The sequence below is a fragment of the Primulina tabacum genome, chromosome 1 (genome assembly GCF_025594145.1).
Source record: "Primulina tabacum isolate GXHZ01 chromosome 1, ASM2559414v2, whole genome shotgun sequence".
Lineage (NCBI taxonomy): Eukaryota > Viridiplantae > Streptophyta > Magnoliopsida > Lamiales > Gesneriaceae > Primulina > Primulina tabacum.
Genome location: NC_134550.1, coordinates 12,759,879 through 12,831,967, shown reverse-complemented (window position 1 = coordinate 12,831,967; position 72,089 = coordinate 12,759,879). Strand labels below are relative to the sequence as shown.

At 35.0% G+C, this 72,089-nt stretch overlaps 6 protein-coding genes and 1 pseudogene across 13 annotated transcripts; 3 read left to right on the top strand and 4 right to left on the bottom strand.

Moving 5' to 3' along the window:
* Nucleotides 1-14,167: 14,167 nt before the first annotated feature.
* Nucleotides 14,168-15,297, top strand: LOC142518079 (protein VACUOLELESS GAMETOPHYTES-like; annotated as a pseudogene).
* Nucleotides 15,298-18,378: 3,081 nt separating this feature from the next.
* LOC142518066 (protein DETOXIFICATION 33-like) lies at nt 18,379-21,757 on the bottom strand. Of its 2 annotated transcripts, none has more exons than XM_075620695.1 (7): nt 21,409-21,757; nt 20,329-20,609; nt 20,149-20,235; nt 19,888-19,944; nt 19,534-19,772; nt 18,839-19,044; nt 18,379-18,702 (listed from the first exon to the last, which is right to left on the bottom strand). In XM_075620695.1, the coding sequence occupies exons 1-7, from the start codon at nt 21,700-21,702 to the stop codon at nt 18,610-18,612; spliced, it is 1,257 nt and encodes a 418-aa protein (XP_075476810.1). In that variant the 5' UTR covers nt 21,703-21,757; the 3' UTR covers nt 18,379-18,609. The 2 variants fall into 2 exon arrangements, with proteins under 2 accessions (XP_075476810.1, XP_075476804.1); XM_075620689.1 differs by having other exon boundaries at nt 20,329-20,870; nt 21,409-21,756.
* A 2,485-nt stretch (nt 21,758-24,242) lies between these two features.
* LOC142541880 (cytochrome c biogenesis protein CCS1, chloroplastic) lies at nt 24,243-28,075 on the bottom strand. The gene is made up of 9 exons (XM_075648338.1): nt 27,614-28,075; nt 27,269-27,373; nt 26,407-26,626; nt 26,213-26,324; nt 25,597-25,869; nt 25,230-25,495; nt 24,979-25,135; nt 24,789-24,872; nt 24,243-24,694 (listed from the first exon to the last, which is right to left on the bottom strand). Exons 1-9 carry the CDS (start codon nt 27,963-27,965, stop codon nt 24,539-24,541), a joined length of 1,725 nt encoding a protein of 574 aa, XP_075504453.1. The 5' UTR covers nt 27,966-28,075; the 3' UTR covers nt 24,243-24,538.
* A 1,550-nt stretch (nt 28,076-29,625) lies between these two features.
* On the bottom strand, nt 29,626-31,422 carry LOC142541867 (uncharacterized). 2 transcript variants are annotated; one of them, XM_075648326.1, is made up of 2 exons: nt 31,306-31,422; nt 29,626-30,446 (listed from the first exon to the last, which is right to left on the bottom strand). In XM_075648326.1, the coding sequence occupies exon 2, from the start codon at nt 30,423-30,425 to the stop codon at nt 29,751-29,753; it is 675 nt and encodes a 224-aa protein (XP_075504441.1). In that variant the 5' UTR covers nt 30,426-30,446; nt 31,306-31,422; the 3' UTR covers nt 29,626-29,750. The 2 variants fall into 2 exon arrangements, with proteins under 2 accessions (XP_075504441.1, XP_075504447.1); XM_075648332.1 differs by having other exon boundaries at nt 29,626-30,434; nt 31,306-31,382.
* A 6,732-nt stretch (nt 31,423-38,154) lies between these two features.
* Nucleotides 38,155-41,459, top strand: LOC142541847 (putative 1-acyl-sn-glycerol-3-phosphate acyltransferase 5). 5 transcript variants are annotated; one of them, XM_075648316.1, is made up of 4 exons: nt 38,155-38,318; nt 38,945-39,510; nt 39,897-40,027; nt 40,937-41,459. In XM_075648316.1, exons 2-4 carry the CDS (start codon nt 38,948-38,950, stop codon nt 41,341-41,343), a joined length of 1,101 nt encoding a protein of 366 aa, XP_075504431.1. In that variant the 5' UTR covers nt 38,155-38,318; nt 38,945-38,947; the 3' UTR covers nt 41,344-41,459. The 5 variants fall into 5 exon arrangements, with proteins under 5 accessions (XP_075504431.1, XP_075504423.1, XP_075504428.1 ...); XM_075648308.1 differs by having other exon boundaries at nt 38,879-39,510; XM_075648313.1 differs by having other exon boundaries at nt 38,803-39,510.
* Nucleotides 41,460-56,116: 14,657 nt separating this feature from the next.
* LOC142541834 (UPF0496 protein At4g34320-like) lies at nt 56,117-58,775 on the bottom strand. Of its 2 annotated transcripts, none has more exons than XM_075648291.1 (2): nt 58,199-58,775; nt 56,117-57,520 (listed from the first exon to the last, which is right to left on the bottom strand). In XM_075648291.1, exon 2 carries the CDS (start codon nt 57,495-57,497, stop codon nt 56,370-56,372), a length of 1,128 nt encoding a protein of 375 aa, XP_075504406.1. In that variant the 5' UTR covers nt 57,498-57,520; nt 58,199-58,775; the 3' UTR covers nt 56,117-56,369. The 2 variants fall into 2 exon arrangements, with proteins under 2 accessions (XP_075504406.1, XP_075504410.1); XM_075648295.1 differs by having other exon boundaries at nt 58,205-58,775.
* A 1,791-nt stretch (nt 58,776-60,566) lies between these two features.
* Nucleotides 60,567-61,222, top strand: LOC142505125 (uncharacterized). The gene is made up of 3 exons (XM_075617959.1): nt 60,567-60,686; nt 60,770-60,905; nt 61,020-61,222. Exons 1-3 carry the CDS (start codon nt 60,567-60,569, stop codon nt 61,220-61,222), a joined length of 459 nt encoding a protein of 152 aa, XP_075474074.1.
* Nucleotides 61,223-72,089: the final 10,867 nt, after the last annotated feature.

Below are 72,089 nucleotides of genomic sequence, written 5' to 3'. Positions count from 1 at the left end.
TGGGTTATATTGTTGCCGACCTTGGTTTCCCACATAGTTCACTGAGTCCCCTCCAAAACACTGTATTCCCTCACAAGACATATCTGGCATGTATTGCACATCGCTAGATGATCCACCAACTGTCTCAGAATTTCCTTGAATTTGATTTACTGACTTGACTGGTATAGATTTATGTGCTTGTAACTGTGCCATCTGATGTGTCTATCCATCGAGCTTTGCTGTGATTGCTGTCAAAGCATCCATTTCAAGGAATCCGACTTTCTTTTCCCTTCTGTTGTCTTGCCAGCCTACATTGCTCTCTGCCATATTATATATGATTTCAAGCGCTGCGGTTGGTGTTTCCCTGTATAAGCTGCCGTTTGCTGCTGCATCAAGCATAGATCTCACATATGGATCCACCCCATAGTAGAATGTCTCAACCTGCTGGCCTATCGAAAAACCATGTCTCGGGCACATTCTCAACATCTTCTTAAACCTTTCCCATGTTGAATTTAATGATTCCCTGTCTCTCTGTCTAAACGATGTGATTTCATTCCGCAATTGTGTAATCTTAGTTGGGGGAAAGTACATGTGCATGAAGATCTCAACTAATCCATCCCATGTAGTAATAGAACCAGTCGGAAGGTCTCGAAGCCACTCCATAGCTTCTCCTTGCAGGGAAAATGGAAATATTCTGAGTCGAATGGCATCAGTACTCACCCCATTGCACTTGATTGTATCGCAGATCGACAGAAAGTTCTCCAGATGTGCATTGGGATCTTCAGATGGTGATCCTCCGAATTTGACTTGGAGTTGAATCATCTGGATGATGGCGGGCTTCAGTTCGAATGTATTTGCTTGAATTGTATGGCGGACAATACTAGAGCCATAACCTCCAAACGCTGGTCTATGAAGCTCCATTAAAGTAAGCTCATCCTTTTCTCCGGCCATGTCTTTAAATTCTGGTTTAAGTTATATTTTAGATTTCTCTTCGGATTCGAATTCAAGAGCCACATTGTTGTTCCTTCAAGCTCTACGGATGCGGCGGAGAGTGCTTTCAATCTCTAGATCAAGTGGCACTAGATTTTCGAAGCCTTGAGCACGGCTCATATAACACGAGCTAGACTCTTGAAATCAAAATCCAAGTGCACAATTCAAGCTCTTAAAGAGTGTAAAAATTTGAAACAAAATTAATTAGGAATGCTAAAAATTTAAAAATAAAAATAAGAACTAAGAATAAATGCCTAGTCTCAAACAAATAATTTATCCTAATATTAAACAAACAGTCCCCGGCAACGGCGCCAAAAACTTGACCGACGATTTCGGTTGGGAAAAACTCTAGCAAACGGACTATGTCAAGTTATAGTAAATGGATGACAAGTTCAAGTATCGATCCCACACATACTATTATTTAAGTACTAAGATTTAAATTATTCGATTTAATCTAGCAAACAATAACAAGAGATTTGGTGATAATTTAAACTAGTTAAATTAAATTAAATTATGCTAAATTAATAACTAAAATCGAAATTGCAGAACATGATGAAACTTGGGAAATTTTCAAATTCAACAAAATGACCGGGAACGCACAACGGTCCAAACTTTGATTATTGTCACGCATTGGAATTATTTAACCACAGATTGTTGATGTCACGATGAAATTTTCTAATTTAACTATAAATGTATTTCTAGAGTTTATAATCCTATTTTCATTTAACAGTTCAATTATTTTTTTAATTGAATTTAATTAAACAAAAACGCATTATTCAACGATGGAATCACAGTTGTCGCCTAAAATCGCACCTTGAAACCGAATACTATTTCTAGTCGATTTAACCGTGTGTTGATTAATAATTTTGAAGCTAAATTCAATCTTATTCTCTTTCGAGTCAAGATTGAACAACAGACGTGCAAATAATTGGCCAAATTAAAAGCACGAAAATTATGCAAACATTAATCAATAACATAAAAGTAGAAGAAAATCTAATATTCAAATTCATGAATAAGAATAAGAAAACAAGAGAGAAGAAAATCTCAGCGATGGTGCGCGAATCTTGCGTGTGAAGTGCGGTTTTCTTTCGTTTCTCCCAAGCCGTCACCGTCTTCTCTGCAATCTTTTTCAGTATCAAAAACGTTGCCAACTCAAATTCCTTTCTCATGGTCTAGGTTTTCTCTTTTTATATCTCTCCAAAATCTCTACAAAATCTTCGCCAAATCTGAGTCTGATCTCAAGGGCATGGACCCCGTGCATACATCAGGGAAGGGGTCCGTGTAGATACTGTTAAAAATTCTTTCCGGAAACGCTGGACACGGACCCTGTGTAGAGGTCCGTCTCGAGATCCTTGTAGACACTATAAAATTCATTCTCGGATGCTAATGGACACGGACTCCGTGTACAGGTCCGTATCGGGGTCCGTGTAGGCTTTGTAAAATTCTTCCTTGGGCTTTCAAGACACGGACCCTTACACGGGGTCCGTGTATGGGTCCGGAGAGAGTCCTTGTGCTATTTTCCTATCTTTCCGGGTATTTCTGACATGGCGTTGCGAAGCTTGACTTTCTTTTCCTTTCGCTGGCTTTTATCATCTTTCGGTCAAACCTGCAAATAGCAATAATATAACGAATTAAGCGCAAAACTCGGAATAAAAACGCCAGATAAGCACGAATACGACAAAATAAAGTTCTTAAAACGCTATATAATTCGTGCTTATCACCCAGCCCCTGAACCAACATGTTGTGCACCTTCTTAGGACCCTAGTGAGACACTCTAGCCTATCCCGTGACCCATAAGCCGAGCCCCCAAGCCCCTGGACACCTACACTCACCCATGCTCAAGCTGCGTGTTTCTCGGGTGGGAGTCCTAGCCCTTCCCCAGCCCTTACCGTGAGTCCTGGCTAGGACTCAACCCTTGACTCATAACCGACACTGGCCGAGCCCTGGCCCAGGCCAAGACCAAGCCATCCCCTTAAACAAGAAAGCCGAACCCAAACTCCATGACAGCAACTATCGATTCAACTTGATTTGGTTGTGGTTTCTGTGAGTATGGTGTGTCCCTAGGACTCTAGAGCATGCGTAAACTTTACTTGACCAATACCTAACATCATGGCAGCCCCTTAACGTCAATAGCACAAGTTTTTGGATCAAAATTCATGGATTAGATACATGTATGTGCAATAATCCGAAAATAAACAAAGCAACTTCATGATTTTCATGCACACAACTTTTAAAACGATATTATGAAATGATAGACGAGAAAAGAAGATGTATGGCGTGTCTTTGCGTTTTAAACGCACGAATAAACGTTGACGTCGAAGAACGGGGGCGAGGAGACGATGGCTTTGATGCTTCCCTTGCAAAAACCGAAAATTCTTCTTCCAAATATAATGTGTGTGATGTCGTGTGTATTGGGAGGAGTTTGGTATGGTGTGAAAGTGTGTGACCGTGAGTTATGTGGGTGGGGGAAAGAGTTTTAGTATTTTAAATACTTAATTAATCCCTTAAACAAGCTTAGGCCCATTAAGAATGCAATTAGGCCCATTAATGCTTGATTAGGATTTAATTACAACATTGAAATAGTTTTTGTTAAAGTAAGTTTGTGAATTCATTAGCCGAGTTGCCAAAAAGTTTGTAATTTTGTTGAAAAACCAACACCGATAAAATTTACGTCCCGACGTATAAAATCACCTCAAAATCTCTTATTTTAAAAAATAAGAAAAACCATCAACCATATTTTAAACAGTTAAAATTATTATTTAAATAAAAACATTTTACGTTTTTCAGCCATCGATCTCCGTTCCTCGATCGCAACTTGAATATTCCTTAAAAATACAGTTTTATGCATGATGACAATAAAATCCTATTTAACATTTAAGAATGATGTCACATAATCAATTAGCAATTAAAATCAATTAATTAGCCATTTTTTCATATTCCCTATATTTGCATGCAGTTGGATTACGTCGTCAATTTTGGACATTACACTCAGATCCTGAGAAACCATTGTGTCCTAAGTGTGGTAAGCCACACAAGTGAGAATGTTTGATTGGCAGTGGCAGATGTTACAGATGCAAAGAATTGGGACACACGGCGCAGAAGTGTCCTCTTACTTCGGATAAAAGAAGATTACAAGGTAGAATTTTTGTAATGACAAAAGAGGGTGTTAAGCCTGATTCTTCGGTAATATTTTAATATCCGACAAGGAAGCACTTACATTGATTGACACTGGTGCAACTCATTCCTTTATGTCTGAAGTGTTTATGCACTCTTTATCTGTTGAACCTACTGTCATGCTTTACATTTCAATATTTTGTTGCCTTCTGGCGATGAAATTTGGCCAACTTGTATTTTCAAGGCCTGTCCTGTACAGATGGGTACAAGATTGTTGTTTGCTGATTTAATTGTTATTCTGATGGTTGCCTTTGATGTCATACTAGGTATGGATTGATTGTTTGCTTACCGTGCAGTGTTGATTGTGTGGGTAAAACAGTGAAGTTTTTAGCCGATTATAATGAGAGTGAAGTGTTTGTTGGTTTAGGTTCTTCGTTGAGTATTCTCATTATTTCTTGTTTGCAAGCTACTAAATTATTGCACAAAGGGGTGTATTGGTTTTCTGGCTTCGGTGTTGGATGTGAGAAAAGAAAGTAATATGCAATTGCAGGATATTGATGTAGTGCAAGATTATCCTGATGTATTTGCTAAGGAGCTGCCTGGATTACCACCTGATTGAGAGGTAGAGTTTGTTATTGAATTGATTCCAGGTACAACCACAATTTCTAAGGCTCCGTACAGAATGGCTCCGACCGAGATGAAAGAATTGAAGAATCAATAGTAGGAGCTATTAGATAAAGGTTTTATCCGTCCTAGTTCCTCGCCATGGGGAGCTCCAGTTTTATTTGTGAAAAAGAAAGATATATCTTTGAGATTATGTATTGAATATCGAGAACTGAATAAGGTAACTGTAAAAAATAAATATCCTTTGTCGCGGATTGATGATCTTTTTGATCAATTGCAAGGAGCAACAGTGTTCTCGAAAATTGATCTCCGGTCTGCCATAGAACCCCCAACGCTACTAGAACTTTCATGTCGATGTGGAACCATCTCTTCAGGATAAATCGTAGAATTCATGAATCCACAACCATACATCCGCCCTTTTTTTGGTCCACCTGTCACCAACTTAAACATTGTGTTGACCTCATGTGTTCTAGGAGCTTCCGGAATGGTCTCATCCTCGTGCGGGGTCAACAACTCAGCTATATGTATCTCCATAACTTCCTGCGAAGAAGAATATAATTTATATTAATTATTTGAATTATAATTATTTTAAAAATTATTACATCTAATTACTTAATAAATTTCAAAAATGGAACTTACATTCACACGACGTGATCGCTCGTCAACGAATGTCCCTTTTGCATGCCTATGTGTGTGGACGTACAACTCCCATGTAGTAGGGTCTCACTCATGCTGTTGACGCTGCATTCAAAATTAAATAACAATAATATTATCACTTACTGTAATAAGTATGATTATACGATATGCATACGATATATAACGTTGAAAATAAACAAGTTAGTTACAGAGTATTTCCATATTCAACATATGACCTCGATCCTGCAATGTGCTTGGTTGTGCCATTCCTTGGGCCTGCAGACTCGCAATTTCTATTGTCCTTGTTCTTTAAAGCTCTCGCCTTCCAATCTTCACATTCTCAAACAGCATTCAACTCGCCCATTGTTCCTCTCTCACTGTATGAGGATACCGCCTAAAATTTCTCCACGAGTGTATAGTGTGGCGGTCAAGGTTACCACGTTGCCTAAACCATAGATTTTTTATCGTCCCGTCATCTGCTTCGATCCACTTATACTTTTTCTGCAAAATTTGAAGTAACATTTAAAATTATTTTTATTTAAACTTAACAGAATTTAAAAATATCAAAGTATAGTTTCAATATTATAGCACTTACGACGAACTTCTCTCGGTACCATTGCCTCTACTCAAGTGTGACATATTTACACGAATGGCCACTAAGGCAGGTTTGTAATGCGAATGTCGAAGTAATGTATCTCGATACCTTGCCATTATCCGGCTTAAATCTGTTACAGATAATTGAATATATTATTTTTAGAAAATATCAATAACCAACATATTTACTAACATAAGACTATTTATTTTAATAAATTATTTAACATAATAAAACAACTTACATGTCATTCTATACCGATAAATCTATATGATTATCAACATTGGAGTTGCCCGTCTGCTGTGAAGTCATATGATTATCAACATTGGAGCTGCCCGTCTGCTGTGAAGGCATATCTACTATGTACATAAAAATGGAAAGTAAAAAAACTACATGCAAAAATATGGTTCATTTCATCCTATTTGTAGGGGCATTACCCCCACGATAGAATCAAGGGTCTAAATTTAGCCACACATACATGGGGTCCACTAATTTTTTTAAAATCGAATATGTGTGTGAATCTTGTTCATCCAAACCATGTGGGGGCAGTGTCCCCCCCCACATGTAGCATCGAAGCTACCCAAAAATATATGGTATTTCAAGCCTCAAACTTATATGGAAGTACTGAAAATGAAATCTTTACATCTGAAATATTACTTTAAATAGTTTAAACAGAAGCAACCAATTAGTAAAGCATTACATTACACTAAAGAAATACATGATACGTTGAACGAAAACAAGTGGTAAAGAAAAATGCATTGATAACTCTAATCACTCATTGTTGTTATACAAGACATCGTCGCTTGAAACTCGAACATCATCTCTATAACTGTTATTGTTATTAACATCAAGCTCATTATCATAAAGAACCATGACATTGACCAGATCTTGCGATGTCAACGAGAATTGAGTTTCGATAGCCTGATTTTGACTTTCGTTATTTTGAAAAGCATATGTTGTTGCATCAAATGCATTTACACTTGATTCCGTACATGTAACATATGTTCTTCTTCTTTTAAACTGCTCACGAGCGGCCAATCTGAATTAGCTCACAACAGTATATCGGGTCATAACACGACTTGGGCCAGGACGATGAATGGTGATGGCGACGACGATGACGAGACCGAGGCACCGTAGTATTTTATAATATTTTGTTATTATTATTTATTGCACATTTTAGTTTAAATATCTGTCAAACTTGATTTATTTTATATACAATATCAATCAGATTCAGTTAGATATATGTTAGTTTAATGTTTTTTTCGAAAAAAATTTAATTTAATATATTAAATTTGACAAATATTCAAATACATTGTAAATAAATTTTCACAAAAAAAATTTGATACATACAATTTTAAATAAAAAACATTGATTATTTTAAAAAAATATTAAATTTAGCCACGGTTTTTTAATAATTAAACGTAGAAACCGTCGATAATGGTCAACGACGACCGATTTAGTCACTGTTGTAAAATAATCAGCGACGGTCAAAACGGATTCGCATCGTAAATTTAATTTTTTTAGTGTTTAATGATTACTAATTTTTAAAAATTTATTTATTTCTCCCCTTCCCCATCTCAAAAGTTAGTTCCCGAAAAAATGATTGTTCAAGTTTATATATACAATTTTTAAAAATTTAATCCAATCACACATCTAAAGCATACTAAAATTTACGGGATTTTCTTTTTATGTACATAAATTAGTTAGATAATAAAGTGTTTTGACATTTAGTAGTTGTATGATTTTGAAAACAGACTAAGCATATATTAAAAGTACTTATCCGTGCCTCTCAAGGGAGTACCTTGAAGAAATAGTTTTGGGAACAAATAACTACATATTTTAATTTTTTCTCCTTCTTTTTTTTAACGAAATTAATCATTAAAATCAGGTAAAAAGTTCAAATACAAATAAAACAATCATCCCCACGATGATTGGAAAAAAAGACATACAATAACAAGTTATCCTACGATATGTAAAACATCAACAAAGCCAGGAACACAGCGTAAAACAATAATCTTAATCCTATAAACTGAATCTTCAATCTCGACCTTCTTATTCTCGAAAATAATCATGTTGCGTGTATTCCAGATGCTGTAAACAGTAGCTGCAAGGGCTGTAATACGCATCCGAGATAGCATCGAGTTACCACGATAACAACTTCTGAAAGCCTTCCAAACAGACGTGGGAGAGCCCATGTTCTTCGCCATACCTAACCAGCTATGAATTTCACCCCAAACTGAATCAGAAAACTTGCACGAGAAGAATATACGGTTTATCGATTCGATATCCGCATTGCAAAGAGCACACGACTTATCCATGGCAAAGGATAACCGATCCCTTGTAAGTAGATTTGCATGAGCCAGTAGCCATAAAGTAAATCTATGTTTGGGCAGAAGGAAAGATCGACTTAGTAGTGGCTTCCACGGCCATTTGCCGTTTGAATTAGAGAAGCAATCATATGCGGTAGAGAGCCCGTCATTGTTGCCAAACCAAGTATGCAAAGTTCTAGTAGCAGCATACCTCGAGCCCGTGGGATTAACCAACTCGTCCCTTATCGAAATGATTTATTTAATCAAAGGAGAGTCATCTTTACGCCATCCCCAATTCCATACTTCCCCGAAGTGGCTGTAGAAATGATTAACCCATTTGATCCATAAGCTCTCTTTTCTCAAGTGTATCTTCCAAAGAGTTTTTGCAATCATAGCCTTGTTCCAAGCCTTAAGGTTCTTTAGCCCCAAGCCCCCATCCTCCATCGGCTTGCACAGATTTTTCCAAGCAATCGGAGGATGTTTAGTCGGCCACACGAATTTCCGGCACAGTGAGTAAATCGAGTCAATCACACAATTAGGGATTGGCAGAATTGCTAACCAAAAACATTCGATACCTTGAATTACCGATCTGATCAACTCAATCTTTCCCGCGTAAGAGTGAATGCCTTGGCCACTAATTTAGCTTTGCTGCGATTGCGTCAACTAGCTTGCAATAATCCGAGGATCTCAAATTTCTGGCAGCTAAAGGGACACCAAGATATCGAAAAGGTAACACACCAGTAGTAAAGCCAGTTAGTTCGAGAATTTCCTGCTTCGTTCTATCATCCACCCCTGCCAAATAAATATTTGATTTTAAGACGTTCACCCGAAGTCTAGTCACGTCCCCAAAATCATTCAAACATTTCAAAACCATCCCAACACTGTCAATATCACCACGGGAAAACAGCAGCAGATCATCCGCATACGCCAAATGAGTAATATGCAGATTAATACATTTTGGATGAAAACCGTATCTCACGGATCTTGACATGCGTTTTAGCGAGCGTGAAAGTACCTCAATGCAAAGAGTAAACAAGAACGGAGATATAGGATCACCTTGTTGTAGTCCACGCTGGCCCTTGAAATGACCATGGAAATGCCCATTAAGTGCAATCGAATAGGTGGTGGTTGAAACGCATTCCATGATCCATCTAACAAACAAAGGGGGAAAGTTATAATAGTTCAAAATCTCTTCCAAAAACATCCAATCTACGGTGTCATATGCTTTCTGTAGATCAACTTTCAAAATGCAGCGAGGAGAGACTCGCTTGCGAGCATATTTCCGCAGTAGTTCTTGAGCAAGGTGAATGTTGTCGACAATGGATCGCCCTTGAATAAAAGCATCTTGTGCACCATCAATCAATTCTCCCACCACGAGAGCCAGTCTGTTCGATAGAATCTTGGAGATAATATTGTAGAACACGGTGCAGCAAAAAATTGGTCTGTAATCAGAAACTAAAGATGCATCCACCGACTTCGGAATCAGAGCGATAACCGCATGGTTCCATTTCTTGAGCAATCTGCCGGAAACGAAGAATTCAGTCACAGCTGCTATAACATCATCACCGATAATATCCCACGATTTCTTGTATAAGAGCCAAAGCCATCAGCTCCAGGGGCCTTGTCATTGTCAATATCGAAAAGAGCAGTCTTTATTTCTTCAGAGGTGACATTCGCAGTTAGTGCATCCCAATTGTCCACAGACACACAAGGTCCAGCAAGTATATCCTCCCTATCAACGTGAACCCTATCCACCTTAGACCCAAGTAAATTGGTGTAATGATGAACAAAGAGATCCTCAATTTCCCTCGGCTCAGTAGTAATGATACCTGTGATTTTTAATGGCAAGAATAGCATTCTTCTTGTTATTTCATTTAATAAAATCATGGAAGAATTTAGTGCACCTGTCACCTTGTTGTAGATAAATGATCTTAGCTTTTTGTGCAATGAAAGATCTCTCCGCTTCAAGTAACAATTCCGTTTGACGCTTGCAATTTTTGTAATCAAGAGGAACAATACCCGAACTCAACATATATATCTTCTTGCATTGCTTGAAATTTCTTTTTCGCAGCGGCAGCTCTAGATGAAATATGGCCCGAAGTGTAACTTGTTCAACGTACTCAGAGGTTTCTTCAGATTCTTAAGCTTTTCTTTGAGTTTAAATTGGGCTGTGCCATACCCCGAGAATCTCCATCCATCTCTAACGACATCCATAAACCGATTACTTAAGGCCCACATATTGAAGAACTTGAACGGTTTCTGTTTCTGTATCTGCACACTAGACTGATGAGATGATACAATACTCATAGCATGATCCGAAATACAACCAGGAGCAACAAATTCAGCGAACCCTGGCAAATTTGAAGATAACCACTTTTGGTTCACAAGGACTCGATCAAGTTTACTACACACTTTTGGACTGCTCCAAGTAAAAAAACAACCAATGTAACGTAGGTCCAGCAAGTCAAGAGAAGCAACACAATCAACAAAGTCTTTCGTGTCATAATCCCTAACCGCCAACCCACCCTTTTTCTCATCCGGAGACAACAAAGTATTAAAATCTCCAAGAGTAACCCACAGACAAGAACAAGCAGCCCCAAAGATTCTTAAATCTTCCCACAAAGATCTCCTTTGTACAATCGTGTTGAAACCATAAATGAAGGAAACACAGAAACTGATATTAGACAGCACACAATCAATGTTGACATGTATAGCTTGCGCAGACATGCTAACAATATTCAAATCAACAGAAAGTGGATTCCAAATCACAAAGATCCTACCCTTATTATTGAGTTGGAATTGTGAATAGCTTTCATACCATGCAAACAGATTCTCATCATAAGTTTTCTTGAAAACAATATTAAAACTAGGGGAAATGTTTTTTGACAAAACATGCAAGTTCACACTATTTCTTTAAATCGCATACATCTTTTAATTATTTTCAGAATTAATTATATATTCTAATATTAAAATTTTCATTTAAGCCCGGAGCGTCTCGCCGATTTGCTAACTTCCTCGTTAATTAATAGGTGCATTCGGATATTATCATACATGGCATAATCATGTTAGGCAAAGTTTGGTACACATGATAGGATAAACATGTGATATATAATATAAGGATAAGTTAAGGATAAATAAGATGTAAGATATTGTATTTAATGTTTGGTATGAATTTAATAAGACTGGTTAAATTTATATATTAGATTGTAATGAGAAAATTAACCTTATCATAATAAATTTTATAATTTCAAAGTTGTTGCTTGAGTTCATATTTCATATATGTTCATGTGCCGACAGTACTTGCATGATTTATTTATTTTTATCTAATTTTATATATTATATAATATGATAATTGAGCCCTTGATTTTGTGAGTCAAGTCAAATATCAATTTTTAAGCTTAATCGAGTGATAATAATAATTTTATTGAGATTTATACAAATCATTTATATAATTATCTCGAGTTCATTTGTATAATTATCATATTATATAATATATAAAAATAAATAAAAATATTTATTTGATTTTAATTTCTACCTACAAGTGAAATGAGAGAACGATATGGTTTAGGATTTTTATGTATTGAGGGCAATTAAGTCATTTGTGGTGTTTTTAATCATTAAATTAAAATTATCACATCTCATAGAAGAGATATTTTATCTTTATATAAAATTATTTATCACGGGCCCATGATAATTCTAAAAAGGTGCCAAACGTGGGATAAGGACGATTATTTATCAATCCATCTCTTATTCAGTGTACCAAACTATGTCTTAAAGAATTAGAGTAACGGAATGCTAAACAATGGAGTATGAAGATACTAAGAGGAGTAAAGAACAAAGGGAGCAAATTAGTGTAAAAATGGATTATAGAATCATATTCATGTTGGTCTTTTTAATATTCTTCTCAAAGTACAAAGTTTACAAATATCACTTGAGGCCAAATATTCCATTTGTCTAAAGTGGGGAAAGAAATCTCATTGGTGTTCTTCGTACACGATTAGACTTAATTATTTGATGCCTTCTGTTCCAACATTTAGTATCTTTTGACCATATGAGTAAGATTCGGGGAAATCTTGTTTAGAAAGATATCAAACCTAAGATAGTATTAAAAATTATATGATTCTATTTCAACAAGCCTCTCTCCGAGACAATGCCCAGATCGTTTCATCTTTCGTGTGGGTCGGAATTTACCTGACAAAGAATTTTGCTACTTTATGATCGTTATAGCTACGACCGTCGTTCACGGGGGCTTCGGTCGTCGGCTCTCCTGTCATCAGGTCACCAACTTCCTTGACTTTCTGACACTGAGGCAAACGTCAGCTCCCATACATGGTCTTATGACTTTGCGGATACCTGTTTTTTTTTTATGTTGGTCTATATAGAATTTTGATCATATAGTTGGTCAAAATTTTGCTTCTAATGTAATAAAAATTTTCATGTTATGTCAGTACTCCGACAAAAATCAAAATAAAAATACGGAGATGCAGTCGATTTATTGCAGTCGGGTCCGATTTTGATTAATTACGGGATCAAACTCTATTTAGATTAACGAACTTGAATACTATTTTTGAACTTTGTACTTTGAGAAAAAATGCAAAGAAATAGTCCATTTATTGCACTAACAACTGTCCTTGCTCATATTTGTTGAATTTTCCCTATTGGATTAGTTTCAAGTAATTGCTTAAGAAATTGGTGATGCTTTTTGTTTAGGGTGTTTGTTAGCATTTGGAAGACGAAAAGCAATTGCTATTGTTTAACTTTGATATATTTCGTGTCATCAATTTAAGCTCATTTTCTAAGTAAAGAAACTCTTTTTCTTCTTATCTTACTCAATAATAAGTTACAATAATGTGACGCTAAAGCATTGAGAATTTGAGATATTTATTTCATAATAATAGGAGCCTAATCACAACATTCTACGTACCATGATTAATTCTATGAACTTTTGCATATATCCATTGGATAAATGCGTAATCAATTATGATATTGAAAAGACTTATAATATTAATAATACTCTATTTATTTTTTACTTTTAAAGAAATATGTACTCTATTTTATGTTGAATATATACTCTATTTTATGTATAAAATTCATTTATAATGTGAAGTATGTGAAACATTAAAATCATCCTATTGAAAAATATCATTAATTTTTGAAAGATTTTTTTAGGTTCTGATTCTCGAACCCTGATCTCGTCTCAAACTCAAGACCTAGGAGCTGGATCAAATGTTCAAATTGCCAATTTCTAATACTATTGGGAGAAGTTATTTCTCAAAGACCTAATATCCAAAGCCAAGGAACCCTTTGGCATGCATTAACCATATAATAGGCACCTTTGAGTATTTTATTACATCACATAAGGGGAGAAAAATTCCCATTCTAATGTGCCTTGTGCCCCCATTTTAATAATTTACAAATATGCAACCAACTCTTAAGTATAAATCCTACATTGCTTCAACTTCAAGCTAAAAACAACCTTAATTTTCATTATTATCCATACTTACCCAATATTCACCTTCAATTAAAATCAAAAGTACCAATTTTGGAGCCATAAAAGCATAGGCCAATACGTAAAAGCTTTGATGTATAGAACTATATTATCCATTTTCCATTAAATTTTAACTTTTTATCATTTTTTTATATATAAAAAAGACAAAAACTTGTGTGAGACGGTCTCACGGGTCTTATTTTGTGAGACAGATCTTTTATTTGGGTTATCCATGAAAAAATATTAATTTTTATGCTAAGAGTATTACTTTTTATTGTGAATATCGGTAGGGTTAACCCGTCTCACATATAAAGATTCGTGAGACCGTCTCACAAGAACCCACTCATAAAAAAAATATACTTGATACCTATAGAATATAATATTTGTCCACTAAAAAGGGGAAGAAGAACAAATAATTAATTATAAATTTGCATGCCACCACACAAATTCTATTCCTACGCTGCCACTTTCCACCACCATGAGATACAATGAAATCTCCCATTTCAGCCACCCGCAGCACAACCTCAAGTTCGAGTACAGCGAGTCGCCGTTCAAGTGCGACGGCTGCAACGAAGTCGGTATCGGCTCTCGCTACAAGTGCGCGGCCGCTGCTTGTAACTTCGACCTCCACACCCACTGCGCCATCCCTTCCCCTTCCATCTCTCACCCTTTCTACACCAAGTGCTCGTTCCAGTTCCTCGCCCGCCCACCAGGGACGGTAGGCACGCTACTGCAACGCATGCGAGAAGGACGTGTCGGGGTTCTTGTACCACTGCAAGTCTTGTGGGTTCGACCTCCATCCCTGCTGCGCTAAGCTTCCGATGGTGCTCGATGACGGCGAGATCAAGCTGTACTTGTATAGGAAAGTCTCCTCGCCGTGTCACAGGTACGGTAATCCGTAACCATCAGCAAACTTCATCTCCAAGTTTCTTGAAATAATAACTTGTCTTCGTTAACTATATTATAAAAAATATTAAATGGATTAGTTACATCATTACTGAGAAACGATAATCGAATATGTAGGGCCTTAGTTTTTTAAAAACTTATTAATGAAAAAAATTAACTTGTAGTTTTTGAAATTCGACTCAAACCCACAAAATCTGAATTTCAGAAGATGTGTATAAGCAGGTGTGGGAGAAAGGGGGGGAGCTGGAGCTATAGATCTTCATGCAAGAAGTACAATCTCCATGTTGCGTGCGTAAAAGAAATGCTGGTCAATAGCTGGCACGAGATCTACACCGAGGAGTGCCGCAGTGGCAAATGGGAGACCAAATACTCCGGTAGCCGGAAACTGGAAACGAGGATTCCTAGCTTGAAAGATACATTGGAGACTCATAATCATAGAAAGAACAAGAGAGGGAAGGTGGAGAAATGCTGCGAGGTGGCGGCGTTGGCTCTGCAGTTTGTTATCTCCGCCGTGTTAGGGGATCCCACCACCCTCATTGCTGGGGTTGTGGCCTCCTTGATGTCCAAGTGAATCTCAAGATCATATATCAAATGTTTTCATAAAATCTAAAATATTTCTATAGTTAATCAAAAGAAAATTCTCGATTACAGATAATATATATGAATTTTTTAAAAAAATTATAATTCGTCGTAATTAAATATATAGTAGGTCTCTTGTGAGACGGTCTCACGAATCTTTATCTGTGAAACGGATCAACCCTACCGATATTCACAATAAAAAGTAATACTCTTAGCATAAAAAGTAATTTTTTTTTCATGGATGACCCAAATAAGAGATCTGTCTCAGAAAATACGATCCGTGAGACCGTCGTCTCAGACAAGTTTTTGCCTTAAATATAAATTAAGATGTATATAATTATTCTATTTTTAAAAATATGTTTGAATTATAAAGTTGAAATTTTTATTATTTAGTAATATAAGTTAATGCATTAGAATTTAGATAACATAAATATAATTTGAGGTATGAATAATATTGGAGCCAAAGAAAGAGAGTTAATTTAGAAATATAGTATATAAAAATTATTGATAAATAAATATGCGTGAATAAGTTTTTCACTGCATTTTCTATTTGCAGTGTCGAATAAACTCATCCTCAAACTTTGGGATCATTAGGAGCTGATTTATAAATTATTTATCCATAGAATAAATTTAAATTATAAAATAAAAATCTACGTGTATTGAGAAAGTATTAACTTTCAAAATAAATTCTCAATTTAAAAGAATTATGAATATAGTTTACACTTCTTCAATTCAAGATAAGTTTTAACTTTTGAAAGATCTATGTTTTTAACTTATCATACTGATTTTTTTTCCGAATACATAAAAACATTTCCAAAATATTATATTTAACAAAAGAACAGCTCTATTGTGAGACGGTCTCACGGATCTTTATCTGTGAGATGTGTCAATCCTACCGATATTCACGATAAAAAGTAATACTCTTAGCATAAAAAATAATACTTCTTCATGGAAGACCCAAATAAGAGATTCGTCTCACAAAATACGACCTGTGAGACCGTCTCATATAAATTTTTACCTTAACAAAATATACTCGATAATTTTGTGATACGAATATTTTATTATTTAAATTCCAAGATGTGCCAAAATTATGTAGGGTGTCTTGTACTGCTAGCAGATAAAGAGTACCTTGTAACATTTGTCATATTTACTTTATCTTTTTAAAAATATATATATATACTTTCTACTTTATTTTAAAGCAAATTACCACTCTTTTTTTATAACCATGTATTATACTGATCAATTTATTGATGTACGAGTGCACGCATTTATATTTACGTATAATTAGTAAAAGATACACATGCAATATGCAATGCTATGTGCTATTATTATTTTTAATTTGATTAAATAATATTAAAAAATTAACACGAAATTATTTTCAATTTAGAAGAGTTGTTCGACTTAAAATAGAAGTTTTGTTTAGATTTTTTTTTATGTAAAATATGGAGTGATTTGGAGAGGTTTTTAGTAGGGTAAGAAATATAACTATTGAATTAAATATTTTGATGTCTTCTAAAATAGTTACTCTAAGGATCTCACATTTAATAATATAGTATAGATATATATAATGGCACACAACAAAATATCACATTAAACATCAATCTATTAATTTTAAAAGAAAACAATTAACAAAATGAAATATAAATTAAATCTCAAATTTAGAACCCCGTCATAAATTTTATGTTATGACAAAAAAAATGACCCTTGAATAAACATATAGAGTCACAAAGCCATGCACAAAGGGATTCTAGTATAGTTTTTGTGGGGACCTTAACTTCTAATCATTATTACAATACAATTTGATTCTGGTTAATTAAGTACAGTGGAAAACGAGTTAAAACTTTCTTTACAATGAACCTAAAATATCTTATTTGAATACTAAAAATAGTATTTTATCTCACATCATAAATTATACTCACACATAATCAAAACCAACTACATACAAACAGTTCATATCCTCGGGACATACCCCGTCATATAGATACATATATACTCTGGGAAAAATATAAAATCTCAGCTCAAACAGTGACTCTCTCCAGAAGCACCCTCTCCGGCATCCTGATATCCTGGAGTATCTGTCATTGTCCACATCAAAAGACAACAACAGCCCCCTCTGGGGTGAGCAAAACTTAGTCTGAAACAACCACAATATATACCACAAGTATCTAAACAATGATATATGATATGCAATGCATGTATGTCGTGGAGGTATCAGGTCAAATGCCCATCCACTGAACACATGTCCGAATCAAACGAATTGCTGTCAAATCAATGCTCGAGCTGGCACACCGGCCTCAATAAGGGATACTTGTATGATAACGTCGACAAATCGCTATCAAATCTCAAATCTCAATCAATCAGCGTGGCCACTAATGACTATGTTTTAAGGGTCATATAATATCAAACATAGCATTGTGTTCACAAAACCCACAATCAAATCCAATCATAGTAGGTATCCAAGAATCATAGCTCAACGTGTATGTCATGTATGCCACATCAACTCAACAAATAAGACATATAGACATATATTCTCAATCAAACATATATAATATGATACAGATACATGTCGTATGTTACTCGGTCGCAACATACCTCAAGTCTTCGTTCCAGCCGATGTAGCTTGAAGATATCAATATAAAAATCTATCTACATCAATAACATATTTATTTCAATCAATGACATCATTCAAATTCAACAATATAAGTTTCAAATATATTTTGAAATTTTGAAAATTCATATCAAATCAAAATCATAACATAATTCGATTTCGACTCCATACATTGTTTTATTATAAATTCGTAAAAATATTATTTGATATTTTTGTAAACATATTTATTTATTTGTAAATTTATTTCAAAAACCCGGAAAAAAAATCTGTGAAATATTTTGAAAATTGTGTTCCTCGTCATTCCATTGGTACTACTTCCATTCATATACCATCATTTCTCTTTACCATGTTTGCCCCATAACGCATTTTCAAAAATTTATGTCACTCAATATGTGAAATGAACTTTATATGTAGAATGGGGTTGAGTTATCGCGTTTACATGGTAAAAATTGAAACTAAACTTCAAGCTTGATATTCATGCATAATACATATTTCGTCCAATCATATTTACCTTACTATGTTAAACTTGTCCAAAATTTTCAACTCGCTCCGATTCAAAACCATATTTTCTCATGCCTTATAAGTAGTGATAATACAAAATTATAGCAAAACTGGTATTTTGTCTATTAGAACCAGTTTCAAGATTATGCAACAAATAAGTTAACACTGAGGTGAGTCAGAATAGGACTTGAGTCTTCTTCTACCATCGCCTGTTTGTTTAGACTTCTTCTACTCAAGCAGGTTAACAGGTTTCATTTTTTCCCTTTTCTTCACACATTTGTTTTTAGTCTTCAACCAACATTCCACCTTGCGTTTTCTCAGTTTGAGGCAAAGATGAGTCAGAATAGGATTTGAGCCGTGCCTCAGCTTTCAACGCCTGCATCCGAAGAAAACTTTGCCTATCAGAGTCGTTTTATCATTAAACGATTCACTTACAACAACAATCAAGCTGTTATTCCACTAAGTGTTACGATGCAGAAAATAAATTCAAGTGGTATTTGCATAATGCTGACCTCTCTACTCCAATTAGCTCGAAGAACATATATGATTAATACAATCGTTTGAAGAAGGCAACCAGCTAACATCCCCAACCAGATCCCTTTGACACCTTGTTTAAATTTATAACCGAGTAATGCTCCAAAAGGAAGGCCAAAAAGATAGTAGCATCCCACGTTTATTAGCGCAACCGATAATTGCCATCCTGCTCCTACTGCCACCCCTGCAAAGTTGAAAAGCATAAGTGAATATGCGGTTCATAGGCTTGAAGTACAATCGAAATATTGCACACCCCTTGAGAATCCGACATCTACAATATTCTGTTTTGAAAGTTTTCACTCATCTATGAGTGCTACATGTATGCACCTTCATCCAATCCCCTATTATATAGACACATTATATTATTGACACTCATCAGATGATAGTACGTTTACTAGGTCGTCATTTCTTCTACATTGACTCTTAGTAAGAGCACTAGTGTTAGGATATAAGCCAAATCTAATTAGGTGCGAGAGCCACCCAAACGTAAGGCGTCATACATCTTTTTATAGAGCTGATGTGATATCACAACATAGAGTTTATTGGAAACAAATGGTATACTCAAAAGTTGAAATTTAACACCCCCTCCCCCCCCTTTTTTCCTGTGTCGCTTTGACATTTACCAAAGTCTTTGAAAGCTCATAGCATGGTGGAGGAAAAAACATGGAGTTACCGTGGAGTACAGGTTGAATGCTGTTAAGGAAAATGGTTGCTGCCAAGAAATAACCCAACTTAGATGTCTTTTCTATGACTTCTTTTTTATCAGAAAACATTAAGGGATAGACATTCTTAGTTGCAAGAATGGCAACTGTGAATATGCATCCAAATACTGTCGATGTAACCACGCACACTATTACAGAGAACTTTGCAGCTTTGGGATGATTGGCTCCTAGTTCATTGGAAACTCGAACACTGCAAGTTATTGAGGACAATGTCAAGAATCAAGTTTGATTTTAAAACCTTTGGATAAGCATAAGTTTGTATGGTCATTCAACTTTTGATATAAATATAGACATAATTTTCTAACCTGATTGCAGCATTGAAACCAAGAGTGAACATCAATGTCCAAATTTCCAGATTCATGCTGTCATATATCAACCGTAAGGAAAGTTAATTCGATTCAGTAGTAGCTCAAATGAATGTATCTCTATCTAAAACTAAATTCAATTAGGTAATGTTTTTATCCGAAGAGGACGAAAGATGGTAACTCGAACCCATCTCAAAACATTTCTTTATATGTAAACTGAGTGTAAAAATTTGAAACCTATACATTGATCAAGAAACTGACCAAATGGATATGGCATCAACAGCAATTTCTGGATTCTTTAACCAGCCAACCATAAGGATGACCAGAGTATAATACCATAGCTCCAAGCTGTAACCACGAAATGTTCAAAAAAGATTGTGCAAAAACTCACCTGGTAAATAAAACTACTTTTACTATTCCATTTGAAAGCCAAGAACTTACCAAAGCATGATAGCCGATGCAAGCGACAACTTCACAAAGCTAAAAAGGGACTTAAAAGCCGATAAAGAAAATCCAGTCCATGATTCTGGAAAGAAACCGCATACTACATAACCAATTTGCGCCAACACCACGAGCCACCAAGATACATTCTCTGCTATAGCGGCACCAAGCAAGCCCATCCCAAGTTTTGTCAACAATATCCAGTTCAAAATAAAGTGAAATAGCAACACGACCAATGAAATTATACTCATGACCCATATTTTGCTTTGTGCCTGAAGAAACTTTTGAAGAGGGAAATTCAATGCATATGCAAATAACTGAGGAATCACCCAAAGAGCATATTTTCCAGCAAGTTCTGAGATATTTTTATCTTGTCGAAGCAGCTTTAGAATTGGCGACGTAAAAATGTATAGAGGTGAAAGGAATAAGGCAGACACAAGTGTTACAATGCATGATCTTTGCAGATAGATTCCAAGTGTATCATACTGTTCTGCACCAACTGCCTGCCCACATAGTGTTTCAAGGGCACTTCCCATTCCTAGCTAAAAACAAGAAATTTGCAGAATGTCTGATAGTCAATTCCAAATTTTTAGTGAATATTGATTTACACCATCAAGATTTTTGCAGTTCTTTGAAAAACAAACAATATTATTTTAAACATATGAAGATATCACTTGAACACACATTTGACTTGGCATTTCCCAAACATACTTCCAAAGAAATCAATAAAATATTATTACATTCTCATCAAAGGACTGAAACAGATCCCAAGATTCTGATTTTAGTGGGAAAAAATATTTAATATTGAATAATAGAATAGAAAAAAAACTTCATCCATAATTAAATAAAATAAAAAAAATATGTCGCAAACTGAATTAAAGATTTGCCTCGACTCCAATAAAAATCAAATCTTTGGCATGTTTTTTTCACAATCCCTCCAGAACCAAGAGATTAGTGCTCAAAACAATGATAAATCTCAAAATGCAAGAATGAAAATCATGCCCGTAATCATCATCATCTCCTTCACAAAATTCTCAATCACACAGTGAAAAAAGAGCCTATGTTCAAACAAAAAAGTACCATTATGCCGAACACAAATCCCTCAAGAACATTCTGCACAACCGAGACAGCAGCCAGTTCGACCTCTCCAATGTGCCCCACGAATGCAATGGTCACAAATCCGAGAGAAAACTGAGCAACAGAAGTGATGATAGCCGGCGCCGCAATCTCCCACATCATCTTCGACTCGTCCCATATTCTTGAACCCATTTTTCTGACGTCATTGGGAGGATCAAATTCTTTCCACTTCTCGATTTCTAAAGAGATTGGCTCCATCTTGTGCAGCAAATGCTGGGTTTCTTTGGTTTCCACCATTCTTTACGTATTTGCCTTGTGATCTTGTATACATCATTCATACATATACACGTTTCTTTCTAAAGTTTGTTATATATGACATATTTAAATGCATAATCTTAAAATTAGTAAGTGATTAGGTTAATTGTTTCTATCTTATCTTAACTAAATATGTAAGACGGTCTCACGAATCTTTATCTGTGAAACGGGTCAACCCTACTGATATTCACAGTAAAAAGTAATACTCTTAGGATAGTTTGGTACATGGGATAAGGGAGGTATTATTTATCAATACCTCCCTTATCCCATGTTTGATACTTTTTTAAAAAGCTCATGGACCCTTGATAAATAATTTTTTAGAAGGATAAAATGTCCCTTCTAATATGTGTGATAATTTTAATTTAATGATAAAATACACTACAAATGATTTAATTGCGCTCAATTTATAAATGATTTTTATAAATTTATGTTGTAGGTAGAAATTAAAATAAAATAAATATTTTTATTTATTATATAATATGATAATTATATAAATGAATTCGAGATAATTATATAAATACTTTTTATAAATATGAATAAAATTATTAGTATCACTCGATTAACCTTAAAAATTGATATTTGATTTGACTCACAAAATCAAAAGCTCAATTATCATATTATATAATATATAAAATTAGGTAAAAATAAATAAATCATGCAAGCACTATCGGCGCATGAACAGATAAAAAAAATGATATATCCCATTCTTTTTTGTAAATTCAAATGTACAGATAATGTTTTATCATTCTACAATAATCGATTTTTTTATCTTATATTTATTTTAAAAATTAAAATTTATTTTTCTCTATACATCGCAATATCAATATTATTATTATTATTAAATAATAAATAAAACTACCAAATATGTATTTTTACGTTATATAGATCAATTCGTGGCAACGCATAACCATAAAGCATGTTTGGTGAAATTTTGAAAAGAATCGTTTGACTTTTTTGTGTACATTTTTCCCACACCTCAACCACTTCTTATCCTTCAATTATCAATTTTGTTGTTTTATATTCTTTTTCTTGTTTTGACTTTGCATCAATGGAATGCACCAATATTCCATGACTATCCCAAATATTATTTATCACTCAAAAATATCTTCATAAATCGAGATGTCGGTGGACAATTGCAAAACTAAGATTGTATAAAATTTAAGGAAATTTGCTTCAGTTTTTTTCCTTCTCTATATTTGTATTTTTGCAATTTCAGTCTTCATATGTTGTTGAATTTCAGTCTTAGTACTGTATTTTTTTTTTACAACTTTAGTAATTCTTCTGATACGGACTGATGTGGCATTAGTGTTTGTAGTGTTATATCAATACTTCCGATGAACAATGAATAAAATAAGCAAAAATCAAAATATATATATGACCAATACTGAAATTTGATAGCATAAAAGACTATATCGCAAATAGACAAACATATAATATGAAATAGACAAATTTTCCTAAAATTTAGCCTTTTTTGTTGAAGAAATTTTGCATAGACTCGTGAAATGTTGAAATTTATAAGCTTCTAAAAATAGCTAAAAGATATTATTAATATAAATTTAGATACTTTCAAGTATCATAATAAATTTTTATATATATATATATATATATATATATATATATATATTTTCGTGGTATAATTTTGTAAATGAAATATTATTATATGTTTTTTTAATTCACATATATATTAATTATTAATATTTACTTGTAATTAAGTACGAGTGACTTTAATTAACTCCCTAGCTTAGACCTTAGTCACCAAACGTAAGTTGCTTAAAATACCCTCTTTTTTAACATTATATAATTTTCCTAGAATAAAATAATAAGAAGCTGACCTGTTATGATAAATAAATATTATATTAAAATTTTGAAACATATAATCAATTAAAAGACATTATAAAAGACATTATGCACGAGTTTTAGCTGCCTAATCATGCAATTGGCGCGCTTAAGTAAAATGAAAGTGTGTATAAATTTAATATATCTAACTTTTAAACACAAAAACTCATGCGAGACGGTCTCATAAATCAAGCTTCTGAGACAAATATTCTATTTAGGTCACACATGAAAAATATTATTTTTTTATTGTAAATATGGACAAAGTTAACAAGTTTCACGAATAAAAATCCATTAGACTGTGTCACAAGAAACCTACTCATTTTTAAATGTTGTTCATACTCTTGGCACAAATCTTTCCATATGCAGAATTTTTAGCTTTCCTTCAATATATTTAGGCCAAAAACATTGGTGGTGATCTTTGGATGGAGGTTTAATGCTGTTGGAATGAATGATATAAAATAGAATCGAATCAATTTATCAGTACACATGTTTAAAGCCAGAGCGAATCGAATCGAAGATTCATCTCATGTCTATCAGATAAAGTTTGAAACATATTCAAATATGAATATATCTCCACAATATGAACCATGCTGGCATTACAAAATACAACCAGAAAAAAAACACAATTTTTGGTTTCAATGGCATTCTCAAACATATATTGCATAAAAAAGAATACTCGATGAAAATGATCATTCAACTTATACCAAGAATTGCACATTTGGCATGAAGCAATCTGTGTACAAAGTATATACTCTTGGTCAATGTATGTGCAGCATACTAAGAAAGCAATACAGAGCAATATACGAGGAAAAAAATACATATACGCGACTCTATCTTCATCAAACTCCGGCTTCATAACATCTATATATCTCACTCGGTTCACTGGTATTCCAGTTACTCAACAAAGGTTCGAGGATTTGTTACTATTTTCGTCGAACTTCAATGACGCCAATATGGTTCTTTTGTAATAAAATGAATTAAACTAGCCACTTACATGGTCAGTTTGTGTAGAAGAAGATGGCAGGACTATTTCTGGTACTTGATCGAGCACAAAATTCATGTCGTCCGAGAAATCAGCCTTGGCTCGATTCGTTTTACCTCCAACAACGACTGTTGTTCCATCTTGTAAAGCCCAGATCTTTCGAACATGTTCACAAAAATAAAGTGTTATTGAATTTCTGTGATGGCGTTTAAGCCGGTGAATTAATCAGAAGCCAACATAGTTGTTTTACCTGTGTATGAGATAAGAAACTTATGCAAGTAGTGAGCATTAGGAAGCCGAACCCAGCATAAACAACTGGCACCCCGGGATCAGTCTGCTTGAAAACAAATTTACCATCATCATTGAAATTAAGAAAAGAAAGAAAAAACATGATAAATGGATGCTCCATGGCACATTTTATCCGGTTTTTTTGACCTCACCTTTAGTTCAAGGCCGGTACTACCAATAGCTTCTAATACAATAATTTTTACACCATCAATGTCGATTGGAAGATTTGAGTTGGGCCGCCTGACTCCAGCAAATTTTCCTTCTTGGTCGTATAAAACAACCGATTGCGTATCACGAGCTAACATTGATCTACAGAAACAGAGTTGGCATCATATAGTGTCATATACAAGAAAGGTGATAGGAACATTAGTTTATTTCGTCAAACAATGTGCAAAAAGCATACATTCCCTTAAGATCAGTAGAATCAGTGTCTCCAACAGGAAGGAAAGTCCCATAAAGCTTTTTGTCACCGTTGACTTTTAGAGGCGCCATAGCCAAATTAAATGGCCCTGCATCGTCTTTCATAACTTGTAAAGCCGACAAGCTCCAATCTGTCTGGTATATGGTGATCCCACCGTACCTCAGAGGGTTGTTAACACTTATCGTCTTCCTCATGATCTCTTTGCCGTTAATGTCAAAAAGTGAAAGATCACTGTGGAACTGTGAAACCTGGCACCATAGAAGGATGGAAAAAAAGCTAAATTTTCAGTGATGACTTCAAGAAAAAGGAAGAAATAATGCATTTTAGGCTCATTGATTCAGCTTATTACCTCTCCACTATCATAGTAATCCATGTAGAATCTGTTAACATGAACCTCGGTATTGAAAGTTTCTGAAGGGGTCGATAAAAATCCACTTGGTTCAAGTACGTCACCCATGACAAAATTCAAACCCTGTGGAACAGTAACCGACCCCCTGAAGCTGCCAGTAGCAGTTATAGTTCCACCGACCATTATTAAGAGCAATGCTAAATGGACTCCAATGGGTGCAAACCTACCTGCTAGCCCTTTGAATGCATACAAAGTGGGACCCTTCAAGAATACCTAAAAATGAAGCAATTGTAATTGTTCTGCAGTTAGGTTTTAAAATCAGTAGATCACTAGAAAATAGCCCTCGATAGCTGTCTTGGAACTAAAAAAATTTAAATTGTACATCATTGTGCCAAACAGACACCACAACATGACAGTTCGGGGTAAATATTTCACCCAAACACTATATTCCCCAAAAAAGAACATAAGCTATGTATTCTGGTTCAACCAAGCGTAGAAAATTCATAGAAGTCTTTAATTTCACCAAGAAGCAAAACTCTTCAAATATACTCAAGCCCACTAGTATGAACGAATAAAAATATCAGCAAAAGCTAAACTGAAGGACATGGCATTATACTTCATAACCAGCACCCATTAGAATGATCCCCAAATCTTGAATCGAAGCTCTAGGTAAAGCGTCTGAATATTCCTGCTTACGAATTGCCTCAGGTGAATGTACGAAAGACCACCTGCAAACCATGTATAGCATTACCAAATACGAGCATTAAAGGCTATCCAGATGACAAAAGTCAACAGTCATCAAAATCAAACCTTTTAGCTACCTTCACTATGGGGATCTGTGTCGTATATGTACAAGCCATAAGCGATGCTCCTAAAAGAATTAAGGTTCCGAGGAATACCGGAGATGAAAACATATGGTCAAAACCAAGTGCGAAAATCCACCTCCATGTGAAGAATCCCAAGACAGGGTTCACTTCAGAGTACTTTTGAAAATAGAAATCTGGCGACTCGCCTTGCTCAATTACAGTTCCTGCAAGAAACGAAAACAAAAAATGCCAATTTGTACCTATGAAGCTGGAGTAGTGTACAGAATGAGTACTCTGATAGATGGTAAAGATATCTAATGAAAGTCCACATGGGATTTATCACTCTACAGCAACAAAGGTGATATGATCAAATTTACATTATATCAAAAATCTTCATTTTTCAAAAAAATGAAATTTTTCTTACGTTATCAGAAAGATTAGAGATGGCATAAGCACTCGAAGTCTCGAAGGTCCCAAACCTAAAGCAAATATACTGATTCTCCTGGTCTAATCTATAATGCAAGATAATGCAGAACAGGTTGTATTTAAAAACGATATACAACATTTATTACCGCAAAAATAAACTGATAAAAAGATTACAAGATTAATGTATCTAAAAGACAGGTAAAATGCCCAAAAAGAAAAACGTTTATGGCAACAAAAACAACATGACGATAAAATCTTATATCGTGGCTTCTTAATTTTCCATTTACTTGCACGAATCGCTTCCCAATTTTTTTCACACACCACTGAAATTATGTAAAACCCAAAAGTATAACATCATCTGTGCAACATTTATACAAAATTGATGCAAAAATATTCGAATTTTCCCATACAACAATGATAAAAAAGAATATGCAGAATACCTAATGCCATTAAGGCAGCGACAGCAAACATTTCAGCAATAGCCAAAGGCAAATTCGAGAGCGCTGCCAACGCCTTTCTTGAGAACCCTTTCAGCAACCAAGAACCTGAAGGGGTGAAGTAGGAATTCAAGTGATGCAATACACTTAATTATATTTTTGGATTAGAAAATATAGAGATTACACATGCAATTTATAGACTTAATCTCGTATTTCTCACATTTTTCAAGAGTTATTTACTCCACTCATTAACTGGCTATTTAAAATTCGGCTTTCAAATTACTAATAAATATTCTAGAAAGTGACTCTGTAAATTACAAATTATTTTAACAGAATCGTCTTTCTTACCCCTCGGCACCTTCAGCGGAGCACGGACACTTCCGCCGCCTCCCTTATCGGAAACCACCGGAGCTCCGCCCGGCTCAGGTGCTGCAATCTTCGTTTTATTGGGCACATGCAGCGTCTTTTTTCTACCCCTCACACCACTCTCAGTCTCAGAGGTTTCAAGCTTACAAGAAACACTATTTTTTCTACTAAAAGAACAGCTCACGTTGATTTTGCTGCCATTTTTGGAGTTAAACAAAGTGCAGAGAAACGAATTTTGGCAACGGGAATAATGGGTGCTGAATTTGAAATCATAGGATAAAGAACTACTATGGTTTACAAGATTTGATTGTGATATCGAACAGAAAATCTTCATCGGGATCAAAATTTTGTTCTAGCAATTTTTCTTGAATGATTCTTATGGCCTGAACAAGGGAAGAGACGCTAACAAACTCATCAGTTAGTTTATCCAGAAAGCTTCAGTGGTTATTGGGCCTTTAAAATAAAGTACAAAAATCTGGATACATATTTCTTATTCCTCTTTAAAAAAAAATTTTCTAACAAAAACATATTCACAATAAATTTTGACGGTCCAAATCTAATAAAAAAATGTAACCAGAATTAATCGTTTATACGGTTATGGTTTGGTTTCAATTTAAGTTTTAGCATACTTAATGACCAATTATCTAACAATCTTGTACTAATCTATAGCCTTAATAACCAATTAAATAATTATCATGTACTAATCTTGTATAAAACCAATTAAGTACTTTTGGCCCTCTTCCATCTCAAAATATAAAATCATATGTGAAGCGGTGACATAAACATTTTCTAACATAGGGGAGATGTTCGAAATTCGGGTTCATAAAAAAAAATTATTTGGTATACAATGGAAGAATCTTAATTTTAAATTCAGTTTTAAATATATTTTGTATCTTATCCCAAATTTTAATAAAATTTTGGTGAATTAAAAGTTATACCAAAAGGAAACACCCGGATATTTTCATATATTTCGTAAAAACAATTCATCAATACCTTGGGTAACCATACTACAATTTGACATAATATATGTATGACAAATATTAAATTTTAAGATGAAAAATAAGATTATTTGGTTATTTTCTATTTTATGTTTTATCCATATATAAGATACAAAATTATGACAAGATTTTAAAATATAGAAAAATTATTTGTTGATGATCCGTGAGACGTGTCAATTCTACCCATATTTACAATAATAAATAATATTTTTACCGTAAAAAGTAATAATTTTTTATAGATGACCTAAATAAAATATTTGTTTCACAAAATTGACGTGTGAGATCGTCTAAAAAATGTTTCCCTGTTGAGACGGAGTTATTTAAGGTTAATCAAAATTGTTTTATATACTAAAAGTAATGGTAACCCTAATCTAGTTAAGTACACAATTAAATAGATAAGATGACGAATCCAAATTGTTTTACATACTAAAAGTAATTGTAACCCTACTCTAGTTAAGTACACAATTAAATAGATAAGATGACGGGTAATTAATATTTTGGAGTGTAGATAACAATATTTATAAACACAAAAACTCGTATAAAATCCTCGCACGATATTTTTTTATGAGATGAATTTGTAACTCGACTCAGTTCATAAAAAAATATTATTTTTATGCTAAAAATATTATTTTTGTTTGTAAATACAGACGGGGTCAACGATATCACGGATATATATATGAGAGATTATCTCATATTATACTTATTCATTTATAAAAAGTTGAAGTCCATTTAGAATTTTAAAAAAAATTGAAACCGCAACCAAATAAACCAAAACAACTTATTTTTCATATCACAACAGCTGAATTTCTAAATTAACCAAGCTGAATTTGTAGGTTTCCTAAGTCCATGACCAAGTAATTATTACTTCTTGGGTTGTAATTGTTATCTTCCTAGCTTCCGCTACTACAGCTTTGAACTAAATCAATCCGGTCGGTCAATTACGAGACAAAATAAGAGCATATTACTTGTAACATTTCCAATATGAAATGTGATTAATAAGATAAAATAAGAGCAAATCACATTGAAATGTGCTCAATTGGTCTAATACACAAGTGGAACACAACTGAACTATAATATACAGTTTCATATCAAGGAATTCTAACCCCATCAAGGGATAAACTTCAAGCAACAATCAGATGTAAGAGCACAAGAATAACAAGAACAATGAAAATCAGCTTCCAAGCTATTGGTTTCCATTCGATTGGACCCGAATGATAATGATGAAAACCATGAACATACCCTCCATGGAAGGAACTCGAGAACAAATATGGTGTACCAGAAGTTGTTCCATAAACAGTAGCATCATGAAAACCATGTAGCTGAAGGTTAAAAATGGCTGGCAATGCACCAAAAATATTAGATAGGGTCCCTATGGTTTGGTCACCGAACCTTGCAACTCCCATTGGCATCAATCCGGATAGGGGATCCAGGTTGTTTTGGCGGCCAAAATTTATGTCTACATGTGGGGCAGTTTGCGGCCTCTGTCCCATCGGTCGGTTTGGAATAGAAACTCCAGGTATGAAACGGGTTCTTGGGTCGAAACTTGATTTACCCCTCCCATATATTGGAACTAATTTTTCTTCTTGAACAATAGCTTTGCAAACCGGGCACTCGTGAGAATATGAGTGGATTTGAAGCCATTGATAGAGGCAAGACCAACAGTAAAGGTGACCGCAGAGTGTCACAATCGGCTCCTGTGCCAACTCAAAACAGATGTTGCACTCGAAATTCCCAGGGTCGGGTATTATATCAGGTAAACTAGAGGCATCTGCTGATTCAGCAATTCCGCAGTCCATGTTCACAATCTCGATGCAGACCTGAAAAGATCTCGTAATTCATTCGACAAGAAAAACCATGCCTAAATAATCAAAACGGGGGAGGACTCAAATGGAGGTAAGCACATCGATCACCCGACTCAAATGAAAATGTTGAAATTCCATGTTTAATTTTTTAAAAAATACATGTGTTTCCTACCCAATATTTTCATCGCCACCCCCCTCTTCAAAATTTTCTAACCCCCCTTACATGCACTTCAACCACGTTAGTAGGAAATCCAAATTATCGATCAAGGGAAAAATAGGAATTCCCCCGAAGCAATTCAACAACCAAATCCATAATCCTTTTTTCTTGAAAAGCTATCAGTCTCACCGCTTCATCCTTCAAGAAAATCGATAATCCTTATCGCTTAAAAAATAAGCTAGATCTTTAACATAAGGAATTCATGCAAAATTTCTTTCAGATTAAAGGTTTATCCAACTCAATTTTGAAGCAAGAAAGGAATTAACTAAAGCACTACGACTCCTCGAGATCAGATAACTTCTACACAATTTATTCCTAAATGATACGAAAAATCAAACTCAGAGCTGTAAGCAATCAACTATATATCATTATCTAATCTCCAATCACCAATGAGTGAAAAATCGAACTCCTATTAATTATAACATAACAAAACACTTAACACCACAAAGCCCTGAATCTTTGACTACCCAATAACTACAAAAAATTCAGGAAAAATTAAGAAAAACAGCTACTTCATTAGTAAAAAAAATAAAAAAGTCATACAAGAAAACAGAAATTCACCCAATTATGAGGGAAAAAACCAGCTAATTTAAGGCACAATGCATAAGAAATTGATCGACAGATAATTCAAAAAAACCAGAAAAAACAAATACTTGCCTTCTGGAGCTGGAATTGGAGCGAAGGTAATTGGTAGGTTAGGTAGGAAGGAAGAAACGTGACGTGGTTCGTGAATTTGTAGATGGCTGAATTTATATACAGCGGAATATTTGGACTACAAGGGGCCGATTTGTAAATTAGGAATATTTGTGGACTACAGGATAAATCATAGGACACGTTGTGGGCCATGATGGGCCTGGAAGAGTAAATGGTTGGGTTAATGGATAGGCCCTTCCCAACAAATAATAAATAAGAAATTTACAGGGATTTACGAAATCATTTTTTAAGAGAAAAATTAATAGGAGGGGAGAAACATACGAATTGTTACGTTATGTTATCATTCCCCACATTCCTTTATACAATACTATTTTAATCTTCGTGCAAAATTTAGTTTAACATTCTTAATATGACTTGGTCAATGTAGTTTAGTTGACTAACATGATTTATAAATTATTGTGTTAGTTCGGAGATTATCCATTGTGCATCGAATGATAGTGACCGCAAGTTCTCACATTATTATTATTATTATTATTATTATTATAAATATATTTATATTACAAATATTTTGTTTGAAGTTTAGAAGGTAAAAAATAATAGCATGATGAAAATGTCATTTTTGTTGTGAGTGTCTTGTTATGTCTGATTATTAACTTGATTTTGAATCTTGATTATTATTTTATATAATTTTATTTTTTATGATTTGAGATATATTTATTTGAAAGACGCTATATATTGTTATTGATTTTAAACCAATTTGAATATGTGTTTTAATATTATACATTCTAATTTATCATTCAAAAAAAAATCTCAAACGGACGCAACCTATCGAAAACAACTCAAAACCGTGAAATTAATTCTACATGTAAAACCGCTATTTTGTTAAAGACTGATCAACCGCATATGACAATTTGGTTTGGAATTTTTTTATAAAATTGTACAGTGATCATCCATGATATATTTATTGACTAACTAATTGGTTATGCTAATGAGTTATTAGTGCAAAGAGCCAATATATATTCATCTTTTTAAAAAAAAAAAAAGATGAATAAATGATCTTTGAGACTTAAATTCTTATGGAGATAGCGATAATCAATATTGTTAATTGATACGATCACGTTAAATGGAAAAAACATGGTTAAAACATTAAATACAATCAACCTTTATTGACTATCATAATTATTGGGAAGATTATTTATGCAACGAGATCAGTCAATATGTAGATTTTGGACTCTTGTATGATTTAAAAATATTTGAATTATATTATTACAACTAGCTATAACTATATTTAAACATTAATATTAATATTAGTATCAATATCATATAATCAAATTATATAAATTTGCACTTTAAGTCTAAACTTTGTATATGTTTTTATATTTTATCTCTAGTTCTACATGAAACTCGTCCGCATCGCCCAAATGATTGAGTTCTTGTTATAATTAATCATTATTATAATATTGTTATATTTATTAGGAATTTCACTAGATTTTTAATATGAAACAACCTAATATGTTTGTAGTAATTGAACCATTGGTTCATATAAAAATATAACATCCATAGTTTATTTTAATAATGTTGTGTCCTAGATCAATGACAATTTGATTAATCGATCGATCCAATAACTTGTAGTATCTGGTTAGATAAATGAAACGTCTGCCCTTTTTATTGCTTTAAAAGTACTAAAATTTTTTTTTACACTCAATTTTTCGGTCATATACATAAACCTCATGAAAATATTTTTTTTCTTCTTTAAAATAAAACATCGACCAACTAGCATTCTAAAATTCAAGTGAAAAGGTCATAAAAATGAAATCGTCGCATTTTACCAAACCTAAAAAGCAATAAATTTGAAAAGTATAGCCCATACTAAACCTCTCAAAAAGCATAAATAGATAGTATTAAAATCTTTAACATAAATCATAAGTCGTAATCGTAAATGCGGAAGAAATGGAAGCGTTGGTCCTCGGGTTGTGTGCGCCATCGGTCCAGTCAAATCATCCGTCAAGCCCACCCTCAACCTCACCTGCATTCATCACACCTAGTGAGTCTAAAGACTCAACACCATCATCTTTATAGCAACTAATACGTAATACAGTCAACATATAACAGTGAAAAATACTTGTACTTAAAATATCGTTTTCATGAAGATGCATAAACTTCAAACATGCACATTTTCGTAAACCTTTTTATGATGCATGAACTTTAAATAGAAACATTTTCATAATGATGCATCAACCTTAAGCATAAACATTTTCATGACATGCATAACATAAACCTTAACATTTTCCTTTTTCCTCAACATGACATGACATAAAACATTTTTCATGATCATAAACATTTTTTCCTTTTTTCTTTTTCCTTTTCCTTTTGTTGAATTCAGATCGTTAATTGTGACTTTCCTGATCATGATCATAAATCGATGGATCCATCTACATGTAACCACAGTACTGGGCGGCGGGGGACACCAGCAACACTCTCACCGGTCAACTGGGTTCTGGCCTATCATTTTTCGAATAGAAATACGATCGTCGAGGCTCCCTCTGGGGCCTTTTCCCTCACAATATCCACATTCTTACCGTTACCACAAAACCGTTACTACATAACCGTTACCACATATTCGTAATGATGAAAACACGATCGTCGGGCTCCCACTGGGACCATAGCCCTCACGACATCGCCAACATTAACGAATTAGTCACAATCACTTCACTTCCTTCAACATTTACATTCTCATCACTTTATAAAAATCATGCATAACATGATAACATAACATTTTGTTTTAAAACCAAGCATGCAACATGTCTTTTAAATGTATTCCTTAAATCATAAAAATCTCTTAGACATTTAAAAATCCTAATTTAATCATGAACATTTCATAAATATTTAAAAATAAAAATAGCATTTAGGGCACTGCCATGACGTTTACTAATTTTTAGGTGTAAAAAGACCGTTTCACCCCTGGACTCGACATTTTTTGATCTCGCCCTTTTTCTTGATTTCATGACTTTAACATGTCCCAAATAATTATTTAAGCTTACATGAAATTTTTCATAATTTTATTTAGCTTAAATATTAGACTTTTTCATTTATCTTTAATTAACTGTTTTGACGGTGTTTTAATCCCGAAAAAATCCCAAACTTTAATATAAAATTTCTAAATTTTAAATTTAGTCTTTTTATATTATTTTAGCCCTTATAGGACCACGACTCGACCCCCGTGAGCCGTTTTCCAAATTTCATTAGTTTAAAACCCTATTTTGACACCTAAACTTCGACCCCGAGCCAACTTTCGATTTTCACGAGTTACCCCCAAACCATGCCTGACCCAAAACTTGACCCACATCTTAAAATATCCTACTGGAACCTTAGAACACTAAGAACCCAGCCCCAACAACAAAAACGAGCCACCCCAAGACCCACCTATTCTGGCCGAGACTCCTAGTGGTGTAGGACTCTATGTTTTGCTCCCCATCCCTTGAACCACGAGCTCAGCCCTTGCACCACCCCTCGTGCACCCTCCTAGGACTCTAGTGCATCGCCTCGACCCGTCCCTTGAACCCCAGACCAAGCCCCCAACGCCTGGAAGCAGCGCAAACCCTGCACCAATCTGTGCAGGGTTCTCGGGTGGAGTCCTAGCATGGCTAGGACTCTTCCCCAGCCCCTAACTCGAGTCCTAGCTTGGCTAGGACTCTAGCCTTGACCCATGACAGCCCTTGCCCCAGCCAAGGCCCCGCATCACCCTAAAACTTGCAGCCCGATCACCTTTCCCCCCATGACAGCAGATTTCGGTTCTTCCTGCCTTGCTCCTATTGCTTTTGGTGAATCGTGTGTGTCTCTAAATCACATAAAACCTTTGTTTAAACTTGACTTGACATAATGGCAGCCCCCTAACATGCTTGAACAATTTAATGCATCCACAAATCATGAAACCGAAACTTATAAGTGCAATAATTTGAAATTCTGGAAAATAAGTCATGTACTTCATGCATCCAATAATTAAAACATTAATATGATATGATGGATGAGAAAAAGGAGATGTATGACGTGCTTTGCGTATTTAACTCACGATTTTACGTTGACAAATCGAAGAACGGCAGGAGAGAAGACGATGGCTTGAAACCATTTGCAACTTTTGAACTTTTCTTCAAGTTATTTTGTGTGTGTGTATCGTGTATAAGGGGGGTGGGGAGAGTCTTTCTGAATTTTGGGAGTGGGGAGGCGTGAGTTTGGATTTGTGAAATCAAGGGTTTTGGTGCTCAATGATTTTAAATAGCTAATTAATTTGCTAATTAGGCTTAGGCCTATTAAGCCACTAAATTAAGCCCATTAGCCTAAATTAGAATTTAATAAAATGTTATCAAAGTTTTTGTTTAAATAAGTTTGTGAATTTATTAGCCGAGTTGCCAAAAAGCTCGTATTTTAGTTGAAAAACCAACACCGATAAAATTTACGTCCCGAAGTATAAAATCACCTCAAAACCTCTTATTTTCAAAAATATGAAAAACCATCAACCATATTTTAAATAATTAAAAATAATTATTTAATGAAAACGTTTTCCTATTTTTCAGCCATCGATCTCCGTTCCTCGATCGCAACTCGAATAACCATTTAAAAATACATTTTAATGCAACCATGTAGAAAAATACAATTTAAACATATCAATATGCACCACATAAATAATTAATGCAATTAAAACATTTAATTAAAATACAAAAGAATTTAATAATTGCATGCACGTGGTTTGCGTGGATCTTCGAATTTTCGGGGCGTTACAGTAAAAATTTATGTGAGATGGTCTCATGTGTCGTATTTTGTGAGACGTATCTCTTATATGGGTCATACATTAAAAAATATTACTTTTTATACTAAGAGTATTACTTTTTAGTCTGAATATCGGTAGGTTTGACCTGTCTCACAGATAAAGATTCATGAGACCGTCTCACAAGAGATCTTTTTATCCGGTTATCCGATCTAACCAATGGTCTGGTTCAGTTTTAAGAATTACATATATTTGGAATCAACCTATCTTAGGGGTGTCAAAATTAGACACGACCCACCAACCAGACACTGTTCAACCCAAAAAAATCAGGTTTGAGTTTGGGGTTTTCAGGTTCGGGTCAGAAACCGATAGCTAACTGGAAAAAAATTATCGAGGTTGGGTTGGGTTGGATTCGGGTCAACCCAGGTCCCGAAAATTTTAATTTTTTTAAAATAATATAATTAATAAATATTGTTTACATTTTTATATATTGTATATCTGAAAAAATATTTATTATATATTTATATCATAAATTTTTATAATTTAATATTTATTTTGAACTATTTTTATTTGATTTAGTAAATATATTCTATTTTTCTACAATTAAACTTTCAAATTTGAATCATATATACGAGGAAGATTTTGTTATTATGTATTTAAATTAAAATATTTTTTTGAATTTTATTTTTTTTCTTTAAAAAAATTTAAAAAAATTCAAAATCGAATTGATCAGGTTGGATCAGGTTCGGGTTCGGGTTCGAGTTCGAGTTGAGAGTTTTCAGGTTGGCTCGGGTTCGAGTCCGGGTTGAGCAATTTATGAATTATATTATTGCTCAAATCTTTCGGAAATAAATAGAATTTTTATACGTTCGATAATATAATTGATTTTCACAATTATCCAATAATAAAAAAAAAAAATTCGGCATTCGTCGTTTTAAAATCCTTAGTTCATCCCACGCAAAATGGATGAACAAAAAACGATGTCCACCGTCTTTAAAAACATTTGTTCGTTCCACGCAAAAAGAGTTGGGATCGAAAAGAAGATGAACATGCCAAATCATTGAACAAAAGTTCTTTTAACCATAATAGTTTTATTATAATATATAATTAATTACACATGTTACAATATTTTAAAATTATTAATTACAAGTAAAAGTATTATGTATTTTCGTAACTTATAAAATAAAAAAATTAACTGCGTTTCTGTCCTCATAATTAAAACGTGCTTTTAAAAAATGAAAATGACACTTTTGAAAAATGATTTTTAGTATTTGAAAATGACACTTTTGAAAATGATTTTTTCGTATTTTGTGGTTGTTATTTATAATTGCAAAAATAACAACCACAAAATATGAATGTAAAATTAAGATAATATAAGGTGAATATTTGATCATTTATTATGAGTTCGAATCTTGTAATGCGGTTTTATGCTACTAACGTGATTGACATGATATTGTGTTAGCATGTAAGTTTATCCGATGTGCACCAAAAGAAATCGACGAAATGTTAAATCGTTATTAAATTTTTTAAAATAATCCCGACTTAATTAAACTAATCTATCTTATAATCTATTCCATTGACGTTATTAAGTTTCTCCGTTTGATAATATATTAATAAATATTTACACGGTGAGTACGCATATAATCATATTATACAGAAAATTTTCATCTAAAAAATTTAATTATATTAGATTAATTTTTTATTTTGAAAGAGAAAATTCAATATATCACATTGTAAATAATTACTGGTGATTCATTTAATAGTCAGCATTATATACGTAGGGTATATATAATAATGTTAAAAATATAAATTTATAAGTAACGATTTAATGTTTTACATCCTAGACTGAATTGGAGAAGAAAAAAATGTATTTAAAATCGTATATATTAGAAAGAAAATTAAATAAAATTAAATATGGATAATTTTGTATAATTATAAAAAATATTTAATTTTTTTATTACAAATAATATTAGAAGTCAAAAAAAATTAAAAAAGAGCGACAGCTATTTTATTTTTTAAAGAATGAAGATGTAGAAATAAAAATAATAATAATAAAAGTAAGCTGGCAGACCAGAATGATGATTCAAGTACTATCTACACCACCTTGAGGTGGAATTCTCCACTCCCAAATTATTTCCAAGACACTACACTCCGCATAGTCTTCTTGTACCGCGAAATTCCACCAGAATCTTCGTTTCACATTAAAAATACATTCAAAGAAAACAAAAGATTGAATCTTTTCAGTGTATCAAAGGTAAAGTTCATTTGATTATTCTTGAATTTATAAAATAAAGACATTTCGGAAGTATTCCCACTACTCTATCAAAGCTTGTGCCTGTCTTCGTGTCTCTCTTCTTGGAGATTTTGTAATTTGCATGATTCAGTTTAATCTACATTTTAACTCATTTTCCTTCAATTTTGATGCATTTTGTGGGGTTTGTAGTTAAGACTCGTGGGTTTTTGCAGATTGTTTGATTTATGTACTACGGGGTAGATCAATTGTGAGGCTCGTGGTATATGCTGCTTATGATGGAAAATTATCGTACTTGTGGTTTGTTTGTGTTTTCTGACCAAAATGTGAGGGTTCGATCATAAAATTTATCCCTCATCATTTGATGGCTGAAATTGTTTGTGCTTTGTTGAAACATTGCAACTTTTTCGACGTCGTGTAGTTTATTTTATGTTTTGTTTTTCTGTAGCTAATTGAATACTAATTGAGAGGTTCATATTTTCACCAGATTATATTTATTTTGTTGATCTTTAATATTTTGATGCCGAACTGAAATTCGAGTTGCAAATTGCCTTCTGAAATAGAGAGTGATCAATCTTTTCACCTTGCGAATTCGTTGGAAATTCGGGTTTCACTTACTGGTTTTGTAGCTGATGGACTCTGACTCGGTTATAGAAGACCAGAGGCATTACCCACTTACCACATTGCGAGTAATACGTGGAGTTCTTTGTTTATTGGTGCTAGTCTCAACAGCCTTTGTGTTATTAGTTTACTGTGGTTTTTGGACAGCCATTATCTTGAGATTTTTCAGTGTACATCACAGTAGAAAAGCATCAGCGTTCTTCTTCGGGATCTGGATTGCGCTATGGCCTTTCTTTTTCGAGAAAATAAACAAGACTAAAGTTGTATTCTCTGGAGACCAAGTTCCAGACAAGGAACGTGTATTGCTTATCGCGAACCATAGAACCGAGGTGGATTGGATGTATTTGTGGGATCTTGCATTGCGGAAGGGATGTCACGGTTACATTAGGTATATCCTCAAGAGTAGTTTGATGAAACTACCTGTTTTTGGTTGGGTATTTTATGTTATGGAGTTTATTCCCGTGGAGAGGAAATGGGATGTTGATGCATCAACTGTGCATCAGATGCTCTCGGAATTCACAGATCCTCGTGATCTTCTTTGGCTTGCTGTTTTCCCAGAGGGCACGGATTTCACGTATTTTCTCTATTGCCTCTGTCTCTTAAAATAAATGTTTCTTTCATGTTACCTTAATGTCAGGCTCGCACGTAAGAAAGTGGCACTTTTTGATGTTGATATCTAAACGGTTGTCCTTTGGGAACCAAAAATTGTAACTACCATTTTGTGTGGTTGTTTCCGTGGCACATCGATTAAAATGTGATTTTTGAGCTGTTATACTACTTAAAATGGTTGAATTATGCTGTAGTTACTAGCTATAATTTTTGGCATACCCTCACCCTATTGTTTTTCCAACATTTTTGTATATTGCATACATAAAAGAAGTCATCCAATTGGAACTTCTATATGATGTGTTTATATTCAGCTTTTTTCTTATCTTACTTATTTCTGCTTTAAATGTTCAGAGAACAGAAATGCAAGAGAAGTCAAAAGTATGCTTCTGAAAATGGACTGCCTGTCCTGAAAAATGTCCTGCTTCCAAAGACGAAAGGCTTTTATGCTTGTTTGGAGAATTTAAGGGGATCATTGGATGCAGGTTCTCTCTTTTCTTCTTCCTAAAGAAGCATACCTTCTTTTACATTAACTACTTAATGCTACCTTATTTGATTCACTATTCGGTTGCTAAGAATGTGTTTTGACAAATTATTTGATGGATAAGACTCTTTCTTCTATACCTCGTAATGGTTTGATGAATATGTAATTTGTTATATCTTCTTTCCTGAATGAACCACCTGGTTTCTATTTAAAGAAGATGGAGACTGAAATATAGAGCAAATGAGAATGGAAAAACTATATAAAAACTTGCACAGTCAGATTTTACCCTTCTACCTAATATATTGTGGCCTGAAGTGCGATTTCATGATCTGTCACATACAAGACAACATTCATGGAAAGCTAAGAATTTGAAGCTCCATGATAAATCACTTGTTGGGAGGTATCTGGTTTCAAACCCAGATTCAAAAACTTAAAGCTATGTCATAAAGCATAGTCGGAGTCCAAAATACCGGCCTCGTAGGTAAAAGAGTATTTCAAATTTTATTAGTCACGCAATAAAATTACGTGGAATATGGAATTGATGTGATCATAATATTGTTCATCCTTTGGAAGACTGGCACCTATGATGGTGCACTCTATAAGACTTTCACTTGACGAGCACACTTGAACCGAGCCTATAATAAGAATGTGTATTGCATCTTCCGTTGTGTTAATTCTAAGTAGAGCACTGATTCGAGGCGATTAACAGAAGAGGTTAAACTCCACAAACTATCCTGATTGGAGACAGAACTTTCCAAACTTATTAATCACTCCACAATTTCTTACTTTATGCTCTATAGTATATTCCAAAGAAAATGGCGAAGTTAATTTTAGTCACTACATTGCTTTGGATCATCTTATCTTGTATAATATTCATTTTACTCATGGCACTCACTTTTGGTATTTGCAGTTTACGACATAACTATAGGGTACCGGCACCGTTTCCCATCTTTCTTTGATAATATTTTTGGAGTCGACCCCGCAGAAGTTCACATCCATGTTAATCGTGTTTCCCTGAGAGAGATCCCAACATCTGAGATCGAGGTATCTTCGTGGCTGATGAATACGTTTACCCTCAAAGATAAAATGTTGTCTGATTTTTACAGAAAAGGACATTTCCCTCGCGAAGGATCAGAGCAAGACCTCTCTCAAATAAAGTGTGCAGTGAACTTCATATTTGTAATGATCTTGACCGGTACATGCACATTTTTCACCTTTTTCTCCATCTGGTTTAGAATCTATGTTTCTTTAGTCTGTGCTTATATGGCTTCTGCTACATGTTTTAATCTTCGGCCGACGCCCATTTTCCAGCTTTGAGCACTTTTCATGTAATGAAATAAAATTATATGAAAAAAGATTTCTATCTTCTAACATATACGTGTATCCAGACCATGTTGCTTGGATGAGAATGTGTGTTATATTTGTTTCATCAATTCTTTCAAATTTGTGTTTCTTTTTTTAATTATTTAATTTACTATATGATATGATCAAAATGATAAGGTGTTGGGATAGAATTATATTCTGCTCCCATTGAGCTCCAATGGAGAAGATACTCCAATTGACTTCAAAATTCTTGGAATTGCCTTTACATGACATTTAAATAAATAGTTGACACACGAAATATGACATTTTCAATAAATTTGATAATTATAATGAATTAATAAAATAAAATTTTATATTTAGAAACTATCCATATAAAATTTAAAATTTTATTTGTTTAGCGGATGGATATTGTATGACTTCCTCCTGATTTTATTTAGGTCAATCAAGGGTCCTCTTCACTCCGAGACTTCCTATACATATCATCGTATGCTTGAAAAAATATTTCCCTATTTTATTTTTTTAGATTATTCTTTCAGGTAAAAATATATGTACGAAATTTTGATAATATTTAAATATATTAAAACGTGACTATTAGCATTTATCAATTGAAATAAACTAAACGACAAAAAATAAAAAAGCATGACTATAGATGATATATGAATCAGATAAGTTATCTTATCAGCATGACACAATTTTCAATATGCTTATTGATTGATTTTGACAACTCAACGACTTTTTTTCATAGCTTGTTATAATATGCATATAACCATTTTGATATACTCAACAAGTATATGATCGTCTTTAATATCTATTATGTTATTTACAAGCATCATTTGGGATCTAAATGCTCGTAGTTTGCTTTGGGTTTTTTTTTAATTAATTTAAAAATAAAAAATTATTTCAAAAAAATTTTAAAACTAATAATTTTGCACAAATGCTTTAATATGTGCTTCGTAAGCATAGATGATCCACCTCATACACTGGAATCCACGCTTACGAAGCACATACGCTCCACCTCATCACTTTAATCCGTGCTTCGTAAGCACGTATGCTTCACCTCGAATGCCAACACACCAAATCCGTGCTTACCATCTCACCAAATCCGGATACTCTATATTACTCGATTAATTTTTTGTTCTTTTTCGTTCAATATTTATACAACTCAATTTGTTGTGAACAGTAGAGAATATAGAGAAGAGAGAATGCTTTTTTTGTATACTTTATTCATCATTGGAGACCTCTATTATAGAGTAGATTTACAGAACTTGAATAGGTAACAATATCAATAATCATCTATAATATCTTTTCTATAATACTCCCCTTAGATGATTATCGACTCATTAAATCACTTCTAAGAGATGTGGGAGTTCAAATGCTGCCTCGTTAAAACCTTGTCAGTAAAAACTCAATGGAAAAATCTGAACGAAGGAAAAAGATTACAACAATAGATACTCCCCCTGATCTCAATCATCTGAGATCCTTCAACTGATGCATCCCTATCTTGTGCACCAATTTCTTGAATATTGAAGTTGGTAATGCCTTTGTAAATAAGTCAGCTACATTGTCGCTTGAGCGAATTTGATGGACATCAATATCACCATTTTCTTGAAGCTCATGTGTATAGAAAAACTTTGGTGAAATATGCTTTGTTCTATCACCTTTGATGTAGCCTCCTTTTAACTGCGCAATGCAAGCAGTATTATCTTCGAATATTACTGTTGGGTCATCTTTGGCTGTTGGGAGTCCACATGATTCTTGAATATGTTGTGTCATAGATCTCAACCACACACACTCCCAACTTGCTTCATGCATTGCAATGATCTCAGAGTGATTTGAAGACGTCGCTGTTAAGGATTGCTTCACCAACTTCCATGATATAGCAGTGTCTCCTCGTGTAAACACATAACCTGTCTGGGATTTAGCTTTATGTGGATCAGAAAGATATCCTGCATCTGCATATCCGACTAAAGGAGACTTTGATTTTGTCGAATAAAATAATCTCATATCAAATGTACCCTGAAGGTAACGAAATATGTGTTTTACACCATTCCAATGTCTTCGGGTTGGACATGAGTTATATCTCGCTAAAAGATTAACAGAAAATGATATATCTGGGCGAGTACAATTTGCGAGATATGACAGTGCACCAATGACACTTAGATATGGTACTTCTGGACCAACGATTTTTTCTCCATTTTCAGGTGGTCGAAAAGGATCTTTGTTAGCATCAAGTGATCGAACAAACATTGGTGATGCTAATGGGTGTGCCTTGTCCATGTAAAAGCGCTTTAATATTTTTTCTTTATATGATGATTGATGAACAAATATTCCCTCTTGCAAATGTTCAATCTGCAATCCGAGGCAAAATTTTGTCTTTCCTAAATCTTTCATCTCAAACTCATTTTTCAAGTAATTGGCAGTTTTAGTAAGCTCTTCTGGAATAAGATTTAGATCATCAACATATACTGCCACAATTGCAAAACCCTCATCTGTTCTTTTTATAAAAGCGCATGGACAAATAGCATTATTTGTGTATCCTTCTTTTAACAAATATTCACTAAGACGATTGTACCACATGCGACCAGATTGCTTTAATCCATATAAGGATTTATGCAGTTTTATTGATAACATAGCCTTGGGCACTTCACCATTTTCTTTCGATAGTTTGAATCCTTCAGGCACTTTCATATATATATCACTATCAAGTGAACCATAAAGATAAGCAGTTACAACATCCATAAGTCGCATATCAAGAGTTTCTGATACTGCTAAACTGATTAGGAATCGAAAAGTAGTGGCATCCATCATAGGTGAATATGTTTCCTCATAGTCAATTCCAGGTCTCTGCGAGAAACCTTGGGCTACGAGTCGGGCCTTGTATCTTACAACTTCACCATTTTCATTCCTCTTTCGTACAAAAACCCATCTGTATCCTACTGGGATTACATTTTCAGGTGTTCGTACTACAGGTCCAAACATTTTATGTTTTTCTAGTGAGTCTAATTCAGCTTGTATGGCCTTCTTCCACTTTGACCAATCATCTCTTTGTTGACAATCCTTAACGGATTGTGGTTCTGGGTCTTCATTATGTATGATGTCAAGGGCGACATTTAAGGCAAAGACATTGTCAACAATTGTGTTATTTCGATCCCACAATTTTCGAGATGATATATAATTTATTGAAATCTCATTATTTTCATGAGAATTTGATTCTTCAGGAATAATATTATCCAAGTTTGGCTCATTGATCTCTCTTACTATATCATCCAAGATTTCTTCTTCGGGAGCTTTTGAATTTTTTTTCTCTTGTACCTTACTTTTTCGAGGTACAAATCCTTTGAACCAATTGGTCGACCACGCTTCTGGCGTATTTTAGATTCATTTGCAGGTTGAATAATAGCTGGTCCTACGGGGACATCAATTTTTACAGGGGTATTCTCTGCATGTATATGTGACTTTGTCACATTCTTTGTATTAACAAAAGCATCAGACAATTGATTTGCAATTCTTTGCAAGTGAATGATTCTTTCAACTTCTTGCTCACATTGATTATTTCGAGGATCATAATGAGATAGTGTTTTCTCATTCCAACAAATCTTTTGTTGTTCTTCGGGACACAACTTTATTTCTCCTAGATTTGAAAATTCCAATTCATCGAAGTGGCAATCTGCAAATCTCGCAGTAAACAAATCTCCTGTTAAAGGTTCAAAAAATCTAATAATAGATGGTGAATCATATCCCACATAAATCCCAAGTCTACGTTGTGGGCCCATTTTGGTTCGCTGTGTAGATGGGAGAGGGACTTGTACTGCACAACCAAATACTCGAAGGTGAGAAACATCAGGCTCTCGACCATAAGCAAGTTGTAAGGGTGAGTATTGGTGATAATTAGTTGGCCTTATACGAATCAATGATGCAGCATGTAATATGGCATGTCCCCACACAGATGATGGAAGTTTGGTTCTCATCAATAATGGTCTAGCAATTAATTGCAAACGCTTAATAAATGACTCTGCTAAGCCATTTTGTGTATGGACATGGGCAACCGAATGCTCAACTGAAATCCCTATTGACATACAATAGTCATTAAATGTCTGCGATTTAGATTCAGCAGCATTATCAAGACGAATTGTCTTGATTGAGTGATCTGGGAATTGAGCTCGTAATTTAATAATTTGCGCAAGTAATCTAGCAAAAGCTATATTTTGAGTTGAAAGCAAACTAACATGTGACCATCTAGTAGACGCATCAATCAATACCATGAAGTATCGAAATGGTCCACATGGTGGGTGTTTAGGTCCACAAATATCCCCATGAATTCTCTCCAAGAAGGTTGGGATTTCAACATCAATCTTTGTAGGGGAAGGTCTTATAATTAGTTTGCCTTGTGAGCAAGCTACACATGGATAATCATTGTGTAAAAGAATCTTCTGGTTCTTTAGATGGTGTCCATGTGAGTTAATTATTATTCTGCGCATCATTGTTGCCCCAGGGTGACCAAGTCGATCATGCCATAATTTGAAGCTCTGTTGGTCAACAAACTTCTGGTTTGTGACAATTTTTGCTTCGACTGTTTTTATTGTTGTAAAATACATTCCAGAAGGAAGTGCACATAATTTTTCTTTTATCTGCTTCTGGCCAAATATAATAGATGTTATGCAAAGGTATTCGAAATTATTTTCATTTAATGTTTCAATATGGTATCCATTTCGGCGGATGTCTTTAAAGCTAAGCAAATTTCTACTGGATTTGCTCGCATATAGGGCATTTTCAATATATAGGCTAGTATTATTTGGTAAAATGATTTTTGCCTTTCCATAACCTTCAATAATTTTTGATGCACCCGATATTGTTGTAACATTATTTTCAGCTAATGTTAACTCCAAAAAATACCTTTTATTTTGAAGAATTGTATGTGTTGTACCACTATCCACTAAGCATTCATCCTGACATTTCATCGTTAATCTAAAATAAAAATATAATTCAATAAGCTAAATTCAATAAATAATGTGTAAAGCTTTCAAAGGAAATATTTTATTGAATAATGAAAACATTTATTGAATAACAAAATAAACCTCCATGACAAATCCTAAACATGAACTGAACATCAAAATAAAAACGAGACCACGATAACCTAATAAATAATAGAAATTCAAAATAGGAACAAGAGCAATGAAAGTAATTACTTATTATTTTCTAACACACCACCACCAATCAAATTATCTATATTTCCATCTGGATTAGAAAAGAAATCAGAGACGTCCAAGTGAGTTATATCAATTGGATCATCATTGTCCACAAAATTTATCTCCATTTTTCCATTTTCCTTGATTGATTTTTGGTATAGATCCACAAGATGTTTTGCCGTACGACAGATACGAGACCAATGCCCTTCCATTCCACATCTATAACATTTTTCTTCATGTACTTTGGAACTTTTCTCCTTTGCTTCTTCATTATTGGAATTCCACTGCTGGTGGCTTGTTTTATGTTTCTTTCCATTTTGTTGCTGATAGTATCTTCTTTGGCCACGCCCACGTCCACGTCCAGTCCATTGTTATGATTTTGAGTGGAATTAGCATTCGCTTCAGGAAATGCAATTTCATATTCTTCAGGAAATGTAGTTCCATTTGCTTCAGGAAATGGTGTGGATCCAGTTGGGCGCATTTGGTGATTTTTCATGAGCAGCTCATTGTTTTGTTCAGCAACTAGTAAGCATGAGATGAGTTCAGAGTACCTTTGAAATCCACGTTCACGATATTGCTGCTGCAGGAGCACGTTTGATGCATGAAAAGTGGAGAATGTTTTTCTAACAGGTCTTGATCAGTGACTTTCTCTCCACAAAGTATCAGTGTGGAACTAGTCTTGAATAATGCAGAGTTATAGTCACTTACGGACTTAAAATCTTGTAACCGTAGGTGCATCCATTCATATCGGGCTCTTGGGAGAATTACAGTTCGTTGATGGTCAAATCTTTCTTTTAGATTTTTCCAAAGCTCTCGTGGCTCTTTCATAGTGAGATGTTCGACTTTCAACCCATCATTGAGGTGATGACGGAGAAAAATAAGTGCCTTTGCACGGTCCTGCTGGGACATTTCATTTCCTTCTTTTATTGTATCTCCTAAATTCATAGAGATAAGGTGGACCTCGACATCCAAAATCCATGGTAAATAATTTTTTCCAGTCAAGTCAAGTGCTTCAAATTCAAGTTTGGTGATGTTCGCCATTGCAACTTAAAAAAAAATTATATAATTAGAATCAAATAGAGTAAAATTGCATTACTATTATTGAAAATAAATATCATAACAAATTATGCATGTTACTACTTTTACTATGTAATTTTGAAATTTTGTTATTCTATTTGTTAAACTAACATCGATGCAGGTGTACATTGAGATGTGCTCAATTAATAATTTATGTATCTATTACAAATTGCACTAATTACAAATTGTAGCATTATAAACTAAAGAAAAAAATAAAACTCTTTTATGCACAATTATTCTAAATACGTAAAACAAATATCACAGAATCCTGCCCAACTTCGTAAACAAGCCATATATTTCTTGAAAAGGAAAAAATCCAACACTTTGGACTTAAAGAAATTATAATAAAATTTATGTCTTAAAAAAAATTACTCCCACACCTAGAATTTCTCACACCACTGCTGCGGTTGTGAAGAATTATTATTATTATTATTTTTTTTGGTCCAATTGATATCAAAAATAGTGTTGTGATTGACTCAAAAATTATCATAAAACTAGTAAATACTAGTATTCACACAATATTTTAGCGACTATTTAAATCATCAAAATCCAAATAATATAAATCTTAAATAAGCAATCCAAGATATGAAAAAAACTTAAATCAAAACAACAATACATTTATAATCAATATTCTTCGAGAATATTGTCGAAACATATGATAGTTATCTAAATTCTTCAGGAATATGATAACATTATATTTTATATCAATATTATTCATAGATATTGATAGATCTTTATGATTTTAGATCAAGATTCTTCGGGAATATTGATAAATCTTATTCATCTATATTTTATTCATAGATCTATCAATATCTTCAACATAAAGTTGTGTTGTGCTACTTCAGGAGCATCAACATAAAATTAAAAGTTGTGCTTCTTCAGGAGCATCAATATAAATCTATAATTTGTGCTGCTTCGGGAGCATCAATATTAAATCTAAATATTGTGCTTCTTCAAGAGCATTCATACAAGAATAAGAATAAATTATTTATAAATTTTACCTTGAAGAGCACTCGTGCAGATAATGTTGTGAATAGTAGAGAATATAGAGAAGATAGAATGATTTTTTTTGTATGCTTTATTCATCATTGGAGACCTCTATTTATAGAGTAGATTTACAGAACTTGAATAGGTAACAATATCAATAATAATCTATAATATCTTTTCTATAATACAATTAATTTTTTTTTTGCGTTCAATAATTATACAAGATTCGATATACAAGTACCTTCATTTTGTATTTTTCCTTCAATAATTGAATCTTTTTCAAATTTTTAATGTGATTTCTGAAATATGTCGGATCAATCAATGAAAATTATACAATTTATTTTTAATTTTATTGACGCGTATTATAATCTATATAATATTGCAAACTTCGATGATATTTCAATGAGTTGTAAATTTTCTCGAGCATTCTGCTTAAATTTTTCAATATCTTGAGAGATATCTTGTTCGAGCATTCTGCTTAAATTTTCTCTCAAATTTCCTCGGAAAAATGTCTAAATGGATGTACTCTTATATTTTGGTGGTCATGTAATTATCGATAATGGATCGGTTGAATATAGTATTCCATGTATTGAATGATACGAGTATTATGATATATTAATTTGTTGGAGTTGGTTGAAGTTGTGCATAAAATGTAGGAATCGATCCAATGAATTTTACTATGAAGTTGTCAACCGAATATTCATACATGGAGAGATCATCTTGGCATGAAATTCATGTCAATCTCGGTGATGATGATGCTTTAGAGTTTATAATGCAATGTGACAATATGCATTTGTTGCATACGTAGAAGCAAATTCAATTGAGCATCATGTTGGATTTGATGATCCTAAATCCTATGTTCCACATACATCCGATTCAGGGTTCAATAACCAACCCGATACTTCCACATGTGGTGGTTTCTAGGATTTAGAATCTTATGTTCCACAAGTTACTGAAGGACATTAGCAATATAAATTTCGATAATGTAAGTGGGTCGTAGGATCAATATATCAATGCCTCGTCGGAACAAAATCATGCTCCATATTGGCCGAATACAACATTAGATACGAGGGCTCGTTGTCCGGATCTGGCCCCTAATGGTGATATTTCTAGGAGTGATATTGAACCCGATATGTCATATAGCGAGTCTGAAGAAGAAGAAGTGAATGATAATGAAGATGTGAATACATATTCAAATACTGATGAGGGGACATCATCTCGGCAACCACCTCGTGAGACGTTACAGAGGCAAGCCGTACCATTTTTTTCCTAACACTTCTGAAATGCCATCATTTTTCATTAAAGTTTTTGGGGAAGAACCTCTTGATTCTGTCGGTGTAACTTCTGGAATGCAAACAAGCTATTATAATCTGGAGAGATGTGAATTATGCGTTAATATGTTATTTAAAGATAAGAATGATCTCATTGCATCTGTGAAAGATTATTCTGTTAGAGTTGTCAGGTGTGAGTACCGTGTCGTGGATAGCACACACAGTTTGTGGAAATTATGTTGCAGAAATCATTCGTCTACGGTCATTTGTCGATGGGGACCACGCGCTTTTTTGAAGGCCAAAACTGGTTATTGAAAAATAACAAAATATGACGGGCCTCACACATGTATATCTATCAATGTTGGTATAGACCATCAGAACTTGAAAATTAATATGGTGGCACATACATTATTGGGAGTTGTGTGTTGTTATCCTTCGTACGATATTAAGTATATCATTGAAAATGTGAAAGATAAATATGGATATCAAATCTCGTATACGGCATGACGAAGTTTGAAACGTGTTATGAAAATTGCTTATGGTACAAAATTACTTCCAAAATATATGCGTGCTATGTCCAAATATAATCCGAGAACAGGTGTAGAGCGAAAATATCTCAGATCCAACATCGAAATGATTAAGAGATCGAACTATTATTTTAAGAAAAAAAGCCAGACAATTGTCGGGCACACGAAGGAAAGTCTATAATTATTTGATCATACGTCACGATTGTCCCACTTCCCTAAAACCAGCGGTCCGTACAAATTCATACGTGGTATCAAATTAGAGAATCCACGTACTTAATAGTTTGTACAAGCTACCGGAAAATTTCGTCATTCATAAAATAATAAAATAATAGTTATATATGCATTGAACATGACAGCAAAAATGGATATGATAGAGGTAAAGATGACAGATCATACTGTTCATTAGCCAACAACCTCCTATTCATAGCAATGACTCGACTCAAGATCTATCGAGCCTACACAGAGTTTTTTAATTACGATTTGCCCTGTTAATATGATTTACGAACATTACGATTTACTACATCAACCAATAACCTACGATTTACTACATCAGCCCGAGGTTATTGAGCACAAATCAAACTCAAATCAAAATCCATCCGCCATATATCCAAAGTTAATATAACATGTTAAACAAACAAATATATATCCTTATATATTTACTTTTTGAGAATGAAATTTTTTATATTTAAGTACTTTACACGTAAGTGTTACATGCTTACAGCTAAATGATATGTTCTTTAATATCTATTTCGTTTTTTTAGTATAAGCGTCGGCGCCACCCTGCCGAGAGACAAGCGCCTAGGCGTTGCCTAAGCAACGCCACGGCGCCACACCTTCAAGGAACGGGCGCCTAGGGACTACACAAGCATTGCCGCGGTGCTAGTGGCGGCGAGAACAAGTTTTACTTATCAAAAATACAATTAAACTTTATCTCAATCTATTAAAACTTGTAGAATTAATACAATATAAACGATGCAACAATGTAAATGGTACAAAAATACAAATGATATAGTTCCAATCAAGTAGAAGAATCATCATCAAAATTACAATGATACAAATGACTCTCGGTTCCACAACCGGGTGGATTGCGTCTACTCGTCCCTCTAAGCAATCCAACATCTTCAGGATTTTCCTTATTTGAGTAACCTGAAAAAGTGATAGGTGAAATAACATTCCTCTCTGGTCTCATATCATGGATAAGATGCTGAGGACCAACATAAACAGATTTGTGAAACTTTGTATGTTTGACCAAAATGGAGTTTGATAATCTTGGTGATCAAACGAATGTAAGTCAGTAATCCCCGAATCACTGAAAAAACTAGATTGAATAGTAGAGGGTCCTGCAATATTCAACAGTTGACGGAACAGTAGTGGCAAACCCACTTGGTTGCCTAACCATGTCACTTCCTCACCCAAATGATGACTGATGCGAAAAAGGAGAAGACATACTAAAATTTTGTTGGTAATTAAATTGCTCGGCAAAAGTATTGTATCGATATGGTTGAAAACCAACAACATTAACTATATGTGATATTGTGCGTACAATTATTCGATTATATCATTGAAAATAATCTTCGTCAGTTTGTATCGATCTCCCGTCTCGTCCCCCTTTAGAAACATATCTCAACCTACTATTCCACATCTGAATTGAATTTTTATGATATTCTCTCCAATTTGTGTTTCGATAACATGTTCTCGTGATATTATGAAGATCATCGTTGTCGAGAGCAGACCTTGGAATTGATTGTCGTTTTTTTAATTGTCGCATCACCCGATTAGGACGATGCATCTCCACGATAGTCAAAGCAAATAAGGGGGGAAAACACATCGCCATATTTTGTAGTCGTATGAATCAATAATCGTATTTACACCTATGTCATTCTTCTTGTAAACGATCCAATTAAACTTTAAAAAATATAAAGGTTAAAATTTAATATTCATTTAATCATAATAAATGCAATAATTCATTTAATCAGAATAAAATACTAAACATTCAATAATACCTCATTATTATTCATACGATCTAGATAAGTCCTTATAATTCTTACAGCATGTGTGGGCGAATGTGTGTAACTAAATCCAATTTTTCACCTACAATTTAACAAATACAATTACATTTCAAAAAATTATAAGAGATATACATGATATACCATAATAAATTTTAAATATTACCATGCACCATATGGAGAAAACTGAAATAATAGCATCTTGATCAATGAGAGGTACAACTAATGTTAACCCATCTCGATCGGGATTCACACATTTAATCCTGCTTCATGCCCATATCTGATTATAATAATAAAAACAGTTAAACAAAAGTAACAAAAAAATTGTGTTAAATCATCACAATACATTATTTATACCTGCAAGATATATAAAGGTCTCAGCCATTGTAGTCTTTTCTATACATGTTGTGTTACACAGCTCACGGTATAGAAATGTTAAAATTGTACTACCCCAACTATAAGACTTTACATTATCAATATCCCGTAGCAGTTGCAAAAAAATGAGTCTAACAGACCCTCCTTGGTAGAATAATCATTAACGCTACACAATAGGTATGTTTCACAACATCTACTTCTGAACTATTATCATTAACAAGGTTAGAGATGCAATGGTCGTGTAGTGCAGTCATAGACAAATGACCACCTTTCAAATGTTTTGATGATGACACAAATCTCAAGAAATCCAAACATATGTTTTTGACATTCATCAACTGTATGTGACACATCTATTCCAGTGACTGCTTCACCATCAATTATTAGACCCCAAATGATTGAAACATCTTGTAACGTACAGTTGCTTCACCATATGTAAAATGAAACGTGTGTGTCTCGCGTCGCCAACGTTCAACAAGAGCAGTAATCAAATGATTATCAAAAATTTGTTAGCCACATTCTAAAACTCCATAAAAACCCATATGATTCAAGTATGCAAGTACACGATTGTGTATGTTATTATCAGTGTATAACTTCCAAATCAAATTGTCCGACCTCTTGACTTTGACAATATCATCAACGGTTACGGAAGAAACTGTAGAAGACATATGTATCGCTTGTAAATAGAGGACACTGAGATCTTCTAGAACTCGATTATCTGTCATTCTGAAATAAGTTGTCAAAGTTAGTTACAAATAATTTACTTTTAAAAAGTCTCTAAACTTCGTTGTTAGGCAAGAAACGAGCTCAAGACGGTTCACTGTTGTCCGACGAGGAAAGGAGAATTTTTGAATGTGTGAGAGAAATAAAGATTCAAAGAGTAAAGAAAGAGGAAGAAGGAGATGATTGAAAGAGATAAGGTGGGTGGAGAGGTGATGGGGTCAGCACAATGGAGCAAAGCACGGATGCTCGTCCACGTGGATCATCTGTGCTTACAAAGAACGGATAATGCTCTAATCCGTGCTTCTTCATAAGCACAGATTAAAGTAATTTTGCAAAAAAAAATTATTTTGAATTATTTTTGAAATAATTTTTAATTTTAAATTATTTATAAAAAAACCATTTGCTTCTCTATCACGGCATTTTTTCGGTTTTCTACATTATTTTTATCTGATAATCTTATTTTTCCGACTATTGTTTTGTTGTTGAATGATTTTTCGGTTTTTGACGATCATCAACTATAACTCCTAAGAAAAAATGCTTTTAATTGTGATAGGATTTCATTTATCACTAAAAGTATGTATATCCTATATATTCTTCAACAACATAACCAATGAATGATGTTGTAAAATTTTCAAACATCGTGATATTTGTGATATCATTTTTTTATATCTAGTATCAATATTATCAACATATATATGTAAGGTTAATAAATTTTTAACAATTACTTCTAAATCACTATAAGGAAAAATACTTGAAAATCTATTTAAATGACTAGATCTTAGAAGTGTGTCATCGTTTAATTTGACGCAATTCAGAAAAGTCATTTCGTTCGTCAATTTTTTAGAAGCTTTGGAACAATTATTGCGTGCATCATATCATGGGGATGATATAATTTTAATAAAATTTGTTTTGTCTAGAATATAATATTATATTATTCATTGAAACAAAACAAATTTTATTCTATCGAGTTTACATTTTATTTTATAATATTTTATATCTTGTGTAATGACATACAAAATTAATTATTGTATTTTAAAAATCTTGAAAAGATATACAAATAGCGTAATTAAGATATGAATATGCGATATCATTCAAATATATGTCAAAATATTTGTTTTATTCAATATCTCATCTAATAATACAATTATTTAGATTTTACAAGCATTTTATGATAGTCAAAACTAAATTGATGAAATATTGTAGAATTTTATTTGAATTTCACTATTTGGCTACGTGAATTTATTTGGCGAGACGTTTTCTATGCTACTATCATATATCTAAAGAATTAGTTGGTTAGCCACTTTGACTCACCACATCAATTAAAAAAATGATAACTCAAAGTTTAAAAATAATTTATTTAGGCATAGTTTGATACATGAGATAAGGAAGGGATTGATAAATAATCCTCCTTATCCCATGTTTGGTACCTTTTTAAAAAGCCATTATAATATCATGAGCTCTTGATAAATAATTTTTAGAAAGATAAAATGGCTCTTCTATTAGGTGTGATAATTTTAATTTTATGATAAAATACACTACAAATGACTTAATTGCCCTCAATTTATAAATGATTTTTATAAATCTATGCTAATATGTAGAAATTAAAATCAAATAAATATTTTTATATATTATATAATATGATAATTATATAAATGAATTCGAGATAATTATATAAATAATTTTTATAAATATCAATAAAATTATTAGTATCACTCGATTAACCTTAAAAATTGATATCTGACTTGACTCACAAAATCAAGGGCTCAATTATCATATTATATAATATATAAAATTAGGTAAAAATAAATAAATCATGCAAGCACTATCGGCACATGAACAGATAAAAAATATGAACCCAATCAACAACTTTGAAATTATAAAATTTATTATCATAAAGTTAATTTTGTCATTACAATCTAATATATAAATTTAATCACTCTTATTAAAATCATACCATACATTAAATATAACATCCTACATCTTATTTATCCTTAACTTATCCTTATATTATATATCACATGTTTATCCTATCTGGTGTACCAAACTATGCCTTAGTATAATAACAAAGAGATTGAAGTATATACGAGCAACAAAAATCATAAATCACTCTCAAATTAAATACTAACTCATATTATTCACAATTTTATAAATTTTTCAATATTTTTTTCAAATAAAGAGAAAAGGTCTTATTAACGTCATTGTTTAATAGATAATCTATTTCTTAAAAAAAAAAAAACCACACAAAAGAAAAACGGTGCCTCAAAATATCATGAAAAAATCCTTTAATAAAACCATTAGAAAAAATAGCCCTGAAAATATAATACGAAGTCACACAATTTTTCTTAAACCAAAAAAATATTAGACCATTGATAAAATATATCTGACAACAACAAAACATACGTTAATTTGAGATATAATTTAAATTTAGAATCATGCATAATCATACGTCACCAAGCACAGGAATCTACGAGCATTACAACTACAAAGCACTCGAATAGTAATTATGAGATCTGATTTCTCATATTTTTATGCTCGAATCGATTCAATCTTATCTACATTTACAATAATTAAAAAAATATTTTTAATATAAAATAATATTTTTTATATAAGTGAGTTAAATTAGAGATCCATCTCTGACTCATACAAGTTTTTGTGACTAGTAAATGTACAAGAAAATACAACAACAAGATTTGAAGGAAAAAACTAAAATCAACACTACCTAATGTTCAGTCATAAAACTAGGAAAAAGATAAACAGATCGATGATTAATTGTCCTACGAAGTCAACAATCTACCTCCACCATGCCTGTCCTGTTCATCCCTGATCGGACACGAAACACTGTAGTATCCAAGCATATATCAGCACAAAGTTTTAATGGTTAGGGTGTTTGATGATCCTCTGCAGAATAACAGTTCTTGCCTTGCGAATATCACGGCAGCAGCTATCAGCTTGCTTTCCCAATTCGTCAGCATTCTTCATGAAAGAATCCGTTTTCTTCTTGATTTCTTCGACTCCAAATCTTACAGCCTCTTCATCAATCGCGAAATCAGCATTTTCCAAAAGAGATTCGATCTGAAGCTCCAACTTAGTAACCAAAACATGGATAGAGTCCAAATCTTTGATGGTCACATAAGTTCCCACAGTCATACTGTTGATGATCTCCTTCTGTCCCTTCACTGCATTTTCATAGTTGTTGAGAAGTGAATCGATCCACTTCCCCATGGAGCCGAGAGGGATGGAGGTTACAGCAGCCAATGCGGCTGCAACAGGTGGTGCTGCTATGGCGGCAGCCACCACCGAGCAAATCAGTACAGCAGCAAAAGTTGCAGCAAAGATTATGCTAGATATTTTCCTCCAAGTATGGACGGACTTTAACGTCTTGTCCAACTTGCTATTCTTAATCTGCAATCTCTCCAGCATCACCATTTGCTGCTTATGCACAGCATGAAAACTTTGAAAGAACTCCTCAGTGAACGGATCCCCTGCCTCCCAAAACGCCCTCAATTCCTTCAAGGTTTTTGGATACTTCTTCCCATCCACCCCATCTTCTCCTCCTTCTTCGTCAAACTGCTGAATCGCAACCAGAAGCAGCAACTGGTTATCTCGAGCTCGTTTCAAGCATTTTTCCAACACGGCATAGAAGTCCATGGTCTTGAGGCTGTTCTCGAAATACTCCTCAACGAGCTCAAACAATTCCTGATTGTTCCAAATATCTTTCTTGCAGTCGAGAATCACTTTCACCACTTCTTGATTCATCTCCAGAAGGCATTCGGTGATCTCCCGGAGTGAATCGAAGGACAAAGCCCGCACTTCGACCCCGCTAGCGAGGGAAGTGATGACATTGTTGGTACGCATTTGGAGTGTGGCATCGAATGACTGTAAATCCGCATCGACCCGACAGGCTGCCACATAGGAGTTCAGCTCGGTTGAGTATTGAAGATTGTTGATTTGATCTGCGCCTGAAGTCTCATTAGCCTTCTTGCTAATATGGCTTCCCATCGAGTCCCAGATTTTCAATAGCTCTGAAAAACAAAACTTCAAAACAACATCCAATTTCCCAATTTTGCACGTTGCTTCACACATACTAAAGCAATAATTGTTGCTTCAAATATACAATCAGATCAAATTAAAAGCTACACAAAAAACCAAGAAATGTGTTTATTTCCCGAAAACACAAACAACCACACTCACATTATTGTACAAATATTTCCACCAAACGCATTTTCCAAGCCGCTATAACATTCCACTTCACACACACTGTTTATATATATATTCAGCTTTTCATCGCTTCCACAATACTTATATTATACGACATTATATTATATTATATTATCTTGTCAAATTATATTCCAAGAATGCAATTTCAAAATATATTTTCCGACGATATTGAAAACTCAAGCAAATATGCTCAAATTTCTATGGGTCAATCCTCTGATTCACAATTCTGCAGGACTCCTATAATTCTAAGGCAGCAATATCCAATCAACAACCTCAAAAAAATAAAAACCAATCAGCGTACACATTCAATTCAAACACGTAAACGGGCCAAAACCAATTTCCAATAAAAAATCAGCTCCATAAATAAGAGTCATTATCATACTCGAACACAAGTTTTCCACTTTCCACAAACTCCACGTGAAAATCAAAGAGAACCCATAAATATAAACACTAAAAAAGAAGTTAAAAACTCAAAGAAACACCACTACTTCATGAATTTCTCGCCGAGTCAGCAAGAAATGACTGGAATCTCTAGCCTTCGAATAAAACCCATCACAGATATCATCCCAATAATGGCGAAAACAATAATTTAAGTTGGATAACCTGGTGGGTATTTAATGGGAAAGAGAGAGAGAGGGAAGAAATATCATATTCACACATTACGAAGATTTAATATCGATATTCTGGGAAATGTGAAGCGGCGGATAAAGATCGAAGTTGATTGAGAATGAAGAAGAGATTGAATCGATTAAATAGCTCAGAAAGAAAGAGAGATCAAAGTAGTGGATGAAATTACGAAGAAATAGCTTGCACGCATGAGTTGGTTCATAAATCTTCGTATGGGAAACGCTAGGAAGCAATGTCTTCCTATGCAATAAATTTTACAGCTGTAGAATGAGTATTATATTGTGGAAAAAGAAGAAATGGGAATTTGTGTTAATTTGATGAAGATAAACGTAATAATGATAATTTACAAAAGTAGATTTCTAAACGCGGAGTAATCTATATCTCTGAGTGCCAGTGTTGGATTGAAGATGGGTAGGCTTGTAAAAGTTTTTTGAGATAGTACTTTCTTGGATTTATGTTTTTATTGCGAGTCGACGTAATCAGATAAACGTCTTATAAAAAGATGATCATTTTAAAAGGTGAGTGAAAATTATGTAAAACTGACCACCGTAGACGTCGATATCTCAAAAAATCAACAATATTACAAATTTATTATAATTGATATATTAAACGAATAAATAATGATTTATAAACTCAAAAAACCAAACAAATTTTTAATAGGCTAGACTTGAAATGTCTATTGCTCAAAAATGCTACTAATTTTTTTTACAAGCTAAAACCCGAAAATTTCATAAATTATACATGCATGCAACACAACTGAAAATATCATCTTTCAAAAATAGATGTAATCCAATGACAGATAAAAATAATGCAGTTTAAAAATAGACAAATTGTCAAACCCCGACTTAAGTTTTAAATTAAAGCAAATATGAAACAAGTAAAAAAAATCCTCACAATCATCAACATGTCAAAACATAGCGTATAAAATAATCGTGTCCACTACCATATCAAATCGTGATGTGCAAAAAATATAAGGTCACCAGGGTTCACATGCGTACATCCAGCCTCCCCTACTCAGACTTCGGCGCCTCCAGCCTCCTCATCAGTATACTCACCTGCAACATTCATGCCTAGTGAGTCTAAAGACTCAACACCTGTAATATTAATAGCAAGTACATATACATAGCACGCAACAATGAAAAGTACCGTAATAAAGGGTGTTTACCCAGCAGATAAAGGGTGTTTACGAGGCTAATGATGATAGAATGCTTAAATATCTAAAGCTCATTAAATCCCATGCAGAATCTTTTGTGGATTGAAGTATTGAGTAAATCCCTCGGGGTGAGAATGGGGAAGTAGATGTTTTGGCCTAAATGACCGCCTCCTAGGGGCGGATTTAGTGTAGGACCAGCCCCCCCGAAATTTTTAAAAAAATTATTACTATATAATATATATTTTATTATTTAGTATATATATTATTTGATCATAAAAAAATAAATATCAATAAACGGCCCCCTTGAATTTTTTTTAAAAAATTATTACTATATAAGATATATTTTATTATTTAGTATATATATTATTTGATCATAAAAAAAATAAAGTATCTATAATTAGTTTAATGGTTATAGACTTTCAAAGTTTACACATGTGGTCCGCGTTCCATTCTCAGCAATTTTTTTTCGAAAAACTAAATAACGGGCCTTTACAAAGGGTCAAATGCCCAACTTAAAACTTTCATAGTTGGTGGTGAGCCGGCCCCCCCAAACATAAAATCCTAGATCCGCCCCTGCCGCCTCCTTATCGGAAGTCAATACCCGGGAAGTATTGCATGTTACTTGGCTCATTATTTCCATGGATGAAGAGATATTTCTAGTGCCAGAGGATTCCTGGATGACACCTCTGATCAAGTTCATTGTTCACAACGAATTACTTGAAGATAGAACTCAAGCTCAAAAAGATCAAAAGACAAGCTCCTAGGTTCGTTCTTTTAAATAACATCTTATACAGAAGATCATTTCAGGACCTCTGTTGAAGTGATTATCTATGGGAGAGGTGGATTATGTCCTCCAGGAAATTCACGAAGGATGTTGTGGATAGCATCTCGGAGGAACAACATTGGCCCGGAAGACAATGCTTGCTAGATTTTGGTGGCCGAGTATAAGCCAAGACTCTGCTCAGGTGGTACGGGCGTGTGATGGATGTCAACATCATTCTAATTTTTAACACAACCCGGCTACTCTCATGAAACCCATCTTGGAATCTTGCCCTTTTGATCAGTGGGGGATGGACATTGTTGGTCCCTTTCCAGTTGTCCGAGCTCAAAAGAAATTTCTTTTGGTAGAAGTCGACTATTTTTCCAAGTGGGTAGAAGCTGAGCCCTTTGATATGATTACTGAGAAGGAGGTTTTAAAGTTTCTATGGAAGAACATTGTATGCCGGTTTGGAGTACACATGAGACTAATTTAGATAATGGAAGATATTTTCAGGGAAAAGAGATCACGTCTTGGTGCCACGAAATGAAGATCACTCAGTCTTTCATTTCTGTTGCTTACCATCAAGCAAATGGTCAGACATATGTTGTAAATAGAATTATTGTGCAAGAATTGAAAACTAGGCTGCAAGGCAAATGAAAAAACTGGGTGGAGGATCAGCCTAGTGTTCTCTGGGCATAAAGGACTACTCCTCTAGCACCTACTCAAGAAACTCCCTTCACTCTGGTGTATGGTTATGAAGCAGTTCTTCCTGTTGAGATTGGGCAATCTTCTGCCCGGGTAGAATCTTACCCAGATGACACCGATCAGAGCCATGCAATGGAGTTGGATATAGTGGAGGAGAAGAGAGAGCGGGCTATGATTCGAATGAACACTTACCGAGGTCGAATCATGAAAACATACAACAAGCGAGTTCGGATCCGAGACTTCCAAATAGGCGATTGGTGATGAAAAAATTCAATCCAGCTGGAGATGTTGGTAATTTGGAAGCTCTATGGGAAGGACATTTTAAGATAATCAGGAGAGTTAGCTTGTGAGCTTTTTATCTGGAAGATATTCAGGGACGGTCTCTCAAAAGGCCATGAATGTATTTAATTTGAAAAAGTAATATGCTTAAAAGATGTAATTATTTTTTGAAGATATAATGAAGTTCTTTTCTTCTCAGAAAGTGCATTAGTATTATATCTAAACCCGGGAGGTACAAAGCCTCGGAATTCCCAAGTACCGGGATCTATTTCCCGGCCCAGGGCTCCGTATCCTGGTTATTTAATAAGTCCAGGGCTCCGTACCCTGGCTCGGGGCTCCGCACCTCGAACACTCCCAAGTCCCGGATCTATTCCCCAGTCCAGGACTGCGAACCCTGGTTATTTAATAAGCCTAGGGCTCCAGTACACTGGCTCGGAGCTCCGCACCTCGACCATTCCTAAGTCCCGGGATCTATTTCCCTGGACGAGGGCTCCGTACATTGGTTATTTAATAAGCCCAGGGCTCCGTACCCTGCCTCGGGGCTCCGCACCTCGACCACTCCCAAGTCCCGGGATCAGCTCCCCGGCCTAGGGCTCTGTACCCTGGTTATTGAGCAAGTTTAGGGCTCCACACCCTGACTTAAGGATTCTGTACCTCGATCATTTACTAAGTACATGGATTTATACCCTGCTCATGGCTCAACATCCCGACTAATTATTGAAGATACCAACTACTTTACAACACTTAGACAAATTCAGAGGTTCAAAATTTACAAGTACTTTATGAATAAAGAGAACCTGATTATTTAAAAGCCGGTATATGACAAGTATTTATTAAAGCAGACATTTAAAGGAAAATAATTTCATTGATAAAAGCCCGAGGGCAAAAATTACAAGAAAATTGAAAGAAAATTACAATCCTACTCTATATCTATTGGGCTTGACCCCATCTACTCTTCTTCTTGGGGCCCCTCCTTCCCCTTTTCTGCATCTTTGGAAAGGGATGCTATGGCTCGTTCGAAGTTAGGGAAGTCTTCCCTATCCTCAGGCAATAGCACGACCTCTTCAAATCGCTCCCGACATTTGTCAAAGCCGATCTTGAAGAGAGGATAGGCCTGATCTTCCACAACCTTCTTGAAATCCAGGGACTGAGGAAGGAGGCCTACCACTGGGATCTATTGTAGTTAGCCGCAGCCAGGGAACTCTTAACTTTTTCTGCCCGGGTTTTTTGTAACTCTACCTGCTCGGATAGAGAATTATTTCTCGACTCCAAAACAGATAGAGTCCCTTGCATAGCTTCTTCCTGGGCAAGGCCTCATTGACATCATCTTTAGCCTTCACCAGATCTGCCTGAGCCGCTGAGAGTTGCTGATGGGCCTCCTCCAAAGCAGCATGGAGGCCGGCCATCTTGTAACGTCCCAGATTCGACGACTGTCCTCACTGTATCAAGAAGAGCCTTTCCAGCGTGCTTATGTCCTCACTCACACGCACCCTAGGAAACTTCCGAGGAGGCCACCCATCCCAAAATTGACCCAAGTCAAGCACGCTTAACTTCGTAGTTCTTATGTGATGAGCTACCGAAAAGAAGATGCACCTTCGTGATATGAGTAGTACCAATCAAATCTTTTAAGCCCTCTTCAACTGTACAGTCCATTACATTGAACAGTCTCGGAATCCCTCTCATTCCGGTGTGGGATAGGTTCATTCATGTTCCCTCCACCTAGAAGCTTGCCAGGAGCCGCTCATTGTCCGTGCAACCTCATGGCACCGGCGATCAACCCCCGCCCTCTTCGGCCCCGGGCCTCACATGCCCACCAGCTTCCGCTTGGTTCGTCCCCGAACCATACCGTACTAAGAGAGGTCGGCTCTGATACCACTTGTAACGTCCCAGATTCGACAACTGTCCTCACTGTATCAAGACGAATCTTTCCAGCGTGCTTATGTACTCACTCACATGCACCCTAGAAAACTTCTCAGGAGGTCACCAATCCCGAAATTGTCCCCAAGTCAAGCACGCTTAACTTCGGAGTTCTTATGTGATGAGCTACCGAAAAGAAGATGTACCTTCGTGATATGAGTAGTACCAATCAAATCTTTTAAGCCCTCTTCAACTGTACAGTCCATTAAATTGAATAGTCTCGGAATCCCTCTCATTCCGGTGTGGGATCGGTTCATTCATGTTCCCTCCACCTAGAAGCCTGCCAGGAGCCGCTCATTGTCCGTGTAACCTCATGGCACCGGCGATCACCCCCCGCCCTCTTCGGCCCCGGGCCTCACACATCTCTTCATCATGGGCTGATCGAACGCGAGACAATTCCCCCTGCAAAAATTCATAAAGATCTTGGGATGCCCGGGCTCGATTATTCGAGATGGTGGCCCCCGCTGCCACCTCTTCAAAGGCTGAGATCAGCATTTGCACACCTGTTCAGGAGAAGTTAGTAAAAAAAAAAGAGAAGAAGAGAGAAAGGTTGATCAGAAAGACTTACAGAGAGAATCTTGTTGGATCCTTCGAAGAGTTTGGGGGTGGGGCGGGAGCTCTTCAAATGCTCCTCCTTGACTGGAAGCAGCATCTATTTAAAGAGCAGGAATCCAGTTGGAGTAGCTCCTTCCAAGAAAATATTTGCCCTAGTAAGCGGGCTGAACTGAATAGGCTCTCGGAGCGCTTGAGTCTGCAGAAGAGGAGATGAAGGTGAAGCCCGGGAGGTGCCCTGCTCTCCATCCTGATTAGGCCCGGGGAGGACGAGCTCGGGGCTGGTCACTGCTTTTCTTTTCCTCTGAATGAGAGAGACATGATCCTCAGATTCTTCTTGGGAGCTCGCTCGAGTCACCTCCCATTGATGTTTAGTTTCAGCCTAGACAGTTTCATTCATCTGGGCTGCCTCTCGGCCTTTTTCTACTTCTCGGCATCCGCCCTCTGAGCTGCCAACTTCTTCTCTTTGGCCGCACACTTCTTTGCAAAGGCCTCTTGTATCTCTGTATTATCTGCATAAGGAAGATGGAGATGATCAGTATGATTACAAAATAATAAAACAAGATAAATAAGGAAGAAGTTCAAGAATTGAAAGTTACCGAGTTGAGCGCTCGAGCCAGCAACTTCATCTATTACCCGGTTGATTGGGTCCTCTACCCGGACACTCAACCCGTAAGTTATCAAATTCTCCTCATATATGAGGGTAGAAGAAGAGAATTTCTGACTCTCCACCAGTTCTTGGCTTCGGGTATATGGCTCCTCGAACTTGTAAGATCGAGGAAGGGAAGGTTGTGAAGGAAGGGTAGAAAGAAACCCGGTCAAACAGAGAAGGAAAGTCGGGAGTTGTATAAAAAGTAACGTCCTTTCCATCCCTTCTAAGAAGAGGGATATCATCAAAGAATCAAGATTTGATCTAACAAAGAAATAATGAAGAATGAGGGGGTTGATGAGAAGGTCATTCATTTTGAAAAGAATGTAAATAGAGGCCATGATGCGGAAAGAATTGGGGTGAAGCTGGTTAACAGGTACACCAAAGAACTTGGCAACCTCGATGTAGAAGGAGGGGACGGGAAACCGAAGACCATTTCTAACTTGGTCTCGGAAAAAAAAGTGGTGAAACCAGAAGGAGGGTTATCAGCTGTAATGCCCAAGAATTGTAGGTTGATAAAACGAAATTATGAAGTGTTGCATGAAGGAGGCACCGCACCCGCGCCTCAAACAAGACCGCACCCGCGGTTTTGACTCATGAAATGTGGAAGATTTACAGTAGCAAGACCACACCCGCGGTGCAAAAGCCGGCGCACTTGCGGTCATTATTCTGAAATTTTGGATGTGATACAGTAGGGTGAGCGCACCCGCGGTACATAACTGAGCGCACCCGCGGTCGATGATTCTAGAAAATTGGAAGGGGATGCCGTGAGCTAACCGCACCCGCGGTCAAGAAGGAGCGCACCCGCGGTCTTGCGTGTTGAACAAAGAATGAAACATGTGTCCTTAACCATGCATATATCAAGTGTTGTCTTCATTTTAGCTGGTCATCACCGAGAGAAAGGAGAGGAAAAGCTTCAGAATCTTCAAGTTTGCTTCAAGCTTAGAAAATAAATTGTGCAACATCTAGCCATTCAAACTTCAATCCAAGCATAGACTCTTGCTCCTCTCATCAAGGGCTATCTAAGGATGTAAGTATCTTTAAGTTTCAGCATATTTTGAAGTAAGAGATTGGGAAAAATCAGATTTTGATGGTTATTATGTGTTCTTCTGATTATTGTGAATGTATATTCGAAACCGGATCGAAGAAACGATACCATATGTGATCGTTATGATTTTCCAGCATATATTGAGTTGAGATGGTGCAGGAATTCAGTCTTGTGGATTGATGTTGATAAGAATTATGAGTATTGCTATTGAGTATTGATATTTGGGTTGATTGGTATCGAGAAATTATGTCGTTATGCCGTCAAAATGTGCCAAGACTAAATATTGATCCGTACTAGTATAAGTTTGAGTTGTGGATTGATATTGTGATATGTGACATTGCCATTCCAGATTTCTACTGACAAGAATCGACTTCAAGAATTCGATCTCAATAAAGACTGTACGACAAGAAGGTATAATTCAATGTTTGTTTGGGGAAGACACGACTCAAATGAGATTTAATTTGAGTTTCCCAACAAAATCACATACTTGTTCTATTTGTACTTTATATTGATTTATATATATGTACTGAGATAGGAGTGTCATTGGTAGATACGCCAATTTTTCTAAACGTTCGGTGATATCGATGCTTCGGATCAGATTCACTCCGATTGTAGATTTCGATACAGACCAGACCGAAGTTTAGGAATAAGATGTAACGCCACCACGATTGGGAGAGTAGGTGGGAGACCTATTACGATTGGGAGATTAGGTGGGAGACCTGTTACATCTTATTCACACCGGTATCCCTAGACTTAGATACGAGTCGAGTTAAAGAGTAAGAGTCAGATTGTTTTATCTGTAATCACTAATGTGTCATAATTAATGATTATGTGTTATGATTTGTATTAAACTGCATGACATGCATGTATACATGTTTTACACTGGGATTTATTCTCACCGGAGTTTCCGGCTGTTGTTGTGTCTGTATGTGTGCATAACAACAGGTAGGGCAGGATCTGGGTCGCAGCAGAGATGAGAGATGGATATAGCGTGGTGATCACGAGCATAGCAGATGTACTAGTAGTTGTACTTTTGTCATGTACTGTATTTGAATACTAGTTTGTTGTATATGTACTGGACAAGACATGTATATTATGTTTGTAGAGATAAAATAAATAAAGACCTTGTGCCTGTTTATATACATTTGAATTAATGTTAAAAAGCAAAATTTTGACCCACATTTTTTTTGAATAAAGATCCGATTAATCCCGAAAAGAACTGAGTTAGAGCCTGGGTCCCCACATCAGCCCTGTCAGAGGGGCCGGGGATCAGAATGGGAATGAAGAAGGAATAGAGCTGAGAGTCCTATGCTCCTCATCCGCTCTCGAGCGCAAAGTGCAGCTCATTGAAGCAAACCAGGGAACTCCCGGGGTTTCAGTTTGGGGAGGGGAAGAAGCCCGAGCTTTTCTCTTGCCATTGACCTTGCCCTTGGTCAGAGCTCAGGAAGGGCCAGAAGATGAAGGTTTGGACTTTTTTGTTGGTGGTTTGGTAAAAAAGCGTTGTGGGGGAGGAGAAGAAGGTGAATCGGAGCGCATTGCAGTGGACTCGTAACTAGGCGAGCCTCGCGCATTTTCTCCAGATTTGGAAGAAGTGGAGTTCGACATTTGTAAAGAAATGAAGGAGAGGATACTTACGATGGTGATGGAACGAGAGGGATTTTGAAGAATCAGTGGTTAGAGATCGCCGGAGTGGAAGAGTGCCGCACGTCGGAGGATTTGAGAGAAGCTTGAAAATTGTGAAATTTCAGAAAGTTACAAATGGAGGGGGTGTGTTGTTATATGTAGGCGAAGGGAAGTGATCTCCACCGTCGATTTAAAGGTGAATCGGATGGCTAGGATGCATCTTGGAAATTGCACGGGACCTGAAAAAACGTGCACGGAAATCGAGGTGTCAGATTGATCGCATTCTCGGAATACGAAACGTTTCTGACTATTCAAATTCCATGGCATACATCATCATGACATCATCCCAACTACCCGAGAATACTAAACGGCAAAAATATCTTAAGTCCGGGAGACATGAGGCCCCGACACCTCATTCCATCTCTGGGAGACATGAAGCCCCCGATGCTTTTATAGCCAATATTGACCATCGTTCTGTTGGAGTCCAAGCCATGACTGATCGGGACAATGAGTAAGACTCTAGCCCGAATATTTTAAGGATGAATGGTGATACCCCCATAAGAGCCCGGACCATGGATGATTCGGGATATTAAATCAATAACCCAAATCAGGGTCAATCTGCAAGAAGAGTTAATCAGAAGCCCGACAGGTGAATGCCTGGGACAGACATATTCTCCCCAGGCTACAAAGTGCCCAGGGTCTGATATAAGTTCTCGGGATGTTTTCTACTTGGGCTACCTCGAGAAACGCACCTCACTCGAGTGCATCAGTATGGGCTACCTTATGCTTGACAATCATTATTGACAGAACCACAGGGGTTGGTGTGTCAGAACAACTTGTCAGAAGTAGGGTATTGGCAGCCATCTTACCCTAAGTAGTAAGTGGGCAGTAAAAACAAGGTAATCATGAGATTTTCTCCTGTCATGTATGTTTCTCATTTAAAGGATCTTTGGTATACACACATTCTGAATTCTGTATCTTAGAACACTCACATATATCCTCACATATATTGTCATTTTCCTTCATCTTCAATATGCTGACTTAAGCATCGGAGTGGCTACGCCGGACACCCCTCTGGCGCTCATTCACGAGTTCATTTCCTTGTTTGCAGGTTACGTTTGAAGCCATAGTTTACAGAGATATACCTTCACTGCAAGATAGATCTCCTTGCTCATTTCCCCCTTATCAAATCCGGTGGATTGCCCCGACTCTGCTCATCCAATTCACCCGGATATCATCAAGTAGTGTCTTTATGTCAACTTGATTGAGTTGTCGTGGATTGCATCTTATAGGTGATCTATGTTTAAGGCTTCGAAATTTATAATCTATCAATGTGTATTTTGGTTTGTCTTTTCTTCTTGAGTGTAACATGTATCTATTAAATTAAAAGTTTTGGATTTCATGACTCGTTATGGCCTTTTTGCTTTTATTTTACCCAAAATTTTCGTATGAACACATATCCCCTAAATTTGAAATTCAAACTTACGCAACCCAAATAGTGTTGGATAACATAATTCCAATACACATATTCACTTGTTCCCAAGTTTCTTCATGACTTACAAAAATTTCTCAAGACAAGGTGTCTTCTTACATGCATCTATCAAATAACCTAACCATCGATCATACCCAACTTTCTAGAAAAAAATTGAATTCCCACAAGGTATAATCTTAACTGATAAGATCATGGCTAAAACTTATGATACATCAAACTTTATGCTCCCAAAAATAAGTTAACTTATTGTCTAATCTTATAACTTAACTAATTGATCAGCTTTATCTTAAATTGTTATCACTCTAAATTCTTAACTTGCCACAACATTAATTCACTAGCACTTAACCTTTCAAACTCAATGTTGATTTATCGTACAATGTCCTTGCTTATCATTCCTTATAACATTATAACCCAAATGTCTAAAGGTTCTAAATATCCTTCAAGTTTAAACCACTGGCAATTCCTATCCTTTAAACCATTCATCTCCCTCTTATTGCTAAATTAGTCTCCAAATTCCTTAGAATTGCAACATTAATTCTTAATTTCCTCGAAAATTATCCAATTTATCCTTAATTCCAAAAATTCCACAATCAGCCACAAGTTCTTGGCATTCCTAATTCCATTTTATAGATTCCTCGAAACACAAAATTCAATAATTTTAAGCTTATTAAACCCAAAAATCAATTCCCATAACCTCAAAAAAATTACTGCTTTTACCTATGTGTTCCTCAAAAGTTCGAATTTATTCCTCAAAAATTTCAGAATTTGCAATTTGGTCCTTAAAGTTCTCGAAGATTACAATTTTGACCCAACAACTCTTCGAAATTTGCATTTTTTTTTTGTCCCCATAAAACTTCGACTCAGCCTCATTAAACCTTAAAATTTCCGAAACTCATAATTTAACCCCAAAATTTGGTAAATTCGAAATAGTCCCTTAGAATTTTAATTTTGCACTTAGGTCCTCAAATTATTGGTTATTACAACTAGGTCATTAAAATTCTCAATTCATTCAATTTAATCCATAAATCCCAAGTTATACAATTTTATACTTCTAAGGATTTTCGTATTCTTCGAATCATTAATCCTTACATGGAATCCTCAAAAATTAACTTCAACTAGCAACCACGAACTATCAGTAATTTCTTAAAAATTCTACAAGTCCCAAAAGCATTCATAATCTTCATGATTAGCTTGTGATCCAAAGAGTAGAACATCAGTACTTACTAAAAAAAAAATAAAAAATCAACATCGAAAAATAATTCCAACCTTTCCTAATGCCCAATAGCAAAATTCTTATTCATATCCAATTCCACCATAAAGCCAGCATGCATGAAAATCATGTAATTTCTCATTTAATGTCATAACGTGTATAAAAATTTTTAAAACATTAAATCTCAAAACATAGCGACCGATAAACATGTACTGTAAAACGTATATCATGTAAACATGCAGATAATAGCATTAAAACTTTCAAAACATTTAAACCATATAAACTTACAGACTCGAGGCTTGAAAACTGAGCGGCAGAAGCTGGCGGTGGTACAACCCTATACAGGTTCCCTTGCTCTGATACCAACTGAAACGTCTACCGTTTAAAAAGTGCGGGAATATTTTTTATTTTTTATTTAGCTCGCAATTACAAAATAACATTTAAAGTAATCGTATTTATTTGCCAACAAGAATAACGCAATTTAAAAATAACTAACGTCATCCAAAATCAACGAAAGCGTAACGTGTAAAAATCGTAATATCATCAACATATAAAAATGTGCAACTCCTTTCAAAAGACGTGAATCAATATGCGGAAAAATAATGGTCCTCGGGTCGTGTCACCGCGCATCCCGCCTGCCTACTCAGTCTTCGGCACCTCAGGTCCCCTGATCAAAATGCTCACCTGCATCACACACGCCTAGTGAGTCTAAAGAGTCAACACACCTGTACCAGTAATAACAAGTACATATACGTAGCACACAGCAGTGAAAAATAGCATAATCAAAATACGTTTCATGAGCTTAAAAACATGAACATAAGCGTGTCATGTAAAATCGTAACGTGTCAAAACATGTCTCATCATGTTATCATATCATATGCGTAACTGTGACCTGTCAAAACATGGTAATAGCATGTATCATCGTATCAGCATATACGTGTTAAAATCTTAATTTGAATTTCGTTCATTAGCTGTGACTTTCGTATCATCATGTCATCATGTCAGTCGATGGATCCATCTACGTGTAACCGCGGTACCCGGCGGTGGGGGACATCAGCGACACTCTCACCCGTCAACTGAACCCGAGCCTATCATATCATCATATCATGTCAATAGAAATACGATCGTCGGGCTCCCTCTGGGGCCTTCTCCCGTAAACGGGCTCCCTCTGGGGCCTTTTCCCTCACGATATCTCCAATCATATCATCGTGTCATCGTGTCAGTCACAACTAAATCACTTCCTTCAAAATGTGTCATCATATTCATCACTTAATAAAATCATGCATATACATAATTTTTCCTTTAAACCAAGCATGCATCATAATTATCATAATAGCATAAAAATCGTAAACATGATGCATAATCATTTAAAATATTATAATTTGTGCTCAGGGCGCTGCCAGGACCAAAATCTCACCCCGGGTGCAAAATGACCATTTTGCCCCTGAAACCCAAAAATTATCATTTCACCCCTGGACCTCTAAAATTGACCCAAAACATACCAAATTCCTTAAAACATCCCAAAACATATTTAAAAGCATTCTTAAACGTCTTAACCTATTCGTTTTAAAACTTGGATCGGGGTCTCAGTTTTAACCCGAATCGACATTAAACTTACCCGAATTTTTCTCAACTTTTCACCATATCTTAAAGACACTTAATAGGTCCTAAAAAAATGACATTAGGCCCCCAAACCCACGGTTGAAATTCCCAAAACCTGGTGAAACTCTCGGTCCTCTCATGTTTCACCACCTCATGCACACTAATCTCCCAAAAACACACAACCTTTCGGTCCTCTCTAATTTAACCACATGTCCTACCTTAAGACTCACCATTAGGCCCTTAAAAACCCCTCTAAACTATACCAACCCACACAATTGACCGCTGCACTACTATGCGAAGAAAACCAGCCGAGACTACCTCACAGAACCCTCGACTCGGCCTCTCCCTAGAAGCATCCCACAACCAAACTAAACCCCAATTTCACTCCATTATCTAATCACCGATGCACCAGCTCATAACCCACCTAACATGGACTTGGATTAGACTCTAACGAACCTATCTTAACCACACAATCGGCCCCATGCAACCTCCACTAACAGCTAACCCGCTAGACACCAAAAGTGACTCCACCGTCTCTCCTTGCATTCGGTTCCATTGTCTCACTCAAAGGTTCGATCCAGCAGCCTCCCTAGACCCCAAAGCAGTACTTATACACTACGACTTACCCCTAAACGACCGAGTACAGCAGCCCTTTGCACCAAATTCAGAAAAAAACGTGAGTTTACAAACAAAAATATGATCAAATTTCATGCAAAAACCGTGTATCACATCTCGAACGTGTATGATATGATCTTT

Bases quoted from the DNA above. Each gene is read 5' to 3' on its own strand.
- LOC142541880 (XM_075648338.1), bottom strand. From the start codon at position 27,965: ATGAAGATTTTCTGTTCGATATCACAATCAAATCTTGTAAACCATAGT. The intron at 27,374-27,613 runs GTAAGAAAGACG...TCACCCCTTCAG, and splicing joins TCCGCTGAAGGTGCCGAGGG to GTTCTTGGTTGCTGAAAGGG. The intron at 25,136-25,229 runs GTATGCTTTTTG...CTGTTTCTGTAG, and splicing joins TCTACTGATCTTAAGGGAAT to ATCAATGTTAGCTCGTGATA.
- LOC142505125 (XM_075617959.1), top strand. From the start codon at position 60,567: ATGGACATTGTTGGTCCCTTTCCAGTTGTCCGAGCTCAAAAGAAATTT. The intron at 60,687-60,769 runs GTTTTAAAGTTT...AGATATTTTCAG, and splicing joins ATATGATTACTGAGAAGGAG to GGAAAAGAGATCACGTCTTG. The intron at 60,906-61,019 runs GCAAATGAAAAA...GTTATGAAGCAG, and splicing joins ATTGAAAACTAGGCTGCAAG to TTCTTCCTGTTGAGATTGGG.
- LOC142541867 (XM_075648326.1), bottom strand. From the start codon at position 30,425: ATGGACTGCGGAATTGCTGAATCAGCAGATGCCTCTAGTTTACCTGAT.
- LOC142541834 (XM_075648291.1), bottom strand. From the start codon at position 57,497: ATGGGAAGCCATATTAGCAAGAAGGCTAATGAGACTTCAGGCGCAGAT.
- LOC142518066 (XM_075620689.1), bottom strand. From the start codon at position 21,702: ATGGTGGAAACCAAAGAAACCCAGCATTTGCTGCACAAGATGGAGCCA. The intron at 20,236-20,328 runs GTAAGTTCTTGG...TCGTGGTTACAG, and splicing joins GCATCGGCTATCATGCTTTG to CTTGGAGCTATGGTATTATA. The intron at 19,773-19,887 runs GTTAGAAAATTA...AATAACTTGCAG, and splicing joins GGTTTCAATGCTGCAATCAG to TGTTCGAGTTTCCAATGAAC.
- LOC142541847 (XM_075648316.1), top strand. From the start codon at position 38,948: ATGGACTCTGACTCGGTTATAGAAGACCAGAGGCATTACCCACTTACC. The intron at 39,511-39,896 runs GTATTTTCTCTA...TTAAATGTTCAG, and splicing joins CCAGAGGGCACGGATTTCAC to AGAACAGAAATGCAAGAGAA. The intron at 40,028-40,936 runs GTTCTCTCTTTT...TGGTATTTGCAG, and splicing joins AAGGGGATCATTGGATGCAG to TTTACGACATAACTATAGGG.